We start from the raw sequence: 70922 nt of genomic DNA, 5'->3' as shown, positions 1-70922 counted from the left end.
CCAGCCCCAGCCAGTGGGGCCTCACACATTCCTCTCTCCACAGCTGCTCCCGTGCACCTTCAGAAGAACCAGTAAACAACTCAGGCAGCGAGAAATTGACCTGCCATCCCAGCTCTTCACGTCTGCCCCCGTCTGCCCTGGTGGGGATGCAGCGCCGTGTTTCATGCAACCCGATACCCACACCTCCAAAACGAGACCCTCTGCCCCAGAGCCCCCTGGCTCAGCCCCCCGGACAGGACTGAAGCGGGACAGCCCCTGTCCATCTGGGCAGGCGTTGGCCCTTGTTTTATATTCAAATAAAGAACTGGAGTTGTTACAGCTGTGTCTGCGTGTTTACCACCAGCAAAGCCCAGAGGACCCCGGCACTGGCTCCATGCCCGGGAGCAGCCCACGGTGTGGGCAGGCAGGAGCCAGGCAGGGGCTGCTGTGACCAGCGGCGGGGCCCCGAGGGGCTGGGGGAGCCTGTGCTGAGCGTGCCTGAGCTGAGGGCACATTTCCTTCAGTGGCATCACCTGGGCATGGACCTAAAGAGCCCCTAAATATAGGACTATCTTGGGGTCTCTGCTAAGGTGTGCAAGAACTCCTCATGAGGCACAAAGGAATACTTATGGTTTCTCCTAAGGTGTGCAGGAGTCCCTTTGTGAGGCGTGCAGCAGGTTTAAACTTGAGGGAGTTTTTTTTCTCTTCTCAGCACAGCAAAGGGGACACTCTTGGCCAAGGTTTTGCAAAGTTGGGATAAAGCCTCTAGCAAAGTCTTGGGCCCAGCCTGTGGGCACAGTGAGGAGGCAGAGCCCATCCCTTGACACCAGCCTGGGCTGCTTGGGCTGGGCCAGGTGAGTGTCCCAGCAGAGAAGGGCCAAAGCCATGGGGTCTTATGAGGCTGCCAAGCTTTGCCATGGCTCTGTGCTGCAAAGACACATTTACAGCCACGGCCATTCACCGAGGCACAGGAGGCACACCGGGGTATAACTGAGGCCATGGCTCCTCACACTGAAGGAAGGCTGGCCCTGTTCATTCGGAAGGCACAGCTTAGATCCCAGTTGCCTTTGTGAACCTGCCGGGAAGTGTTGAGAGGCAGAGTTCCAACTCTTCTCACTGAGAAGTGTGGCTGATGGTATGGACCTTTTTTTATTTTTTTTGCCCTCTAAATCTGTGTTCTGGCAAAGGGTTGTTGTCTTGCTCTCATTCAGCACAATACTTTTGGAAGTAAAAATATTTGCTGAAATTAGTGTTGTTAGCACTGGCTTAGTAGTGAAAAGCAACCTCTCACTTCTAAAAATTCAAAGCTTTATTAAACCTTAACAAAGGACTTAATAAGGAAAAAGTACAAGGCCCGGAGACAAACCACCACACGCTCACCCACGAATCGGCTGCGCCGCCTTTTAAAGCCTTGGTAACCCTGCCCCCCACCTGTCAGTCAAACCTTCCTCTCCGTTCATTGGTGGAGACAGCGTTCTTGCAATCTGACTGGAAGGCAGGTGTTGCCATGGTAACAAGCCCGCCCTTCTCCCACAGCCCCACGCAGGGCTCAGGGGTGGCCGGCCCGCCATGTCCTGGCTACTGGGGCCGGCCCTTGGCAACCACACAGGGCAAGAGGGGCTCTGGGGGAACACGGGACGTCCAAACAACAAATCACAATAGCGATACATCAATAAAACTTCTTTTAACATACACATACTATTCATTCCTTAATTGTGACAGCCAACACCGTAGCATTACCTATGTGTAACATTAGTCGATCTTATAAAGCTCTTTTAAAAATGAGCCTGGGCAAAAACTTATTTTTTATTTTAGGGGTTCGTTTTGTTTTGGTTTTGGTTTGGTTTTGTGGGGGCTTTTGTTTGGATTTGGGGGTTGTTTGGGGTTTTTTTGGCTCTTTGCTTTGGTGCCTCAGACATGATGGAGGAAGGGGCAGATTTTCTGTCAGTGTGCAGGAAGCGAGAAAAGAGCTAGAGATTTTCACCAGCTGGTTTAGGAGCTCTAAAAGCAATTGTGATGTCCCTAGATGAGGGGACACTGCTAACAGCCCAGATTGTCCCCACCTGTGTTCCTCTCTTTACCACAGTGCTGTGTAGATCCAGAGCCTCTTACCTCGGCCTAATGGTGCAAAAATCCCCCCCACATCCCTCAGTTTGCAAAAATAAAGGCTTTGTGCTCATTAATATGAAAAGTTGTATGGGTGGCCAGCAGCTAATGTTCTTTTGTTGGCTGGACCCCAGTCAGGTCTCACATCTAAATGACTGACCCAGCCCCGAGCTGCTCTTAAGACTGAGTTGATCAAAGGGACTGAAGCTCTGTTGACTATGAGTTCTCTAGGAAAACAAACACAGGAACTACAAGAATGTTGGTGACAAAAGCAGAGTGCCGAGTTGAATCTTTGAGGCCACCTCACTGCCTCCTCCCCTCCACCCTTTTATTTTTAATTTATTTAATATTCTGAGTGGCAGTCCTTGCATGAAGCGGGCCCTCAGCAACAAGCTTCTGGGGCCTCCTCAGGGTGTCCCTTTGTGCTCCCTGCTCTGCTTCGGCTGGGAAACTTGTCCACCTGCTGGGAAACTTGTCCTCTGCTTCCTGTGCCTCCAATGCACAGCCCTTCCCTGCTGCTTGCCATAGAAATACTCTGATTATTTTATCCGATAACTTACATCTTGCACTTCATGCCATCAAATTGTGTTAATCAGACTCTGTCATATCACACGTTTCTGGAACGCATTTTCAAGCCTTCCAGCCATAGTCCAAGGGAAACTGTTTCTGTCTTGTATCACAAAATTGGTGGTTTTTTTGCAAAGACAGCCCTTTACAAAGGACTTGTTGTGTACATTAACATCCAAAGGGCTGCTTTCAAAGACAGACAAAACCTCCACAAACAAACAGTAAACCAACCAAACAACGTATTTTAAAAGTACTTTACTTTTAGCTCTTGCTTTTAACGTTTTCCAAGGTGGCCTCCTTTTCCACTGCAGTGTTTTTCTTTGGACAGAAAGACACTCTTGCCAGATAATGTGACTTAACAAGGAAAACAGAGCTTGCACACAATGGATATATTAAAGCTAAACATGCAGAGTCCCATTATCATAATCATCATCATTTATTTTGTGTTTATTTTTATATCAGATTGTTTTCAGAAGGGGAGAACAATATCTCAGATCCCCTGGCTACTTTGTTGCCATAGCCACTTATTACCTGCCCTTGCTTATTATCTGTCCTTTCTATACTTCCTCTGCCCATTTGTTGCTCTTGGATCTCTGCCTCCTTCACCTGATTTTTATATTTTCCTAGGTTTGTGAGGGGTTTTGTGTTGGTTTTGTTTTTTCTTGGTGGTTGTTTTGTTTGCCTGTTTTGTTGGGTCACAGTTTCGGTTTGGTGGGGTTTTTGGGGTTTTTTTTTTTCCCCACTTAACAGGAGGAATCAGCTTGTGATTTGTATTGTAAAGTTTTGAAGCAGAAATGTTGCACATAAAGATTGTTTTTGTTTTTAAAGTCATCTCAGACACAGACCTGCAAGCCCCTGTGGCTTTGAAGACTGTGTGCACTCAGACAGCAAATTGTGCATGAATAGGAAACTTGTAGTTCCTATGTCATTACACACAGCAAAAGGTAAAGTGGTTGGAATGGTACCAATTCTAACCTTTATTTTGCCTTATTATCTGACATAAAACTGTGTCAGATTTATCCGTGAACTCGGTTCTTCCAGGATGGAGTGTGCAAGGATGATCCCTCAGCTCACGTGTGGAGCTGGTGTGCACCAAGCCAGACACAGGACTGTCATCCACAGCCACCCTCTGTCTGCAAAGAGAACAGGGAGCTGCAGCTCTGAGGAACTCAGGGGGTTAGTGAGCAAACGGACCAAATCCCTAATTTATATCAGTTACTTTATAGGAATATTTGCTGCTGATTTATTTTTATATTCCAGCCCAGAGCTGGAAAAAAAGAACCCTGGCAGTTTGCTTTAGCTATGAAGTGAAGAGACTCTTATCAACAGGTTCCAATTTGTGTTTGAATTAAAAGCAGAGCAAAACTCTTCTGTTGGTCACATCCAACAAACATAAGTTGGATCAGTCTGAGAAAGACACAAGATTGTAAAAATGATTTAATAGTACTTACAGTTTTCTAATTCAACCATGGGATAATTGAGCCATAATTCACTATATCAAATAACGGACAAAATAGCTGGAAAAGAAGGTTTTTTAAAACTAAGTTTAAAAAACATGAATTAATTACATAAAAAAAACCATGTAGTAAAAATACAGTAAATTAAACTTCTCAAAGCCCTTTGATACTGGAGCCCTGCACCCTAGTCATGTGCAGTGCTGCCTCAGCTGTCCCTTTGAGCCCAAAGCTGCCAAGGGTCAGGGCTGGGATGAGCTTAACCCAAAACTGGCTCCAAGACTGGTTGGGAATCAGTCCAGAACAGAGCTCACACAAAGAGCAAAGTCTCAAGGCCAAAGCCAAACCTTCATCAGGTTGGATTTGTTTTACCACTGAATTGTAGCAACTTTGCTCATCCTGTAACATAGATGCTGCCATGAAACTTTACATGAGCTACTAAATAATGACTTTCCTGTCCTGAAATGTATTGCCCAAATATTGCTGTAGACTTGCTTTGCCTCTGCCCGCTGCCCCTGGGACTGCTCTTGGCCAGGCAGCCTCAGTGGGAGCCAGCAGAGGCTGCAGCCCCAGCGGGCTCCCCAGGACAAGGCCCAGCAATTAAGAGGCCAATGAAAGCACTGGGCAGCAGCAGAACCGTCAGCAGAGTTGTTTGGACAACCACTGACTATCCACAACTCCACAGCAGCATGACTCTAAGTCAGGCTACCCATGCTGTGAGAAGATTTTTAAGAAAACTCTGGAAAAAAATCAATAACTTACCGTCTCATCTCGTACAGCTTCCGAAGCCCAAAATAGCAGCCTACCAGGACAATTGGCGCAGTGAACATTGTCACCACTGTGCCTATCATGCAGGACCTGCGCACATCCTGGGGGCAGACAATTTTTGGGAGGCGCACTGGGTCCTGGCCTTCTGCTCCTGTTCTACTGATAACGTCTGTGGGAGCAATGGGGAGTGTGAGCCCGTGCTGTGCCCAACTGCTGAGCTGGCAGCACGGTGCACACGGCCAGGACATTCTCTGTTTCCCCCAGAGCTGGGGCCTGCAGGCACCTTGCCACCCCTTGGCACAAGCTGTGCCCACAAACACAGCGCAGAAGGGCGGGAGGAGAGCCTAGCACAGCTCTTTGGGCAGTGGCTCCTTGGAGGGACATGGCCAAACCCACTCCTGAGCAGCCGCTGTCAGCCCCTGACCCTCCCTGCCCCGGGACAGCTCCCCCAGCACAAGGGGACAGGGTCAGGCCCTCTCAGGACACACTGAAGCCTTGCTCTGGCCCTCTGCTCTTTCCCCACCATGGGCACCCATCGTAGCTCCTCCCAGGTTTGGGGCCGTGTGTCCTGCGGGGGGAGCCCAGCAGGACTGCTCAGCCTGGCTGAGATGGCACAGAAATCACCTTCTGTGGCGCTGTCTGGCTCCTCCATTTGTGCACTGGAGGTTGGAACAGAGGCATTGTTTCCTTCAGGAACTGCTGCCTTCAGCAAAGCTTTCTGGTCCATCTCTGGAGAAAGAGAAGAAGCACAGCTAGATCAGATGGAAACATTTCTCATTTGGAGGGGGGGACTCTTCAGAAAATAATACTTGTCAAAGACAAGGATAAGGATCAGGAAAAGGCCAATGCTCTTGGGGCTGCCACAGGGCCCTCCCTCATCAAAATAGCCATTCATCTCCAAAGAGCTGCCCTTTCTGATCTACCCAGAGCCCAGGAAATTGCAGGAATCTCAGGGTGTGCCTGGCCCCTGGTGCCATTTGGGCTCCCTGTCAGCTGATGCCCAATGCCTTCCTGCAGAGCTGGGGGGAAGCTGCAGCCAGGCCAGGCTGGGAAACAGCCCTGCAGGGTGTGAAAGCAGCAGTGGGGCAGCGAGGCTGCCATGGATCCTTTCCCGCCGTGCCGGGCACGGCGTGTCCAGATGTGCAGAGAAAGGCCCTGGCTGCTGAGTGTCAGGGACATGCACCCACCATGGCGTCTCTCCACTTCGCTCAGGATTTGGTCCAGTTGTTTGGATTCCTCCAGGGAATTACTATATCCTGTAGATTTGTTCTTCCCTCTTCGATGACCTTAACACAAAGTATTACCATTTTTCTATGAAAGAATCCCACTCAACCAGTGCTCAGCCCATGGAGTCAGCAGGGACACACTACTCACCCCTGCCATGGAAGCTAGATTTGTGCACAGCATCCAGCCCAGGAACTGGAAAAGTCCTCCCTGCAGACACACCTGTAACCCAACAGCCACAGAATCTTCTGTCACCTGGATCCTGCCAGGTTGTCAATAATTATTCTCAGAGGGGAAGTTGAGAACTTACCTGCAGAAGCTCCAAAGAATTCCAAAGCATCTTCCATATCAGCTGCTGGAGAAGCCATCCCAGTACCCTCATCTAAAAGGGAACATAGATAAGCATTTCCACGGTGTGCTGGGATCCCCTTGTGCCTTAGGGAACTGGGCACTGCAAGGGGGTTGGGTCAGGCCATGGGAGGCAGATGTCAGTGGACATGGCCAAAGCAGCCCAGGGGTCTGGGGAGCTCTGGGCTGCCTCTGCTCACTCTCCACACTCTTTGCAGCCCCTGTGCAACATCTCTGGAGGGCAGGCACTACCAAGCAGCAGAGATGGCAGCTCAAGCGTCAACAGGCCTCAAGCCCAGAGGAGCAATTACCTCCTGTGACAGCTCCTGACATCACCTCCCTTCCTGCAGCAGAGGCTGGAACGGAGCCACTGCTTCCTCCGGGAAGTGACACTTCCAGCACAGGCTTTCGGTTCATCTCTGGAGAAAGGAAGAAGCACAGATGGATCAGATGGAGCTGTTCCTCTTTTGGAGTGGTGGCATCTTCAGGAGGCAAAGCTTGTCTTAAGATATGGATGAGGATCAGGAAAATCGCCAGGTTATTGGGGCTGAGCCAGGATCCTCCTTCATCAGAATGGCCCCTACAGCTGATCTACCCAGGGCCCAGGAAACTGCAGGGATCTCAGGGTGTGCCTGGCCCATGGTGCTGTTTGGGCTCCCTGTCAGCTGATGCCCAATGCCTTCCTACAGAGCTGGGGGGAAGCTGCAGCCAGGCCAGGCCAGGCTGGGAAACAGCCCTGCAGGGTGTGAAAGCAGCAGTGGGGCAGCGAGGCTGCCATGGATCCCTTCCCGCTGTGCCCAGCACGGCGTGTCCAGATGTGCAGAGAAAGGCCCTGGCTGCTGAGTGTCAGGGGAAGGCTCAGGGATGTGCACCTACCACGGTGTCTCTCCAGTTCACTCAGCATCTGGTCCAGATGTTTGGCTGCCTCCAGGGATTTCTTCTCTGCCATGTCTTGGTTCTTCCGTCGAAGAGGACCTGAATGGAAAGTAATTCCATTTCTCCTTCAGGCTGCAGTGCCAATGATGGCACCTGGGTGATTGGTGCCCTCCCAGGCACTCCCTCATCTGCTTCCCACTCAGGAGCAGGGGCAGGGGCACCTCGTGCCGGCTGTGGCCCCACACCGGGGTGGAAGGAGGCCCTTGTGGGGCAGTCAGGGGAGAAAGGAGACCCTGGAGCTGCCAGCAGCTCTGAGCTCAGCCCCAGGCAGGGCCAGGGCTTGGCAGTGGCAGCGGGAGCATCTCAGGCTCCCTGGGGCTGCCAAAGGAGCTGGACAAGGCACAGCCCCGGGACACAGCCCTGGGCCCGGCCCCTTCCCTCTCTGCTCTTCTCCGTGGCTGCACAGAGCACATGGAAGGACACCCTGGCATTGCACACGGCAAGAGCATTGACAGCTAAATGCTCCTTCCTGCCACTGACAGCCATCCTGTGGGATCACTCAGGGCTCCAGAAGGGAGCAGGGCAAAAATTCCAGAATCCATCAACCCTTGAGATCATATTGAGGAAAAGGGCAAATGGGTGAGCTCTTGCCACACTGATACTGATTATTCTGTCAGGAAATGCACTCTCAGAACTTGCCTCCACCACGCTCTAAAATCTTCAGGCCATCATTCATCAGCTTTTCCGAATAATCCGTGTCCTGATCCCAACCTGGAAGGGAACCGAGATCAGAAGCATTTCCATGGTGTGCTGGGATCCCCCTCTGCCTTAGGGAAGTGGGCACTGCAAGGGGGTTGGGTCAGGCCGTGGGAGGCAGATGTCAATGGACATGGCCAAAGCTGCCCAGGGGCCTGGGGAGCTCTGGGCTGCCTCTGCTCATTCTCCACACTCTTTGCAGCCCCTGTGCAACATCCCTGGAGACAAAACTGGAGCAGCCCAGGCCCCATTTGAGCTCTATCCCTCCCAGAGGAAACCCTCCCTTAAAGCCTGGGGAAAACTATCCCCAAGGCGTCCCAGGGAGAAGGGAGCATTGTCCCGGGAAAGGGGAGCCTGGCCCTGTTTTACCTGCTCCCCGCGCTGGCCATGGAGCAGCCTGGGCTGCCCTGGCAGGCAGGGCCTCTGCCAGCAGGAGCAGGAGGAAGAGGCGCAGAGCAAGGGCCATGGTGCCTTGCCCTGTGCCAGTGCCCAGCTCTTGCTGCCACCACTGTTCTGACACCGCTGTCTGCAATGTCAGCACCGCTGCTGCCGCCGCCGCTGCTGCCACAGCAGTTGTGGTCAGGGACTGACTGCTGGGTCCTTGTGGTGCTGTGCAACCACGGGGCTCTGGGGCCTCTGTGACCTCAGAGCCTGCTGTGATTCAAGGCTGGGGCAGGATATTATGGGAATGGATCTCAAGAGATGCTCTTCCAATGAGGAGAGTGTGTCTCTCCAGGCTGCTCTATGCAATCTTGGTTTTTTTCACAAGATCTGATTTATATGACATTGGACAAATGCGACCTTTCATGGTTCTAATTGCAATAGCAATTTCAAGTCCAAAATTCAACTCATATTGGTGATTCCAACTGTTTCAGGTGACCCTGGCCCTGCCATGCTGGCACCGAGTCTGTGCTGGCCTTTGGCCCATATTTAAAAAGTAATGGGGTGGGTGCCATAATTTATAAAAATAATGCAATACTGGCATCAGGGTATTTGTATGCTTTAGGGCAGACCCAAAGCCAGTGCACCTCTTCTGGTATCCTCAGTCACCCTAAATTCCCAGTTTGCTGCTCGAGAGACTTCAGACCACATTGCAACCTACAGGTGTCCCTCTCCCCCTGCACACCTTTGGAGATACCCCAAATTCCATGCAAAACTTATGGTTGTCGCCAGGCCCTGGCACAGCAGAGAGGTCACCCAAACCCCGTGCATGCCTTTAGGGGGCCAAAACATGACACTCAGGGAGCAGCAAGAGGGCTGAGCCATTTTCCCTGTATGCGTTCACTGTGTGTCCCTGGGTGAAGAGATGAGGCCTGGGGGGCAAATCCCCACTCTGCTCTTAAAGGATCCCAGGGTGCCACAAGCCCAGTCTCTGTTGGGCTCTGAGCTCATCTCTCAGGTTACGAAGGATTTCCTTCAGGTGCACAGTGCAGCCTCATTCCATTTTTCTCAAAGCAAGCACTTACTGATGGATTTCTTTTCTGGGCCATGCCACTGCAGGAGGTCCATGCCCAGGTGATGCCACTGAAGGAAATGTGCCCTCAGCTCAGGCACGCTCAGCACAGGCTCCCCCAGCCTCTCGGGGCCCCGCTGCTGGTCACAGCAGCCCCTGCCTGGCTCCTGCCTGCCCACACTGTGGGCTGCTCCCGGGCATGGAGCTCAGCCAGTGCCAGTGCCCTCTGGGCTTTGCTGGGGTCAGCACACAGACACTGGGGTGACAGCTCCATCTCTCTGTTGGAACAGATGGGCTGATCCTGGGAGCTCTCAGTCAAGGTTCAGTTGAGAACTTCCAAATCATTTCCTGGCAGAAATAGATGGCCAAACCTGCCGTTATCACAAGCAAATAGAATTTTTCCTGACAGAAACCCCTTCTGACACCCTTCTGGGAGTTGGGAACACGTGTTGTGGTGATGGCTGCATCTGTGGGAGCAATGGGGAGCGTGAGGCCGTGCTGTGCCCAACTGCTGAGCTGGCAGCACGGTGCACACAGGCAGGACGTTCTCTGTTTCCCCCAGAGCTGGGGCCTGCGGGCACCTTGCCACCCCTTGGCACAGGCTGTGCCCACCAGCACAGCCCAGAAGGGCGGGAGGAGAGCCCGGGGGCAGCAAGAAGCTGAGAGAACCCCCTGCCCCAGAACAGAGAGATTTCTTCCAGAAGCAAAGATGGTGCCTTTAAGAGACACCCACTTTGCTCAAAGTTTGCCTCTGAAGGCTAAGAGCTGAGTTTGTCACCAATCGCAGAAAATATCTGGGAAAAGGTTTTAGGTAATTTGCTTGTGTCTAGGTTTAAATCTCCAGTGGGAAAAGAGCCTCTCCAGTAGGCTGCATGTCTTAGGGTGTCTAAGTTTTTTTTAGAGTAAAGATTCTCAATTCAATGCAATTTTATTTTTATTCCAGAAATGTAAAAATATTCTAAGATTTTCAGAATTCTGAAACTAATTTGAGAAGTCTTTGCCTTCTATAAAATTATTTTGGGATTTCTTTCTACAAAAAAAAAAAAAAATTCTTGGTATTTCAAAAAATTTCTAATTTCTAGAAATAAAAAACAAAGAAAAAATGGGCTTGCTTTTACTCAGAAGCCCCAGGCTTGGCTGCCCAGCCCGGGCTGTGCCCAGTCAAGGAGCCCCATCAGTGCTGGTGGTCCCACACAAACACCAGAGCTGAAGCCCAAAGGTGTTCCAGGACTCAAGTCCTGTCTTGGCAGGAGGGCTACACCACCTCTTCTGGCTGGACACCAGGGCCACTCCCTTTGGGGACAGAAGCTCCTCTTCTGTCTGCTGGTGGCAGCTTCTGCACAGCAATAAGTTTGTAATGGACCTTTGGCAGGGACAGTGGACACATGTGTGAAGGTGAAAGATGACAGTTCCAGTTGTCGCAGACTGGTGAGTTTGGCTGCTCCACTGAAGCTGTAGAGGTGCTCCTGTGGAGAGAGGAGTGTGTGAGGCCCCACTGGCTGGCACTGGCACACAGGGAGCCTCCTGGCCAGCAGGGCCCAGGGCTGGCAGGGCTCCCCAGCACGGCTGCAGCTGCTGGCACAGCTTGGCTCAGCTGCACAGCTGCCCCTCAAGGCCCCGGCCAGCAGGGGATGGCTCTGGGCAGGGTCCCTGGCCAGGAGCGGGCCCCAGAGCGCCTCTGCCTTTCCAGGGCAATCTGGGCCCTGCTCTTTCTCCTGCCCACCTTGCTTTGCCTCTGCCCGCTGCCCCTGGGGCTGCTCTTGGCCAGGCAGCCTCAGTGGGAGCCAGCAGAGGCTGCAGCCCCAGCGGGCTCCCCAGGACAAGGCCCAGCAATTAAGAGGCCAGTTAAAGGCATCCTCACTGGGAATGTTCCCCACCTACAGTAGACTTTGAAAAGAAGCTGTTTGAAGGACAGATGAACAAACACTCACCGTTTTCTTTTCCAGTAATTCAGAATTCTGGCACAGCATAAAATGAAGACCAGCTCCAAAATAAGCAGGCTTGTAATTAACAGCAGCCAGCAGCGTGTTCCCTGACAGAAACCTCTTCTGACACCCTTCTGGGAGTTGGGAACACGTGTTGTGGTGACGGCTGCATCTGTGGGAGCAATGGGGAGCGTGAGGCCGTGCTGTGCCCAACTGCTGGGCTGGCAGCACGGTGCACACGGGCAGGACGTAATCTGTTTCCCCCAGAGCTGGGGCCTGCAGGCACCTTGCCGCCCCTTGTCATTAGGAGGGACTTTGGAGCACCAGTGGCCTTTCCCAGGGGCTGTCAACGAGCTCCAGAGGCCTCCAAGCCCAGGAGCCTCCAGCTTTGGCTGTTGCCAGGCTGTGCAAGGGCAGATGCTGGGGAGAGAGCTGCTGCCACACAGCCCCAGAGAGGGCTGAGCCTGGCACAGCAATTACCTCCTTTAACTGTGTCCGAGTCCGTGTCCATGTCCGGGTCCATGTCTGTGTCCGTGTCTCTGTTCATATCTGCGTCTTTGCCTGTGCCTGTGCCTGTGTCTGGCTTCTCCTCATTTCCTGTATTAGGGGCTGAAAATGAGCCGCTGCTTCCTCCAGGAAATGTCTCTGCCTGGATGGTCTTTTGCTGAATCCCTTGAGAAAGAAAGAGGTACAGCTGAATCAGATGGAAGAGTTCCTGACTTGGATGCTGACATCTTCAGGACATCATGACTGTCAAATATGGGGATATGGTTCAGGAAATGTCTTAGCTTTTGGTGCTGGGCAAGGGCTCTGCCTCGTCCAAACACCCGCCAGTCTGGAGCCACAGGAGCAGTGAGAGGATCGTGCACAGTGAGGGCACACACGGGCACGGCTCTGTCCTGGCACCTGCAGCGCTGCCCCCCTGACCGAGCTCTGGGCTCTGAGCTGGCAGCTCTCCCAGGGGGAAAGGACTTGACCTACCCTCAGCATCTCCCACAGGCTCAGTCCTGGATGTGGGTTCTGATGCCAGATCACCGTGACGAAGAGATTCAGCTGCAAAGAAAGGCAGGAGAGAACAGCTCCCGTGACACTGCAGGAGATCCTCAGGCTCCCTGGGGCTGCCAAAGGAGCTGCCCAAGGCACAGCCCCGGGGCACAGCCCTGGGCCCGGCCCCTTCCCTCTCTGCTCTTCTCCGTGGCTGCACAGAGCACACAGAAGGAGACGCAGGCATTGCATGTGGCAAGAGCATTGACAGCTAAATGCTCCTTCCTGCCACTGACAGCCATCCTGTGGGATCACTCAGGGCTCCAGAAGGGAGCAGGGCAAAAATTCCAGAATCCATCAACCTTCAGAGGAACTTCAGAGGAATGGCACATGTGTGAGCTCTTGCCACAGTGACACTGATTATTCTGTCAGGAAAGGTACATTAAAAACTTGCCTTCAGCACCCTCCCAGAGTTTCAAGCCTTCATCCAGCAGTGCTTCCAGATAATCCATGTCTTGATCCCAGTCTAGAAGGGAGCAGAGATCAGAAGCATTTCCATGGTGTGCTGGAATCCCCTTCTGCCATAGGGAACTGGGCACTGCAAGGGGGTTGGGTCAGGCTGTGGGAGGCAGATGTCAATGGACATGGTCAAAGCTGCCCAGGGGCCTGGGGAGCTCTGGGCTGCCTCTGCTCACTCTCCACACTCTTTGCAGCCCCTGTGCAGCATCTCTGGAGGGCAGGCACTACCAAGCAGCAGAGGTGGCAGCTCAAGCCTCAGCAGGGCTCAGGCCCAGAGGAGCAATTACCTCCTGTGACTGTGCCTGGCATTGCCTCCCTTCCTGCAGCAGAGGCTGGAATGGAGCCACTGCTTCCTCCGGGAAATGCCGCTCTCAGCACATCCTCTCTGTCCACTTCTAGAAGAAAGGACAGCTCTGTCAGATTGAAGTGTTCCCTATTGGAGAGGAGGCATCTTCTGGAAACGATACTTGTCAAAGACATGGATAAGGATCAGGAATCCCTGTAAACTTTTTGAGTGTGAGCCAGGGCCATTCATCTCCAAAGAGCGGCCCTTTCTGATGTACCCAGAGCCCAGGAAATTGCAGGGATCTCAGGGTGTGCCTGGCCCATGGTGCTGTTTGGGCTCTCTGTCAGGTGATGCCCAATGCCTTCCTGCAGAGCTGGGGAGAAGCTGCAGCCAGGCCAGGCTGGGAAACAGCCCTGCAGGGTGTGAAAGCAGCAGTGGGGCAGCGAGGCTGCCATGGATCCCTTCCCACTGTGACAGGCACAACGTGTCCAGATGTGCAGAGAAAGGCCCCAGCTGCTGAGTGTCAGGGGAAGGCTCAGGGACATGCACTCACCTGGTCCTCCCTGCAGCATTTTCTTCAGCATTTGCCTCATGAGTTCATATGGCTTGTGAGGTTTCTTGGGTCTCGTAAGTTTGTACTTCCCTGTTGGAGGACCTTAGGGCAAAGTATTTGCATTTTCCAGGAACAGATCCCAGAGACCCAGGGCTCTGCCTGTGGGGTCAGCAGGGACACACAACTCACCCCTGCGACGGGAGCTGGGCTTGTGTGCAGCATCCACCAAAGGAGCTGGAAAGGTCCTCCCTGCAGACACACCTGTAACTGAACAGCCACAGAAGCTTCAGTCGCCTCTGCTGATCTGCATGGGCAGCACTGAGCCACAGGAGCAGTGAGAGGATCGTGCCTAGTGAGGGCACACACAGGCACGGCTCTGTCCTCACAACTGCAGCGGTGCCAGACATTGCCACTGTTAATTCTGTTTGGAAAGACACACTGAAAACTTGCCTCCAGCATTGCCTCCATCATTCTCCAAGAGTTTCAAGCCATCTTTCAGCAGGGCATTCAGAAAATGCAATGTAAGATTCCAATCTAGAAGAGAGCAGAGATCAGAACCATTTCCCTGGTGTGCTGGGATCCCCTTCTGCCTTAGGGAACTGGGCACTGCAAGGTGGTTGGGTCAGGCAGTGGGAGGCAGATGTCAGTGCACATGGCCAAAGCTGTTCAGGGGCTTGGGGAGCTCTAGGAAGGATCTTTTCCCACTGTGCCGGACACGGCGTGTCCAGATGAGCAGAGAAGGGCCCCAGCTGCTGAGTGTCAGGAGAAGGCTCAGGGATGTGTACCCACCACGGTCTTTGTGCATTTCCTTTGTGATTTGTTTCAGAATGTCATTTGAGTCAAGCAATTCCTTCTGTCCTGTGGTTTTATACTTCCCTGTCGGAGGACCTTAAGAGAGAGTATTTGCATTTTCCCAGGAACAGATCCCACAAACTCAGGGCTCCGCCTGTGGGGTCAGCAGGGACTCACAACTCACCCCTGCTATGGGAGCTGGGCTTCTGTGTAGTACCCATTAAGAAAGCTGGAGAATTCCTCCCTGCAGTCACTCCTGTAACTCAACAGCCACAGAAGCTTCTGTCACCTGTGCTGATCTGCATGGGCAGCACTGAGCCACAGGAGCAGTGAGAGGATCGTGCCCAGTGAGGGCACACATGGGCACGGCTCTGTCCTGGCACCTGCAGCGCTGCCCCCCTGACCGAGCTCTGGGCTCTGAGCTGGCAGCTCTCCCAGGGGGAAAGGACTTGACCTACCCTCAGCATCTCCCACAGGCTCAGTCCTGGCTGTGGGTTGTGATGCCAGATCACCGTGACGAAGAGATTCAGCTGCAAAGAAAGGCAGGAGAGAACAGCTCCCGTGGCACTGCAGGAGTTCGTCAGGCTCCCTGGGGCTGCCAAAGGAGCTGCCCAAGGCACAGCCCCGGGGCACAGCCCTGGGCCCAGCCCCTTCTCTCTCTGCTCTTCTCCGTGGCTGCACAGAGCACATGGAAGGACACCCTGGCATTGCACACGGCAAGAGCATTGACAGCTAAATGCTCCTTCCTGCCACTGACAGCCATCCTGTGGGATCACTCAGGGCTCCAGAAAGGAGCAGGGAAAGATTTCCAGAATTCAACCCTGACTTGACCTTAACAATAATGGCATGAGTAAGCTCTTGCCACACTGACACTTATGATTCTGTGAGTAAAAAGTGAAATTCAGCACTTGCCTCCAGCATTCTCCAAGATCTTCAAAGTGTCATTCACCAGCAATTCCAAATAATCCAAGTAACGATCCAGATCTACAAGGAGTAGAGATCAGAAGCATTTCCATGGTATGCTGGAATCCCCCTCTGCCTTAGGGAAGTGGGCACTGCAAGGGGGTTGGGTCAGGCCGTGGAAGGCAGATGTCAGTGGACATGGCCAAAGCTGCCCAGGGGCCTGGGGAGCTCTGGGCTGCCTCTGCTCACTCTCCACACTCTTTGCAGCCCCTGTGCAACATCCCTGGAGACAAAACTGGAGCAGCCCTCACACCATTGGAGCTCTATCCCTCCCAGAGGAAACCCTCCCTTAAAGCCTGGGGAAAACCATCCCCAAGGCGTCCCAAGGAGAAGGGAGCCCTGTCCCGGGAAAGGGGAGCCAGGCCCCGGCTCACCTGCTCCCCGCGCTGGCCATGGAGCAGCCTGGGCTGCCCTGGCAGGCAGGGCCACTGCCAGCAGGAGCAGGAGGAAGAGGCGCAGAGCAAGGGCCATGGTGCCTTGCCCTGTGCCAGTGCCCAGCTCTTGCTGCCACCGCTTTCCCGACACCGCTGTCCGCAATGTCAGCACCGCTGCTGCCGCCGCCGCTGCTGCCACAGCAGTTGTGGTCAGGGACTGACTGCTGGGTCCTTGTGGTGCTGTGCAACCACGGGGCTCTGGGGCCTCTGTGACCTCAGAGCCTGCTGTCACCTCATTCTGCTGTCACCTCTGAGCCTGCTGTGATCTCAAAGCCTGGGTGGGGATGGACCTCAGAATTGAATTTTCCTTCCTGGGGAGGGAGCCCCCCCCATTTCGAGCTCACAGCCCTGCCGTGTGTTCTGGACACTGGCACAGGGGCAGTGAGAGTTCAAATGCTCTGAGAACAACAGGAGATCACATCTAAGGATTTCTGAGCTCCTCAGGCACTGTCAGCCAGAGCCACGATGCTGAGGAGTGAGTGATCTCTGGCTCGAGAGAAGTGCAAAATTCCCTCCTGTCAGCAGCTTCCCGGCTGGAAGTTTGGCCCCTTGTGGGAGCCATGGCTAATGCAGCCCTTTTGTTTCATGGGAAAGGTGAAGCCTTTACTTCACCATTTGCTCTCCATGTGCAATTTAAAGGTCTGCTTTCTCTTGTGGTCCTCAAAGGACAGAGTCAATCGCTGAAACAGGTGGAAGAACTAACCAACCTCTAAAAAGCTTTGATATGCCAAAGGAAGCCTTGAGGAGCACACAGTGAGTCTGGGCTGCCTGACCCAGAGGCCTTCCGTGACAAAGTGACTGCTACAGATGCCACCACTCTGGACTTCTGTAACGCCCTGGACACATCACCCCTGCTCAGCATCCTTGTCCCTCGTCTGCAGAGCTGTGGAGCTGATGGAGGCAGTTTGGAGAACGAGGAGCTGCTGGGTGGTCACATCCAGAGGGTTGTGGTCAATGGACGTCAGTGACCAGTGGTGTCCCTCAGGGTGACAGCAAAACCATCCCTGGACACTGGGAACTCAATGTCCTGCAGGACAAGAGAGCTGGAGGTGCCTCCCAGAGAGAACTGTTCTGATTCCCCAAGTCTTTCAGCACTTGCTCAGTGAATAAGCAGCTGGCTGAGGTGCAAAGATACTGAGAAACCACACAATCCCTTCCCTGGGAAGAAAGAAACATCTCCCCATCCAAACCTCACCTGTCTTTATCCAGCTCCAATGAGAACAGACATATATAAATAAATAAATCAACAAATCAATAAATGTAATAAAGTAACTTCAGCTTTAAACAAAATCTCTTTATTTATCTTTTTCATAGGAAGTTGTGGTTAGAAAGAAGTTTTATTTTATACAGCTGCATTTATTAAAGACATTAAATAGCAGATGTTTTTAAGGTGTCAAATACTGGAACTGCAGCGAGTTCCTCCCTGATTTACATTCATCAGTGCCTGCTCTCAGGAGAGATCAGAAGGTCCTGTCCAGGGGGTGGGAGCAGATGTATGCCCTCTTCTCCAGGATCTGCTTTGCAGCTTTTTTAATGGAATCATCCAGGTTTTCCTCAGCATCTGTGGAGAAACAGAGAAAAGTCAACTGAGGTACCATAAAGAGCTGTTCTAAATTTCTTTCCAAAAGTGTTCTTGAAAACAAATGCAAGTGCGTGTGAGTGCCAGGAAGAAACTGACCATTCTCTTTTGAAAAAGACAGATTATTACAGACTGAGTTTCAGAGAGCCAATGCCCAACTGGTCAGTACTTCCCAAAGAGTCCAAAACCCTAATTTCTACCAGTTACTGGTCTGGAGTATTTGCTACTGATAGATTTTATATTCCTCAAAAAAGAACCCTGGCAGTTTGCTTTAGCTATGAAGTGAAGAGACTCTTTTCAACAGGTTCCAGTTCTGCTTCTTGTTTGAATTAAAAGCAGAGCAAAACTCTTCTGTTGGTCACATCAAACCCACCTTCATTTGATCCACATATAGACTTATTTTTATTTAGGTTTTTCTTGTTCCCCAAGAAAATATTTTGGCAATCTGTTGTTTGCTTCTTAGTTAATGTTCCATACATGAACAACTTTGACTCTGTTTTTATAGGAATATAAAGATCTCAAAAAGCTCTGTTTTTAATTCTGATGACATTTTCTCTCCTTGTTCCCAGTTTTTACTATCACCCTTTTTGAAACCTCCCTGAGGACAGGTAGAGTTATTTGAGAAATGCTTGGCTTCACCTGGGTAATGGATTATTATTTTAGTGCTATAAACATATCTTGCTTCAAGCTTCACAGCCACAGTCCTGATTTGTTGCTCACTGCATGGATGCCTGTCTGAATTAAAACAGTGTTTGTGAGGCAGCTGAAGAGCTTAGAGCTCGGAGATGAAAATTCCTGGAAGAAGAAGGAAGAAAAGAGGATAAAATCCTGTTTCTAGTATGCCAGAAATATGGCAGACTACACCTGTCTTCAAATGTAATTTAATGACAGAAAAACTCTCTGCAGTGCCAGACACCAGGACAAATTACTCAACACTGCCTCTTAATGCATCACCCTTAATTACAGTAAGAGGTAGGTCTGAATTACAGTCCGATTAGAGCAAATCAACATTGTGTCAATGGCAAAAAGATTTTGCTTGTGAACAAATGAATATGTCCCACTCAATAATGAACAAAATTTGCCTTGGAAGAAAGCAGACATGGAGCAATGCAGGCTGAGAAGGCCTGGGGGTGTTCTCCATCCCTTCAACCTGCGAGATCAGCAGGGCTGGGAAAGGTTCACAGCCTTGGACAGAGCTGCTGGGCAGGATGAGCTCCCTTCTGAAGAAGGCAGATCCCACTCCCCACAAAATTCCACCATGGCGATGATATCACAGCAGGCTCGGAGGTGACAGCAGGCTCGGAGGTGACAGCAGGCTCGGAGGTGACAGCAGGCTCTGAGGTCACAGAGGCCCCAGAGCCCCGTGGTTGCACAGCACCACAAGGACCCAGCAGTCAGTCCCTGACCACAACTGCTGTGGCAGCAGTGGCAGCGGCGGCAGCAGCGGTGCTGACATTGGGGACAGCGGTGCTGACATTGGGGACAGCGGTGTCAGGACAGTGGTGGCAGCAAGAGCTGGGCACTGGCACAGGGCAAGGCACCATGGCCCTTGCTCTGCGCCTCTTCCTCCTGCTCCTGCTGGCAGTGGCCCTGCCTGCCAGGGCAGCCCAGGCTGCTCCATGGCCAGCGCGGGGAGCAGGTGAGCCGGGGCCTGGCTCCCCATTTCCTGGGACAGCGCTCCCTTCTCCTTGGGACGCCTTGGGGATGGTTTTCCCCGGGCTTTAAGGGAGGGTTTCCTCTGGGAGGGAGAGAGCTCCAATGGAGCCTGGGCTGCTCCAGTTTTGTCTCCAGGGATGTTGCACAGGGGCTGCAAAGAGTGTGGAGAGTGAGCAGAGGCAGCCCAGAGCTCCCCAGGCCCCTGGGCAGCTTTGGCCATGTCCACTGACATCTGCATCCCACGGCCTGACCCAACCCCCTTGCAGTGCCCACTTCCCTAAGGCAGAGGGAGATCCCAGCACACCATGGAAATGCTTCTGATCTCGGTTCCCTTCTAGGTTGGGATCAGGACATGGATTATTCAGAAAAGCTGGTGAATGATGGCCTGAAGATTTTAGAGCGTGGTGGAGGCAAGTTCTGAGAGTGCATTTCCTGACAGAATAATCAGTGTCAGTGTGGCAAGAGCTCACCCATTTGCCCTTTTCCTTAACATGATCTCTGGGTTGATGGATTCTGGAAACCTTTCCCTGCTCCCTTCTGGAGCCCTGAGTGATCCCACAGGATGGCTGTCAGTGGCAGGAAGGAGCATTTAGCTGTCAATGCTCTTGCCGTGTGCAATGCCAGGGTGTCCTTCCGTGTGCTCTGTGCAGCCACGGAGAAGAGCAGAGAGGGAAGGGGCCGGGCCCAGGGCTGTGCCCCGGGGCTGTGCCTTGGGCAGCTCCTTTGGCAGATCCAGGGAGCCTGAGATGCTCCCGCTGCCACTGCCAAGCCCTGGCCCTGCCTGGGGCTGAGCTCAGAGCTGCTGGCAGCTCCAGGGACTCCTTTCTCCCCTGACTGCCCCACAAGGGCCTCCTTCCACCCCGGTGTGGGGCCACAGCCGGCACGAGGTGCCCCTGCCCCTGCTCCTGAGTGGGAAGCAGATGAGGGAGTGCCTGGGAGGGCACCAATCACCCAGGTGCCATCATTGGCACTGCAGCCTGAAGGAGAAATGGAATTACTTTCCATTCAGGTCCTCTTCGACGGAAGAACCAAGATATGGCAGAGAAGAAGTCCCTGGAGGCAGCCAAACATCTGGACCAGATGCTGAGTGAACTGGAGAGACACCGTGGTAGGTGCACATCCCTGAGCCTTCCCCTGACACTCAGCAGCCAGGGCCTTTCTCTGCACATCTGGACACGCCGTGCTGGGCACAGCTGGAAGGGATCCATGGCAGCCTTGCTGCCCCACTGCTGCTTTCACACCCTGCAGGGCTGTTTCCCAGCCTGGCCTGGCCTGGCTGCAGCTTCCCCCCAGCTCTGCAGGAAGGCATTGGGCATCAGCTGACAGGGAGCCCAAACTGCACCATTGGCCAGGCACACCCTGAGATCCCTGCAGTTTCCTGGGCCCTGGGTAGATCAGCTGTAGGGGCCATTCTGATGAAGGAGGATCCTGGCTCAGCCCCAATAACCTGGCGATTTTCCTGATCCTCATCCATGTCTTTGACAAGCATTGCCTCCTGAAGATTCACCTCCTGGATGGTGAATGGTTCCATCTGATCCAGCTGTGCCTTTTCCTTTCTCAAGAGATGGAGCAAAGGATCGCACAGATGGCGGCACTTCCTATAGAAGGCAATGACTCCGTGCCAGCCCCTGTTGCAGGACATGAGGAAATGCCACACATTGACACCGACATAGACATGGACACAGTTAAAGGAGGTAATTGCTGTGCCAGGCTCAGCCCTCTCTGGGGCTGTGTGGCATCAGCTCTTCCCCCAGTACCCACCCTCTGCATGGCCCAGTAGCAGCCAAAGCTGGAGGCTCCTGGGCTTGGAGGCCTCTGGAGCTCGTTGACAGCCCCTGGGAAAGAGCACTGGTGCCCCAAGGTCCCTCCTGCTGCCAAGGGGCGGCAAGGTGCCTGCAGGCCCCAGCTCTGGGGGAAACAGAGAACGTCCTGGCCATGTGCACTGTGCTGCCAGCTCAGCAGTTGGGCACAGCACGGCCTCACGCTCCCCATTGCTCCTACAGATATGCTTGGCAAGTCAGATATGAATCCAACGAGCAGCCAAAGAATTATCTGCCCCCAGGATGTGCGCAGGTCCTGCATGATAGGCACAGTGGTGACACTGTTCACTGTGCCACTTTCCATGGTCCTGTGCTATGTTGGGTTCCAGTGGTGGAAGGCAAAGAAACGGTAAGTTGCTGTTGATCTCCATCCTCCAGGTCATTTAAAGGCTGCTGATAGTAAGGGAACACTCCCAGCGAAGCTGCTGTGCAGTTGTGGATAGTCAGTGGTTGTCCAAACTACTCTGACGACGGTTCTGCTGCTGCCCAGTGCTTTCATTGGCCTCTTGGCTTTCATGGGCCTTGTCCTGGGGAGCCCGCCGGGGCTGCAGCCTCTGCTGGCTCCCACTGAGGCTGCCTGGCCAAGAGCAGCCCCAGGGGCAGTGGGCAGAGGCAAAGCAAGGTGGGCAGGAGAAAGAGCAGGGCCCAGATTGCCCTGGAAAGGCAGAGGCGCTCTGGGGCCCGCTCCTGGCCAGGGACCCTGCCCAGAGCCATCCCCTGCTGGCCGGGGCCTTGAGGGGCAGCTGTGCAGCTGGGCCAAGCTGTGCCAGCAGCTGCAGCCGTGCTGGGGAGCCCTGCCAGCCCTGGGCCCTGCTGGCCAGGAGGGTCCCTGTGTGCCAGCGCCAGCTGAGGCCTCAGAGTCATCCCACACTTCTCTCTCCACAGAAGCACCTCACAACAGCAGCTGAAAGATGGTGGCTGGATCTCAAGCCCAGACAAGTCGAGCAGCTCCTCCAGCAGTGATGAGAGGCTGGGCAGCCCCACTCGAATGACCCCACAGCAGCTGCCATCTAGGAGGAAACAGCCGATCCCTGTGGAGATCCCAGTGCCACCTCCGCTCCCTGTCGGAATCCCTGAGCCCCCTCCACTCCCCATGGGGAACTCCAAGATGTCTCCATCTGCTCCCAGCCCATCCCCACTTGGCCAGCGACCCCAGAACCAGTTCAGCACCTTCCATAGCCAGCTAAGACCACCACGTCCTCCTCCTCCACGCCCAAAACCACCTGACCTGCCCTCCAAATGACACTGAAGGTGCCCCCATTACACCGTACCACGGCAGGGTTTGGCCCATGTTTTATGTTCCAATAAAGAGATGGAGCTGTCACCCCAGTGTCTTAGTGGCTGTTGCATGAAAGTAGTGATGTTATAATAGAAAGGCCTTATAAAATCAGGCCTTGCTCTGCTAAATTACCAGCTGTCTTGTTACATCTTCTAAGTGCAGCTAGCTGAGTTCCCATATGAAAAAATCTTGAGAGTCAGAATTTGTTTGTACAACAATCTATTCTTGGGGTGAAAAATAACTTGAAGATGTGTAAAGAATGAATCTATCCCATAAGAATTAGGGAAGAAGATATGTAAACAACATAAGAACCAAGAGATTGATGGACAGGTAAAAAGACCTTTAATAACCAATAGAGTAAGTGGAGAGAAAACTATTAACCAAGAGAAGTTGAACATGAGTTCTTGCAGAACCAGCACAAAATTAGTTAAGTCAATAAAGATTTGACTTCCCTGCATGAATAAACTGAATCCTGTCTATTTATTACTGCAACAAGTCTGGCCTCCAGCAAAGCCCAGAGGGCACCAGGACTGGCTGAGCTCCGTACCCAGGAGCAGCTGTGGATGCCCACGGTGTGGGCAGGCAGGAGCCAGGCAGGGGCTGCTGTGAATAGCGATGGGGCCCCGAGGGGCTGGGGAAGCCTATGCTGAGCTCCCTGAGCTGAGGGCACATTTCCTTCAGTGGCATCACCAGGGCATGGACATCCTCCAGTGGCATGGTTCAGAAAAGAGGAAAGCCATCAAGGGCATCTCCAGAGGCACAGCCTGACCAGCAACAGCAGCAGGCAAAGCAAAGGTTTTGCTAAGCCATGGCCCTTTGATGAAGCCAAACATTTACAATCAAGGTAGTCCATTAGTACAGATGGGGGTACACTCTGCGGGTACAGCATGGCCATGAGGCCACAGCAGATTCTGAGCTGACAGCAGGCTCTGAGGTCACAGAGGCCCCAGAGCCCCGTGGTTGCACAGCACCACAAGGACCCAGCAGTCAGTCCCTGACCACAACTGCTGTGGCAGCAGCGGCGGCGGCAGCAGCGGTGCTGACATTGCAGACAGCGGTGTCAGAACAGTGGTGGCAGCAAGAGCTGGGCACTGGCACAGGGCAAGGCACCATGGCCCTTGCTCTGCGCCTCTTCCTCCTGCTCCTGCTGGCAGTGGCCCTGCCTGCCAGGGCAGCCCAGGCTGCTCCATGGTCAGCGCGGGGAGCAGGTGAGCCGGGGCCTGGCTCCCCTTTCCCGGGACAGCGCTCCCTTCTCCCTGGGACGCCTTGGGGATAGTTTTCCCCAGGCTTTAAGGGAGGGTTTCCTCTGGGAGGGATAGAGCTCCAATGAGGCCTGGGCTGCTCCAGTTTTGTCTCCAGGGATGTTGCACAGGGGCTGCAAAGAGTGTGGAGTGTGAGCAGAGGCAGCCCAGAGCTCCCCAGGCCCCTGGGCAGCTTTGGCCATGTCCACTGACATCTGCATCCCACGGCCTGACCCAACCCCCTTGCAGTGCCCACTTCCCTAAGGCAGAGGGAGATCCCAGCACACCATGGAAATGCTTCTGATCTTGGTTCCCTTCTAGGTTGGGATCAGGACATGGATTATTCAGAAAAGCTGGTGAATGATGGCCTGAAGATTTTAGAGCGTGGTGGAGGCAAGTTCTGAGAGTGCATTTCCTGACAGAATAATCAGTGTCAGTGTGGCAAGAGCTCACCCATTTGCCCTTTTCCTTAACATGATCTCTGGGTTGATGGATTCTGGAAACCTTTCCCTGCTCCCTTCTGGAGCCCTGAGTGATCCCACAGGATGGCTGTCAGTGGCAGGAAGGAGCATTTAGCTGTCAATGCTCTTGCCGTGTGCAATGCCAGGGTGTCCTTCCGTGTGCTCTGTGCAGCCACGGAGAAGAGCAGAGAGGGAAGGGGCCGGGCCCAGGGCTGTGCCCCGGGGCTGTGCCTTGGGCAGCTCCTTTGGCAGATCCAGGGAGCCTGAGATGCTCCCGCTGCCACTGCCAAGCCCTGGCCCTGCCTGGGGCTGAGCTCAGAGCTGCTGGCAGCTCCAGGGACTCCTTTCTCCCCTGACTGCCCCACAAGGGCCTCCTTCCACCCCGGTGTGGGGCCACAGCCGGCACGAGGTGCCCCTGCCCCTGCTCCTGAGTGGGAAGCAGATGAGGGAGTGCCTGGGAGGGCACCAATCACCCAGGTGCCATCATTGGCACTGCAGCCTGAAGGAGAAATGGAATTACTTTCCATTCAGGTCCTCTTCGACGGAAGAACCAAGATATGGCAGAGAAGAAGTCCCTGGAGGCAGCCAAACATCTGGACCAGATGCTGAGTGAACTGGAGAGACACCGTGGTAGGTGCACATCCCTGAGCCTTCCCCTGACACTCAGCAGCCAGGGCCTTTCTCTGCACATCTGGACACGCCGTGCTGGGCACAGCTGGAAGGGATCCATGGCAGCCTTGCTGCCCCACTGCTGCTTTCACACCCTGCAGGGCTGTTTCCCAGCCTGGCCTGGCCTGGCTGCAGCTTCCCCCCAGCTCTGCAGGAAGGCATTGGGCATCAGCTGACAGGGAGCCCAAACAGCACCATGGGCCAGGCACACCCTGAGATCCCTGCAGTTTCCTGGGCCCTGGGTAGATCAGCTGTAGGGGCCATTCTGATGAAGGAGGATCCTGGCTCAGCCCCAATAACCTGGCGATTTTCCTGATCCTCATCCATGTCTTTGACAAGCATTGCCTCCTGAAGATTCACCTCCTGGATGGTGAATGGTTCCATCTGATCCAGCTGTGCCTTTTCCTTTCTCAAGAGATGGAGCAAAGGATCGCACAGATGGCGGCACTTCCTATAGAAGGCAATGACTCCGTGCCAGCCCCTGTTGCAGGACATGAGGAAATGCCACACATTGACACCGACATAGACATGGACACAGTTAAAGGAGGTAATTGCTGTGCCAGGCTCAGCCCTCTCTGGGGCTGTGTGGCATCAGCTCTTCCCCCAGTACCCACCCTTTGCACGGCCCAGCAGCAGCCAAAGCTGGAGGCTCCTGGGCTTGGAGGCCTCTGGAGCTCGTTGACAGCCCCTGGGAAAGAGCACTGGTGCCCCAAGGTCCCTCCTGCTGCCAAGGGGCGGCAAGGTGCCTGCAGGCCCCAGCTCTGGGGGAAACAGAGAACGTCCTGGCCATGTGCACTGTGCTGCCAGCTCAGCAGTTGGGCACAGCACGGCCTCACGCTCCCCATTGCTCCCACAGATATACTTGGCAAGTCAGATATGAATCCAACGAGCAGCCAAAGAATTATCTGCCCCCAGGATGTGCGCAGGTCCTGCATGATAGGCACAGTGGTGACACTGTTCACTGTGCCACTTTCCATGGTCCTGTGCTATGTTGGGTTCCAGTGGTGGAAGGCAAAGAAACGGTAAGTTGCTGTTGATCTCCATCCTCCAGGTCATTTAAAGGCTGCTGATAGTAAGGGAACACTCCCAGCGAAGCTGCTGTGCAGTTGTGGATAGTCAGTGGTTGTCCAAACTACTCTGACGACGGTTCTGCTGCTGCCCAGTGCTTTCATTGGCCTCTTGGCTTTCATGGGCCTTGTCCTGGGGAGCCCGCCGGGGCTGCAGCCTCTGCTGGCTCCCACTGAGGCTGCCTGGCCAAGAGCAGCCCCAGGGGCAGTGGGCAGAGGCAAAGCAAGGTGGGCAGGAGAAAGAGCAGGGCCCAGATTGCCCTGGAAAGGCAGAGGCGCTCTGGGGCCCGCTCCTGGCCAGGGACCCTGCCCAGAGCCATCCCCTGCTGGCCGGGGCCTTGAGGGGCAGCTGTGCAGCTGGGCCAAGCTGTGCCAGCAGCTGCAGCCGTGCTGGGGAGCCCTGCCAGCCCTGGGCCCTGCTGGCCAGGAGGGTCCCTGTGTGCCAGCGCCAGCCAGTGGGGCCTCACACACTCCTCTCTCCACAGCCACCCTCGTGCAGCTCCAGCATCCGGGCCAAGGCGACATGACTCTCCCTCACCCCCAGAGAGCCCAAAGGACGACTGGTTTGACAGCTCTCACACATGGCCTCAGCAGCAGAAGTTGCCCAAGAAAGCACAGCCTCCCCCACGGCCCCCCAGCCCAACTGTCAAGCGCAAGTCCCCCGAGATTCCGCCACCTCCTCCCCTCCCGAGCCCCCCTCCCTGGTCCAGCTAGGCCTGGGACTGGGCCAGGCACAGCAGGGCTTGGGCCAGCAACAGCTTGGGGCATCTGCTCAGCTCTACAAATTACACACGTTACCAGTGGGTAACAGCCAGAGTCACTTTTCCTGGTGTTGTACCTTCAGCAGGAAGGGCTGCAGATTCTTCCCATGCCCTGTCTCATGCTTTGCCAGTTTGAGTTTCATCCAGTTGGGTGCCAGCTGAATCGCTTCAAAGAACTTTATAGATTGCATGTTTTACCCCACCTATCAGGGGAAAAAAAAGAATAAAAAAAGTTCTTCACTTTAGACTTCATTTTTACTGTGGTTGGGCCACTCAAATTTTGAGCAATTAATTTTCCATGGTCCCTCTTCCTATTTCCTTGCTATCTATAAAAAGTTCATCTGGACATGAAAATCAGCAGAATTACTGAGATTGCCCTCAAAGCCCAGAGGAGAAACTAGCACAACAAACAAGACATATTCAGAGGAAAATACAGTGGCAGCTGAGTGGAACTCCCAGAATACTGAGCCTGCAGATGAGGCAAACAGCTCTGTCGATGGCTGAGGGGACTTCTCCTCACAGCCTCCTCTGAAAGAAAGTGTGTCACTTCAGGAGGGGAAAGCTTTTAAACCTTTGCCTTACCTTCCTCCTGTGCTAAAATGGAAGGCTCCTCCTGAGAAAATACTGAGCTACAAACAATTCTCCATTCCTCAACAAAGCTACTCGAGTGCTCGACTTATCTTAAAGAACAGAACCAAATGTGCTCAGAAATTTCCCATTAAAGCCTGTTTGCAGAGAAACCCCACCACATGTGAGCAAATATTTATTAGCATCAGCTCCCTCAAAAGAAACCCAGCCCTGTATTAAGCAGCGTTTTAAATGAACTCGAATTCTCTTTCCTCACATATCAGCTGGACCGGTTTGCTCCTTTTTTGTCCTAGAGAGAATCTGAGAACGATTTGCTCTTGACAGGACTCCTTGGATGGCCCCCAGACCTGGCTCCTCACCACGCCTTGCCTGGGCTGTTAATGCAGCCTGATAGCACCACCTGACATTGCCACCCTGTTCAGACCTCGGGCACGGCTGGTGCCACCGTCCCCTCTGGTGCCACCGTCCCCCCCTGGCTCGTGGCGTGTCCCTGCTGGTGCAGGAGCCCTGCTGGTGCTGCTGCTCGCATTCAACCACGCGGCTCCTACTCCCCAGCCAAAGAGAGACCAAAACGAGTGCTTTGGGCAGCTCGTTTGAACGAGTTTAACACTTACTCACCTCTATCGCAGACCTCTTAAAACCCACCTACCAACACCATAAAGTCACCTCATCTCCAGAGGCGAGGAAGCCTGAGCGAACAGAAGCTCGGCTTTCCAGCAACGTTGGGTTTTTAATTTAGTGGAAGCGCTCGTTCAGAAGCCTGATTTGTCAAACCGGACCGTGTCTTCCTCGTGTCAGGAGTCAGCACTCAGCGAGCCTGTGCTCTGAAGCCAAGAAAGAGAAAACCTCAAGTCCTCAGATGGCCAGTGCTAAAGTGTGAAGTATTTCCCTCGTGCCACAATGGTATTTCATAGCCACTATTCTTAATAACCAACAGAGTTTGAGAATCTCTGGTCGTGGCTTATTAAAGAGGAACGAGGGAGAAATTAGCTAAGGAATCAGACACAGGCTCGGGGCCGAGGCTTGGCAGACAAACGCAGCAGGGCTGGCACCTGCCCGCTTTGCGCGGCTCCCCGTTCCTGCCGGACAAAGGCGGCGGCTCCGCGGCGGGGCGAGCCGGGGCTCCGGGAGCGGCGCTGGGGCGGTGGCGGCTCCGCCCCGCCCGTCCCGTCCCGCCCCATCCCGCCCCGCCGCGGGCCGGGGCCGAGCGCTGGCCGGGCGGGGGCCGGGGATGCTCGGGCAGCTCCGCGGGCCGGGCGGGCGCGATGGAGCCGCCTGAAGGCTGGGATCCCTACGGGCGGCCGGCCCGGCGCACTCAGTGGCTGGTCAGCGCCCTCGCCTACCACTACGGGCTGGACCGCGGCGTGGAGAACGAGATCGTCGTGCTGGCCACCGGCCTGGACCAGTACCTGCAGGAGATCTTCCACCACCTGGACTGCGCCGGGGCGGGCCGCATCCCCGGCGAGGATTTCCGCACGCTGTGCCAGGTGCTGGGGCTGGAGGAGGCGGCGGACCCCGAGGAGTGCGCGGGGCTGTGCGACGGGCTCTCGGCCGAGCTCACCTTCCGCCAGTTCCACGCTCGGCTCTGCGGCCACTTCAGCACCCGGGCGGGGCCGCGGCTGCCGCTGGGCCGGGAAAGCGAGCACATCGAGACCCAGATCCGCCTGCGGAGCCCCCGGCGCCGCCGCCGCGCCCGCCCCGCCGAGCGCCGAGCCGCGGGCAGCGCCGAGCGCCGGCCAGCGGGGCCCTGCTCCCCGCCGTGCTGCCAGGAGAGCCTGGCGCTGGAGCGGGCCCAGGACCGCATCGCCACGCTGGAGGAGGAGAACGGCAGCCTGCGGGAGCTGGTGGAGGACATGCGGGCCGCCCTGCAGAGCAGCGATGCGCGGTGCCTGGCGCTGCAGGTGAGTCCCGCCGGTCCCGGGATGCCGGGGAGGGACCCCGGGGCTTCGGCAGAGATGCTGCTCTCCCAAGGCAGTGTTTATAACCCCTCCACCTCCAGACTGAGCCCGAAGCTGCTCCTTCATCCTCCGTATTAACCTTTGAGCAAAGTTGTGTTACGGGGAGGCATTAAGGAGAAATGTATGGCCCCAGTGTGCCATTAAATATACATATTGTGATGAGCGCTCTGTTAAAAGTGTGAGGGAGTTCAGCTTAACAAAGCCACGTGTACAATGCTGCTACTTCTTCTACTGCAGGTGCAGTCAGGATGTGCTGATGCCACATGCTGCCTGTGCACCGCTGGAGGGTTTCTCCTGAAGTGACAAAGAACTTTTGGATTCTTACCTGCACAAGCACATGCAGTGCCTCAGTCAGAAGTGCCTCAGAAATATTAGAAGCATGTTTTCTTCCGAGTGTGGTCACAAGAGTTCAGAGCTGGAGCCAGTTCTGCGGGCAGGCTGATGAATAGTCTGGGGCTCCTGTGCAGAGCCCCATTAATTCAGGGCTGGTTTCTGCTGGTTCTGCTGTACTGCTCGAGTCAAACACATACACGCTTAACAGCAGTTCAATTACTCTGGCATGAAATAGTGTGGAACAGGCAGAGCAGTGAAGGGCAGCATGGACCAATTGTTGTGGCAGGTCTGACCAGGTCTGATTTGATCCTAACAGCACTCACAGAATTCTGCTCCACCTGGGACACTTCCACTGGCAGTAGAGTGGAAGTGACTGTTCCTCTTCACAATGTCCAGCAAAGCAGGTCAAAGACACTTTTACCACTTTCATCTAAAAAAGGGGAAAGGAAATCAGCAGGAAACACGAAGTCACCACTCAGAGGTCCCAGGAAGAATCCAAATGACAAAGAGGAGAGCTCCAGAACACCCCCAGCTGCTCCCTGCTCTCTTCTTCTAAACACAGCTTCATTGGAAATATCTTTTTCAGCATACTACTTGACTCCTGAGTGCAGACCATAGTAATGACATTAAAGCTATACAAAAACTTGAACAGTAACATAGTAGTGAGTAGTCTGAAAATTAAGTGTATAGCTAGGTATTAAAAACTACTTTCCAGAGATTGTTTCCTTGTCTCTGTATTTGGCAAAGGTCAAGTAGCTTTAGTTGCTGATCAAGTATATGTGATTTAAACAAAACAAAAAAGACCCAACAAAACACAATCCAGCCACTTTCAGTCTTAATTAAAACACGTCAATTTCTCCCTGCTTTGTGCTCCTGGTTGTTACAGGTGGGACTGCGCAAGAGCCACGCCAGCCATAAAGGAGAAGGATCCTGCTTTGTAGGGAGCAAGAGACCATTAACACCCAACCACTCCCAGACCGAGTGCCTCCAAAGTGTCCTGAAGGAAATGGAGCTCATCAGGAGCTCCAGGGACGGGCAGATTGAAGAAGCCATCAGGTTCAATCAGGAGCTGGAGAAGGAGCTGAAGAGCTCCCAGGAAGCTCTGGTCAGCCTGGAAGATTGCAACCGTCACCTGAAGAGGGAGCAGGCAGAGATGAGGAGGAAGGTGGAAGAGGCCAGACACTCTGTCCTCAACAGTCTTGGCAAAGTGAAGGAGCTGGAAGTGAGAGCCAACGAGGTGCCACATCTGCAGATATACATTCAGCAGCTGGAATCTCAACTGCAGCACTACAGGTAGGTTGGAGTCTGTCAAAAAGTGCCTATAAAGTCAGTTGGGACACAAGGGAGTTTGTGGCTTATTAAATGTCTCCAAAACACCTTGTGTAAAATCTAGCCAGAGGGAGATTAGAAGCTGCTTATCCATTTTCTTGGTGGAGGTCTGTAGGGAGCCTTCCAGGCCAAAGTGAGGGTGCTGATCTACAGAGAGCTGAAATTACTCCTCAGACACCAAACAACAGATCTCAACATGGTAATGCTTCAAGAGGGCCCCAAAACAATTCCAGAAGTCCTTCAGAAACCATTTTCAACATGCCTGTTTTTTTTCTCTGCTTTCCCTTGTCTTTAGGTCCCATCCCAAGCCAGCTGTAATCAGATGGCTCACACTCCATTTCATAAAAAAGCTCTTTGATATGTCCTAGGAATTGGGGAAAAGCACACAAGGACAACTTCTGGCCAGTGGTTTAGACTTGCTGTGACTTCATTGCTTCTTCACTGACAGAAGAGAGGCTGAGACGTTCCTAAACCCACAAAATAAGATAGTGGGAATCCCAAACAAAAAACATTGCCCAACTAAACCCCACTTTTGTAATAGCATAAGCAAATCTTTCCAGAAGTCACAAATTTAATAGTCCACTGGTTTTGTTGCTTTTTATCTCAGACGAAACTTGGACTCACTGGTGGTTATTAAGTGTTACACATTTCTGCCCAAGTCTCAGATTGACCTATGGAATAAAATCTAGTTTATATTTTCACTGACCCAAAGCAAAGCCAGTATTTATAGATGTATTTATACTTACACTACTAAATCTAGTATTTTAATAAATTGCATCTTCTGAAGTCCTTGCCTCTTCCTAAACTCCCACTTCCTCTGTTTGCTTATAAGAAGAATTCATAGTGAGTTATTTGTGGCATCATAGCTATTGTACTGTTTTATGAAGTGAGGAAATTCTAAAAATAACCATTTTATCCAGTGTCTTTCTGTCAATATTGTTTGTGTTAATACTTGCGTGGTTGCAGAGGATCAAAGAAAATAAAAGCATTTATTTAAACATCCATAGGGTTTAAAAAACACTGCGAGGGCAGGTAATGTTCAAGATGACTGTCAGGGGTCTCTGGATGAATGATACAACTCCCGGTGCTCAAAGGGATCACACAACTTGTCAGGTCTGTGTGGTTCTCCCAGCAACGAGCACCAAAGATTTAAGATGAGTTCATGTCCTGTGGAATTGCTTTTCCAAAGTACGATGAAGGATAAAAAAGATCACCTTGAAACAGGTTAAAAGCAATAAACAATGCCCACTGGCCTGGCAGAGCAGGAACTTTATGGGTTACAAAGAGTGTGAGTTTAGAAACGTAAATTATATGTTCCTTGTAAGATAACCTTCATTTGTCACACTTATTTTTAAATTGCATGCTAATTTAAAGTGAGTGTCAAGCTCAGGAATGGTGCTGGACTGACCATTTGGGAACTACACCCCTTTTTTATCCCTGTGGCACATTTAACAATGGCCCAGGCCAGCTTCCACTCTTTGAGGTTCTCTGTTGGCCATAAAGCAGCTCCACCTCCCCATCCAGGTAAAACAGCTCTCGGTGTAAACAGCTTAACTTAGAGATGCATACTGATAATTGTGACTTGCATGTCTGTGGTCATACTCCACAGCACATGGAATCCCATCCCTCCTCCTGTTCCCAGAGTGCCACAGAGGTGCCCAAACTGGCAGAAAATGGTGAATAAGCAGTGCAGAGTTGTGTGTTAGGGTGGGGAAAGGGTTCAGAAGCAGCTCTGCCCCACAGGGAGCCCACAGGGTTCTGACTGTCACTTGGCAAGAGTGTCACTTGCTCTGTTGGTTAAGTCAGGCTCTATTTCAGTTGCTGTTACCTGTGCTCTGTTTAAAAGTCAGGCTCTATTTCAGTTGCTGTTACCTGTGCTCTGGTTAAGGCTATATTACCTGTACTGTTATTTTAAGTCAGGCTGTGTTTCAGCCACTACTCCAGTGAGCAGTTTTCTCCCTTGCCAGGTGCAAATTCACACAGAGTTTGTGAGTAGGGTCTGGATTTGGCAAGAACTAATACTGCAAGGTAGTGCTGGAGAGGAATGGGGGGATTTGGGTGTTCTGCAGAAAGCATTGACAGTTGTAGATATCTCTCCTGAGAATTCACCTGAACTGGCTTGGTGAGCCACAGGTTTCCTCCAGCTAAAGTCAAATTTCTTCCATACAGGATCATATTCAAGAATGAGTCCAATCTATGAGCTTTACACACTGTTTATAGTTTCATATTTATAAAGGAAATTATTTTCAGATTTTAAAAGCTCTTTTAGTATCTAAATGCCTCTTCTACTCCTTCATCTGAGACTTACTAGTTATCACTTAAATCTGAAACCCCAACCACGACCTGAAATTATAATCCCTAATGCAGGAAACAACAGTTTGCATTGAATCAAGAAAGTGTTTAAGTACCAGCAAGCGATTAAACGTCCTAAATTGGAGTGAGTAACTATAATCACCTCTTCCTGATTTAATACTCCAGATTCATCTTCCTGTAAATCTGTGTGACATAAACACAAACTTTTTCTGAGGTTTCTGTGCCAGGGTTTGAAATGTCCCTGTCACATCATTAGGTTCCTAAACCAGCCTACTTGACCAAATAGTTCATAGTTCTTGTCTTCAGGTGCACATCCTGATCTTCCCTCTCTGATGAATGTGTCAGGTTTCTGTCTGGACTATCTTTCAGCTTTTATTTTTTAATCCCTGTCAAGTTAGTAAGTTCAGTTCAGCTGCTTCAAAGGTAAATGTCAATAAATTTCTTACTGAAAAGCTTAAGTTCAATTCATTTCAGAGGAAAAAGACATCACAAGAAATTGTATATTTATCATTGATATTCTATAAAAAGTGTGTCATTCCCAGTGCCTGATTACAGGGGAGTTTAGGAAGTGAGGTGGCTCCCTTTCTTATGCAGTGCTCAGGGAGTTATTCCCAGAGAAAAAAAGTCATTAACCACTATTCCCTAAACTCCCTTTTTTCCCCCCACTAAGTTTTGCTCCAGCACAAGGTGACACCATCCATGTATTCTAATATAATCCTATGATTTCTAAGTATTTATAATATATTCTAAGGTTTATAAAAATACTTATATATATATATATATATATATATGCACCTATAAATATAAAAATATTTTATATTTATAAAATATAATAATACATTAAAATGGTACTACAGTGAAAATTTCACATGTACTGCTTCTTTTTATCCATTAAACCATTTGCCGTGTCAGAAAAGGAAATTGGATTGGTTTGACATGAATTGTTCTTGCCAAATATAAGTTGGCTCTGTTTTCTATAGTACATTGGAGGTGGCTTAGAAATTGATTACTTAATAAAGTGTCCATATTCTTTTTCTCTTGAATAGCATTGGAGGGAATAGAACAATTTAACAAGGCATGGTTTTGATCCCAGTGTAACAAATAAAAAGAAAGGTCATTTAGAATTGAAATAAACTTCATAATAGAGATGTGCACAGAGGGTTTATGTCGCTGCATTAGTCAGCAGCCCAGTAATTACATAGGTCAGTGAAGGAGGTCATAAAATACCAAAAATGCTTCCCATATGCATGGTCTGTCTCCCAAATTACTTAATTATCCATCAGCATTTCTATGTGTTAATGAGTAGGAATCCTTTGGCATGGAATGCAGAAAGGTTTGTTTCAGCCCCTCATATTCTCCTGTAAATATGAAGACTGAGGCCTCCACCATCATTTCCTCCATTTATTCATTTCATCAGTGTCAATTTGTCTAAAAAGTTATGCTTTAGGGAATCTTATACTGGAAGAAGTTCAGGGTTTTTTCTCTTTGAGGAGACAGTGCCCTGATATTTCAATAATTTCTCAGGTTGTCACTCGCTCTGTAAAATAGAACAAGATGGACCAAACAGGTCCAGATCAATAATCCAAGAACAGGAGGGAAATATGGAAATATTCCTAATGGATACAGGATCAGCTCCATTAAGTGAAGAAAAAAAAAGCCCAAGAAAGGAAACACTAATGCACAATAGAAGGTGTCTATAGTAGGTTATTTCCAGTCAGAATGAGAATGATTTGTATTTAGGCACCCTAGAACTGTTCTTCTACTTTAAAAATTAGACAATAAAAGAGATCTGGACAAATTTAGCTTGACTGCTGTCATCAATACCAGCTCCTTGCTGTTGTGAGGTGAGGGGCATTTTGGCAATTTATTCCAGGTGGCACAAAATTTGAGAGGAGGCTGTGGGTGTGCTGGACAGACCTGCAGGTGACAAAGACATCCTTGGACAGGAGCAGGGACTGATGGCACTCAGGGAACTGAGCTCAGAGAGTGAAATAAAATGTTAAATTTGAAAAGCCTGTGAAAACACTCAGAGTCTTCTGGATGAACTGATGCAATCTGATTTGATTTTCTGACTTTGCCTGCAGCTGATATTGTTTTCTACTAAAGAGTGTAAGAAGTTTTGTATTACAGAGAAGTCTGCCAAAAAACCACAGAGCTTCAAGTTTTGGAAGAAGTTAGCTGTAGCAGGTGAATATTAATATTATATTTTCATCCTACAAAGGTTAGACCACTTGTGGGTCTCTAGTCATAGAAGAGTAATAAACTCAGTAAGCAAATCAGATTACTCTCATTGGGAACAGTTTAAAGGAGCATTTTGATTCACAAGAAGGGATAATGGAAGATATTGTCATTTATGGTAGAGAGAACTGTAGAGAGAATTTAAATAGATTAATTTGGCAGTGTAGAAAATGTACAGCACCTCTTGCTGTGGAAGGGCTGCTCTTATTTCAAAGGCAAGGGTCTTTCAAAGTTTCCCATAGTAGTAATAATAATAATAAGAGTAATAATTGTAATAGCAGTAAAACCCTGACTTCAAATCCAAAATTGCAAGTTCATTGATCCCCAAGGAATTGCAACATTTATCCCCAGTGTGCTGTGACACTGGAAGTGCAGCCACTTCCCTGCCTTTTTCCATGCTGGGCTCTTGTTCACAGGGTTTATTCTTTGGAGGCTTTCCCTGGCTTCTCCCCAAATCCTCCTTTTATCAGCCTGGCCGTGCTTGCTGTGCATCAGTGGTGGCACAGTGGCAGTGCCACACACAGGGACACCCTGACTGTCCCCTCCTGGCTCCGTTTGCTGGCCCTGCAGGAGCTCATCCCTTCCTGGGCATGGAAGGCTGGGAGTGCCAGCCCTGCTGAGCACAGTGACAAAACCACAGTGACAAAACCACAGCCCAAGGCACAGCTGGTTCTGTCACCCCAGACCCAGAGCAGCTGCCTCCCCACCCTTCTGTGCAAGATTTGGATCATGCTGACCCCTTCTACACCAGAGGGATTAGCATAATTTGGATCATGCTGACCCCTCCTACACTGGAGGGATTAGCATAATTTGGATCATGCTAGCCCCTCCTACACCAGAGGGATTCGGGTTTTTTTGCCAAGGGGATGTGCAGTCAGTGTTTCTGCAGCTTTTCTTCCTTGAATTGGTGCCTGGAAATTCAGGCAGCAGCTTGATAACAGCTGTGCATATCCCTCCTTCATCTGCCTGCCCTGACTTTGTCCAGTTCTCCCAGTACCAGACTCTCTTAGAGCACAAACTTTCTAGCTGATCAACAGATTACCTATCTTGTCTTATGCCCTCCCCCCAAAAACACAAACATCGCTTTAAAGAAAAAACTTCCTCCCCTACCCCTTTCAAAGCCAGACACTGGAGTCCTCATGAGAGGCTGTGACCCTCAGACAGCAGAGCTCCAGAGTCACTGATTTGGGGTTTCAGCAAGAACCAGACGTGGTCCTGGATCACAACCAGCCCTCAGCCACACTGTAAATACCCTCAGGACACTGCCAGGAGCAGAGGCACCAATGCCAAGCAGCATTTAAACCTGCCTGGGCTCTGAGGAGGCTGGAGTTGAGCTAATAAATGTCACTGATGTGAGGAAGTACAGTGCAGGCAACTCCTGCACTTGCAGTGACACCAGGCAGTTACTCAGCAGCCCTGCAAATATTTGTTCTGTTTGGGACTGCTGCTGAACCCCTGCCCGTGTTTGCTGTGCTGTTCCCTTCATTCTCCTGGGTGTCCTTTCAGCTTTGTCAGTGTCTCATCTGCCTGATTAAAATCCAGACTGATATTTGCCTCTCTCATGCCAGGCTGGGGGTATCCTCTTTGTGGAACTCAGCACGTTTCCCTGGATTTGCCTGGGAATCTGAACCTCAGCTATTCAGAACTGCAGCCCCTGAAAAAACCTGAGGAAAACTGCAGTCACATCCTAAGGAAAGTGGGAAAAAAAAGCAAAACCAGGAAAAAAAAAGCTAGAAAAGGATGTCTTGCACTATAAGTAAAACTTGGGTTAAATGGACCTGGTCTTACAGATTGGTGGCCTGAGATAATCCCAGACTGGAAATTCAAGGACCGTTGTGGGGAGGGAGGAGGGCAGGAAGAGGAGCTGGTCAATGTATCTGCTTCAGTGCTTTATTACAGAAAAGAGATATCCAGGTATACCTAGTTCCACCTCCCCTATGGCAGGGGACCTTTAAGAACACCTAAAGATCTAAAGATTAACTTTAAGGTCCCTTTCCAACCCAAACCAGTCTCTAACTCTCTGATATTTTCACAGTTCCAGATGTGAAACCTAATCTGTGTGCTCAAGTTAAGCAACCTGAAAGTTGTAAAATGCATCAAGAGACTGGCTTTAGCTCAGAGGCCATTCCTGGTCTCTGAAAAAAGAATTTTTATACATTTTTATAGTTTTTCCTAATACCCATCTGAAAATTTGGCAAATTCTGATAAAAATGAATAGGTATGTGTGAGCTTAAGGGATCACAAAGTGAAAGCTCAACTTCAGAGACTGAAAACATAAAGCATGGACTGAAGTTTGTCTGTTATTGCAGGTCTCTGTATCCCAGGATCTGCCTGTGCCCTGTGCACCATTCCACATAGGAATGTACTTTATAAAAAAAGAAATGGTGGGCCAATAAATGCCAAATGCAGGCTTTGAGCATTAGGAAGTTCCTCCTCTGGAATAACTTCAGCCTTCACAGCATCGTTCTTAAACCTCTTGAGAAATAAGGTGTAGAGGCTGTGACTGACTGTGGGCTGCAGTCCCTCCTTGTTTGAGGAGGAAAATATTCCCTGAAGGCTGCCCTGAGTGCTCATTGCCATCACAGCACTCACCATCCCTTTCAGGAACAGAGGTGCCGAGTGTTGAGAGTCAGATTTCAGTGGGAAGACCCCAAACCTTTCAATAAATCCCCCAAAGAATCCAAATCGGGCCCTGTGCTTTGTTTTGTGCAGAGCCTGTTCAGCAGAACGTTTCAGGGAGGGTTCATGGTTTCCCATTAATCAGAGCACTGGAAAACCTGGTACTCCCTGCACATCTGCTCTGCTTTTACTCTCTGTACATGACCCCATCACAAGTCCTTGGCGTGAGTTCACACGACAGAAAAGTCTCTGGTCGTGGCCAGCCAAGTTTAAAGCACAGCTTTGGCAGGTTTAAGCCAAGCTCTGAGTGCAGCATTTTCACTCTCCTGGAGCTGGTGGGTCTAAGGGGCTCTGCTCAGCACAAAATTACACGAGGCAGAAACAGGAACAATCAGAGCAAAGCCAGCGCTTGTGAAAATGCCAGGAGAGGAGGTTTTGCTCCCCAGTTCTGTGCCAGCAAACAGGCAGAGTGGCAATTTCCAACAAGGGCACACCTGTGTTTTGTGGGGCATCACTCTGTTATCACTCATGAGCCCCCCATCACTGTCTGAATGACATTAATAAATCAAATTTCAAAGTACTGCTTTAGGATACAAAACAACAACAACAACAAAAGAATAAAATTAAATAATTCACTTTGGTTTCATGTTGAAGAGGCAGTTTCCTTAGCTGCAAAATATTTTTTTCCTCAGATTTCTAATTCAACCAATCCAAAACAAAAAAGAAAATATTTGAACTGTTAAAAGCAAAACAAAAAGGAAAATATTCAAACTGTTATCAGCAAAAGTTTGGAGAGAAGCTGGTCTTTAGTCTCAAAAGTCTGTGTTTCCATTAATGAATGTACATGGCTCTGCTTAATTTCCAATGCTGTCCACATTCCCCAGGGACAATTCCTTCAGCAGAGAAAAAGGAATAAGAAAACCAAGGATAAGACTGTTCTCAGTTTGTTTTGTCAGTAAAACTGTGTCTGTGCTTCTGGAGCCCTGGCTGGGATGTGAGGGGTTTTTGAGAACCCTCCCAGCTGTGAAATATTCCCACCACTGGCAGGAGATTCCTGGGTAAAGGAATTGACTTTGAACAAAAGACCTTTCAGTGTAGCCAGGGGTTGGGGTCTCTCAGAAAAGCTGTGATTCATCTCTCTACAGCAGAATTATACACCAGGTTTATTCCTGGGCTGTCAATCTCACACTTTGCTGCTTTCCTCCCTCTCCTCTTGTTCTCTGCCTGCTTTGCTCTCTTTGGTTTGGGGTTTTTGTTCATCGTGATTTACGGTTTCCAAAAGATGCTTCAAATGCATTTAAAAATAGGAAGCTTGGAAATTAAATAAGTATGAAGCTTTTGAAGTAAATACTGTGTCAAGTATGAATGATCTAAACTTTGATTTCACATCAAAACCCCATCACTAAAGATCTAAGATCCTTGGAGTTTGGACTGTACTGTTTATAAAATTGAAGAACTGTCAATCCCTAAGGCTTGGCACTTGTTTTGAAGTATTAAAAGTATTTATGCTTAAATTGCAGTTCTTCAGTCTTACCTTTAAGGCTCTGCTTCTGCAGCAATATCTTGCATCAAACAAGTATTATCTCCGAGTTAGGATGCACCTTGCTTATAATCCAAATTACCTTTGTATCAAATGTTTTTAGAACAGAAAATTATTAATGCTGGAAAGGCAGCATTCGTTCCTTCCTTCCCTTTGCAAGCAGAGGGAGCTTTCCTGTGGCAGGTTCCCATGGGCCAGCTGAATTAATGGATCTCTGTTTCCTGAGAGAACATGACTCACGGAGCAGAAACCACCAGGAAGTAATTGATGCTTTGTTACCTCATGTCCTCAAGCCAAGCCTTCAATTCTATTAGTCCACATTTACCTGTCATTATAGCCAGGAAACAAACAGCAAATAAACAGAGCAATGACTCCACGGGCAGAGCCCACAGAACACCCTGAGCCCTGCGCTTGGGGCAGTGCCTGGAAGGCAGAGCTGAATTCTTCCCTTCTCCAAAGAAAGAAAAGGCCATGGAGAGCAGAGGGGGGAAAAACAGCAGCTCTGCTTGTTACCATGAGAAAGGAGCTCAAAGCATCGCCTCCTTTCATCCTTCCTCTTCTCCTGACCCGGGCAACAGGAGCTCAAATCAAAGCATGGGTGAGGGATGGAGCTGCACACAGACAGACACACAGACAGGCATAGGGAATGGGATGGACAGGGCCAGGCAGGCACAGCTCATCTCTGCCGTCCCCCAGCCCCTGGGGCACAGGGCTCATCTCTGCCTTCCCCCAGCCCCTGGGGCACAGGGCTCAGCTCTGCCTTCCCCCAGCCCCTGGGGCACAGGGCTCAGCTCTGCCTTCCCCCAGCCCCTGGGGCACAGGCTGCTGCTGCCTGCACGGCCAAGGTGAGCAGAGAAATCCCTCCCTTCTCCAGCCCTGATCCTGCCGGGAAGGCTCCAGCATGGAGAGCACCAGCAGCCAGGTGTGGATGTCACCTGTGCCCCAGGGCTGTCCTGCTCATGGGCACCTCAATGTCCTCAGGCAGCCCGCAGGAAGGCTCCAAATCAAATTTAAAGGGCTGAATTTAATTGAGTTCTGTGTTGTAACAGCTCACAGTGGGCAAGGTGAATGTGAGCTGGGAGAGCTGCTGGAGTACATAAAGAGAACCAGGCACTGCATTGTTTTTAAAGGCAGGTTTATGAACCATCCATCAGCTCAACATGCAGAGTTCACTGCCAGGGGTTTATTTTTATTTGTGAAGTTAAACAAACCAATGTTTTTGGATTTCAGTTTGCATTTTAACCAGGCTTAGAATGAAGCAACTTTTCAGGGGCAAAATCCTCCCAGGACTCTGGGAACGTTTGCTGCCATGCCAAGCTTTACAAAAATGCTTTGTTTTTTCTATTACTTTATAAATGAAACTGTAAATCTGTGATCTGGCCCAGAATATAATATATAAAGTGCCAGGTCAGAGGTGAGTGCTATAAAACAGGTGTAAAAAAGCTTTTGTGGCTTAGATTGTGTATCCTTAAGTTTACAGGACTTCCCCTCCCTCCCTGATTAGGCAAATTCATCTGCACACACTGGTAAAGTACTTAGTGGATGAAGTGCATTGTAAATGCATTCTAGATTTTATATTTTAGGAGATTAATTCGTACTTAAAAAGCTGCACCCTGTCTGATGTTAAACCCCGGGATATATCAGATTGTTTCTCTCTCATTAAACCCTGCAGAAGGGACCATTGTACAGAGATGAGCCTGAAACAATCTCTGCAACTAAAAGCAAAGAAGTTCCAGCTCAGTAATTTGATTCAGGTCTCCACTTTGAGTCACAAAGCTTGGATTCAGACCAGAATATCCACTGAGGGGGAGATGGGTACATAACTTTGGCTTTATCCTAATTTCAACCACAACTGGTAGTCTGGAAACATGTTTTGTTTGGAGAAATCTGCTTTACATCACATGGCAAGGAAAGCTACAATATTGTGGTTAGCATTTGATTTTTAGGTGAAATAATACTGGAAATAGAATTTTTTTAAGTGCTCAGTTAGTCAAGATATGAAAAACCAGGATCAAGTGTGAAGAATTGCAGAATGATCTTAGGACACTGAGTGATGGGATGGTGGCAGGTACTACATAAATGAAATCAGATTTGTTTTGGGAGCTAAAAACCAAAACCAACCCCAAACAAACACTTTCAGCTCCAGTGAAACAGTAATGAACTCAGAGTTTATTACAGCTGCTGAAGAATTATATTTTTGAGCTTCATAACTCCAGGAATGTATCTGTTCAGTTTTTAAGCTGCAGGGAGGAAAGCAAATGAAGTATTAAAATGCATTACAAAGGCAACAGAGAACAATATAAAGAAAATAATTCTGCACATTCACAGAACACCTGTATCAGAGCAAGGAAATTCATGATCCTTCCACTGAAACCAATTAAACTGGAAGAGGCCTAGAAAAGGCAACAAGTGTGGAAAAAAAGGCCTGGAAATTATTTTAGCCATTTGCAGATGTGGAAGAGAGATAGCTTTGGAGAGATGTGAAATGGGTCTGTAAAATTTTCATCCAGAAGATGAATAGGGGACAATTGTTCGGTGTCCCAGCACAGGAACTGTGAGTCAGCTCATGAAAGCAGAGGCAGGTTCAAAGCAGACAGAAAACAAAATGATTCTCACCCAGTGGGTGCCACAAGCTTGGAGCACCTTCCTGCACCGTGCTGAGCTTGAGGAAAGGTTACACAGATTAAACAAGCAACTAAAATACCAATTAAAAAAAAAAATCAAACCACTCAGCAGGTATTAAATAGAAAGATGACTCCACCTGGGTCACGGTGGAAATTACTGAAATACTGCAATGAAAGGCCAGGGGAGGACTAAGGCTGAACCAGGCCCATGAAGAGCAGGGGAAATGTATCTTTAGGTATTGTCTTTGAGCCTTTGATATACATAAAAAGACAAAATAAGAGTTTGAGTTTCTGACATTGCCTTGGCTTCATCTGCAGGAGTCCAAGGTCACCTCAGAGCTGTAATCCCAGAGCTCCCATGCTCTGAGCTGAGCCCTGACTCACACTCCACACCACACCTTGCGATGTTGTCCCTTCACACCAATTTCCCCTTCTAAAAAGCGATTTTAATGACCACAGAAGGCAGCAGTTTTACCCACACCAGTTACTGCTCCTGCAGTCGCCTTTGAGGTGACCTCCAAGCTCAGAGATGGTGTTTAATGCCTTTGTAACAACCCCCTCTCATTCAGAGGCACAAACATCACTGATAGCTGGAGATTAGCAGGATTTAAAATGGATTACCCGTTCCTCCGGTAAGGAGAATGTCTGAGCTGCAGTGATAAATATTAGCTCAAATTTGGGAAAAGCCCTGACTCTCAGCTTTAGCCCAAACTCCCCGTCAGCAACCTGGCACAGGTTTCTTGCCCAACCCATCCCAGGTGAGACGTGATGAGTAGGACACAGGATTAGGTGGCTGAAGAGCCCAGCCCAAATCTGGTGTGACAAAACCCTGCTCAAGTCCGTGCCTTTAGGTCAGGCTTTCCCTTTCTGGCCGTGTTCTGGCGGATGCCCATTGTCCAGCCTTGCAATCACCTCTTTCATCTCCATTCAGAGCCCGGAGCTCCCCACTGGGCTGGGAAGCAGCACAGCCCTGATGGAGATGTCAGCCTTTGTGTCAGAGACAGCCACACCAGCATTGCCAGGAGCCTTTGCAGCCCTTCGTGCCTGCAGCAAAATTTAATCTGAAAAGCTGGGCTTAGTGTTCCTGACGTGCTGGCACAGCAAATATTTCCCCACATGGCCGAAAAACATCATTTACTGTAAGAGTGTTGGCCTAGAGGCTCTCAACACAAGATCTTGGGGCAAGCAGAGCATTTTCAGAATACTTTGTAAAATAGAACAAGGTCCAGATCAATAATCCAAGAACAGGAGGGAAATGTGGAAATATTCCCAACTGAGACAGGATCAGCTCCATTAAGTGAAAGAAAAAAAGCTCAAGAAAGGCAACACTAATGCACAATAGAAGGTGTCTATAGTAGGTTATTTCCAGTCAGAATGAGAATGGTTTATGTTTAGGCACCCTAGAATTGTTCTTCTATTTTAAAAATTAGGCAATAAGGGAAATCTGGACAAGTTTAGCTTGACTGCTGTCATCAATACCAGCTCCTTGCTGTGTGAGGTGAGGGGCATCTTGGCAATTGGGAGTTTATCAGAAATAGAATATGAGCTTTAACATTTCCCTTGCCTTGGCCCGTGTGCTGTTTGCAGCTGGCTGGCACAGACATGCACTGCTCTTTCTCTGGGCACATTTGCTCACTTCACTGCAATCTGCTTGGTGTGTGCATGCACATCCAATATTAAAGATTCTGTTCAGTAATCTTGAGATATCATTCATATATCCAAGTGTCTCACCTCTATCTGCCCATAAAGGCAGCTCTGACTTGGTTTCTTACACTCTGTTGGGCCTGTCAGAGAGAGAAAATGGTGTTCTATAACCCTGGAATGAGGGATTTTTTTTCTTATTTCTAGTCCAGATAGTCCTGAGATAGACAGACAATATTTTATCTCATTGAAAAAAGGAATGAAGCATTAATTTCTTCTCTTCCTTTAAAACCTCTCAGAGGATGTAAGAATTACCTGACTGCACAAATGGAGAAGAACCAGACAGGAGAGCTGTGCTGTAAAACACAAAGCTTAAGCAGGTGACACAAAAGGAGTTACTAACTCCTTTTAAGCATTATTCATTTCAACAGGAGCAAATCATCCCAAACTTCCCCCAGCAGCACTGCTGAGGAATACCAGGAACTGGATCTTCAGCAGTGCCACTGCTCCCACAGGCTTTTATTGGTAAATAACAACCACCCAAACTATACCATCAGATTATTTCAGCCATTGTGACAGCTCATGTCACCAGAAAAATAACTGCTGGTTTACGTGGCAAAATGAGAAAATAACTTTGTGTAATAGATCTTATTACTTTGTACTGTCCAACCCTGGCCAGGGACTTGGGAATATTTTCAATCTGACATTCAAGTTTGTTATTACAGAAATCTATTTTTATAGACGTTACACTGTCTTTGCCAGAACCAAAGATATAAAATACAGGCTGCATCCTGAATATTTTAGTCCTAGAGAAATATCTACATGATAAAGGAGCATGGTGAAATTTTCTGGTTAGATTATTCAGAAAAATCTCATTTAAAATCTCTTCACATCAATGCATGTCTTGGGGAAGGCTGAATGCTATGAATTCTAGAGAACTCCATCATGCATATCAAATACAGATGATTTAAAAAGCAAACACTGATTTAGAAGAGTTACACTTGGACTGGTTGATGGCTGTCAGTCCCTTCCCACTGAACTGTTCTATTCCACAAGAATTCATCAGGTTTTTAAACATGGCATTGGAGTTTTCCTCTTCAGGAAATTCATCTTATAAAAATAAACCACATCCTATCAGATTTCAAAGTGGGAAGTCTAATCCCCACCAGGAGACAGGTGAATTTTTCATTTATGGGCTGGTTTGAGCTTTTAATTTAAGGAACATTTTTTCCATTGCTATCGATGCTATGCTGGCAAATAAGTACAAATACATAACTGCGCATGCTGCTCCACAAAAATTTATGTGGATTTTTGGTAGGTTTTGTATGTGATGCTGAAATCAATCCTTAGAGCATTTTCCAAGTGGTCACAGACCCACAGGGAATGAGAAACGATTTGATTAAAGCAGCCTAAATGTGGATTACAGAGTGATTGCTCAGGAAATGACCCCCTGCACCAGCTGAGGTGGGTCTGAGGGCAGGCTCAGGTCTGCACTGGCAGATTGTAACATTCGATTTGGGTTTTATACATCTCGTGTGCACAAAAGATTTGTGAGATCTTCTTCTTTCCTCTACGAGAAGTACAAAATCCAAATCAAACTGTAAGATCTGATTTGGGTTTTATATATCTTTGTAAAAGAAAAGCCGAATGTGTTGCCTCGAAGTGATGTTAGTCTGATTTCAGCAGCTTTTACAGAGTTTAGGGAATCTCTTGGGGAACATCAGGGATAGTTTGGAGAGGTGTCAATCACCCTCAGCCCTCGGGCACAAGAACAAGGAGCTCTCAGATCTCCATCAGCCTCGGGAAGTGAGGAAATCCATGGAAGATGCACCTGCCCGAGGCAGTACAACCACTGTAATTATTATTTAAATAATTATTATTTAAAACTAAACAGGCAAAACCTAACAACTGTGAGGAGTTGGAGGTGCTGAATCCTTGGAAGGCTTGCAATGATTACACAGTAAATATTTTCCAAGCTGGCATCTCGTGGATGTGGAGATTTTTCTACATCTTCTTCTGCAATAATGCAGTGACATGAAAAGTCAACGAGAGCAGCAGCAGCACTGTGGACTCTCTTCCCTGGTTTTGGAAACAAATGCAGTTCTTGCAGAAGTAGCAGAGCCCAGAACTTCAGATGTGATGGCTCTGCTGGGTTGCCAAGGAAGGGAAGACTCAAAAAACAATCCTCCAATTGTCTCCATCTGTAGCCATGGGTTAGTCCCAACCAGCAGCACAGAGCAGACACAGCAGAGGCAGCTCTTGTTTAACAACAGTTGCATCAGGAAATTTAGAATATTCAATTGAATAAGAGCAGACTGTCCGTGTCAAACTGCACATGGCCAGAAAAAAGTATTTAGTGGGAAAAAAACAGCCACTGAAAGATCTCCACAGAATCCCACTGACTGGGCCGGATGAAAGGATACAAGTTTGGAATAAAGGCAGGCCTGGAAGCTCTGCTGCAGGCCAAGGTTTTGTTAAATCTCCTGCCAAACATCAGTGATACACTCTGGAGTCACCTTTCACCCTCCATGGCTTCCTAGGAACTGAAGCAAACAGAGGTTTTGAGGGATATTGGGAACTTACATCGTGTCTCTCCTGTGGAGACACAGGGCCTAAATTCCCATTTTTCTGATAAAGGTGTTTGATTGAATGGCAGCTCTTGGAGCAGGTGCCAGCACTGTCACCACGAGCTGCTCTCAGTCCTCTCTGCTCCTCACACTGGGGAAACGTGAGGAAAAGTCATCTGAAACTGCTCTGCATTTCTGTTCCTAATGATGTGTTTGGGTTTTAACTGCAGATCTGGGAACGGGCTGGCATTTTAAACAAATGCATCTGCTAGAAAATCAAATTTTTGTGCCAGCTGGGGGTTTTGTCCCCTGGCTTAGGCCCTTCATCAGCTCTGGAGTCTGTCACTTCCCAAAGCAGCATTAACAGTGGCCCTCACATCTGAAAGGAAGGTCCTCTCTGTTCCCAGAGGGGTGAGAGCCCTGAAAATCAGCAGCATCTATCCTGACTCTCCCAGCTCAGGGGAGGATCAATGCAGCTCAATGAGCCTTTGGTAATGCAAAGCAGACTGGTGCATGCTCGTGGGATGCTGTCATTAATCCTTGGAGGAATAAACCTCCAGCTGCCTGGGTCTGCTCCAGCAGCTGTCTTTAATGACCCTCCAGATATGGGATGCTTTATATACACTCCTGGTTTAGATATGTTTAATGCACTCCTGCCCTGTTGGAGGAATTTCCAGCCAAAAGGCAGGCAGGGCATGGTGAAGGCCACCTTTTAGCTGTTCTTGCCAGGCTGATCTCTGCAGGTGTGAAAATGCTCTCTCAGGGCACTCTTAGGGCCTCTCTCAGTTCCTGAAGCCCATGGCACATCACAGGGCAGTGAAAGATTGCACTGATTGGACTCACAGCAATCAGGAGCATTTTAAAGAACCATAAATGATGGTTTGGAGGGAGAAGGGCCTGACACTGCAACAATACTGCACTTTGCACGGAATATAGTGATTTTTTCCCCCCATTTATTTGTTTAAAGTATCTACAGAAATCAAAACCAAGAAATATCTGCATTCTCCCTAAAGCCCTGCTGCTGGTTTTTTAGGTCTCTCTCAGATGAAACAGTCTCTTGACAAACACCAGTGCTTCCAAAAGTTTTAGCTTGAGCTAAACCCATCAGGCTCTCTTGTGGGACTGAGCTGAAAGGAGCCCAGGACTCTGCAGCTCATCACTCCTGTTTGAGCTCTGACCTCAAAGGGACCCTCTCAGATCTCCAAAGCCTCCTGTGCTGGCTCTGATGGAAACTTCAAAAAGCACAATATGAAATGTTTCTGTGAAATCCTGGGGTGTTGCTGGTGCAGCTTTAAAAATCCAACCAGCAGCATTGCCAGCTGAGTGGAGTGGATTAAAGAGGTATTGTTTCAGATGCTTTTTGCATTGTGAGGATTCTGAGCTTTTATTTTGTATATCTCTTGAAACACTGTGTGTCTAATTACTAAAGCCTAGCAGTGGAACTCAGAAACATCCTCTGCTTTCATTTTTTGCAATTTTCTGTATCAGAAATGAGCACAGAATATGTTATCCCTAAGTTCTCCAATGCAAACAACACACTGTGAAGGCCAAATCCATCTTCTCCTTTCTGATGTTTGGCTTTAGGAAATGAAGGAAGTGACAGTAGAAGTAAAGTTAAATTTCCTTTGAAGGATTTATAAATTTAAGAGTTTCTCCCCTCACAATTGTCCTTTCCCATTTTTGATGGGCCTGTGTCACGTATCTAACTCTCCACAGCTTAAGAAGATTCCCAATGCAGCCAGATATGAACTGGAACATTTTCCTTGGGTGACTGTTCTTGCTTTTAAGGTGGAGAGTTAAAAATTCTCCCTTCCTGTTCAGTGCCCACAGTAAAATCTAGAACAACACCGTAACATCTGGAACTTTGTGGGAGTTTGAAAATGGATCAGAAAGGATCAGTGCAAAACCTCCAGAAGGTTTTAATTAACAAATATTTCTGCATGCCAGATTTTGTCAAATTTCATCCTGACTTGTCTTCCTTTCTAATGCATAAATCTCATGATTTGAAACTGAATTACAGAATGTGAGAAAGGGAAAAGGTGAAGTCTTATATTAGGGGCAAGAGGAATGGGATCAGCATTAGAAAGGTTGGGATCCCATCCAAGACTGAGACAAAAGGGAAGTTTTCCAAAAGGGTTGCCCAGGGCAGTAAAGTGAAAATAGAAATAGAAATAGAAATAGAAAATACAGTGTGAAAATCTGGATCCACAAGTTTCAGTGCTGCTCACCTGCTGTCAACCACAATGAAAAGCTAAAAATATCTTATAAACACCTGAGGTTTTTAATTCTGCTGCAGCCCTATGATGTTAAATTTATTCACTGTTTTTACATGAGGTAACACCACTGGTATCACCTACTGCTTCAAACAACTACATTTATTTTAAGTCTTCCTCCTAGTGCTGATCACAGAAAGCTTCTGAGGACTGCTTCCTGTTTTTCATACAGATTTCCCTCTTTTCCTGTGGAAATCTATTGAGGAAGCTCTCTGAAAACAAGAGGAAGTATCTGTTTCTAAATACCTGTGAGATGTCCAAAGGAAGGGTCTTTGCCCCCTGAGGGCTCCTGGGGAGGGCAGGGGCTGCTTGTCCCCCCAAAAAAGCTGCATCCCCTCACACACAGCTGGGATCCTGCATGGAGAGGCTCCAGTAATCAGGGGAAAACTCAATTAAGCTCTGACCCTTTTTTTTTTTTTTTTTTTTTTTTTTTTTTTTCTGTAAGAGGGAAAAGCAAAGAGCCAAAGCCTTTTGTTAAAATATTATTGACTGGGAAAACAGGAATCCTGTTTACTCAACTTCCCCAGGAGGAATTTTCCAATAACTGTGACCATCTCTCTCCTTCACCTCATTTAGCAGCTCTGCTCTGCAGTCTGTGATGGCCACATAATTAGAGCTAAACTCAAATTAAACTGGGTTTATGTCAGTGAGCTGCTACAATTGGCTAAAATTATGCACCTGCTGAAGTGTTCTGCTAGGAAAGAGTCTATGCAAATTTAGACTTGGATAAGTTGAAGTGAATTTAGTGATGAATAGAACACAAACCTGCTTGGTCTGGGGTTCAATAAGGAAATGGGAGGAGCTGCTGAGACAAGCAGAGGTCCAGCCATGGAGAAGGGAGAGGAGCCAGAGTGCTGGAAATCAGTTCCTACACCCAGGGAGCAGCCACACATGGTCACATTACACTCCTGTCAGGGGTTTTTTCACCTCCCAATAACATTTCTTATTCAACCATATCACCAACAAAAGACAAAATAGAAGTTTCTATAACTGCTGCCAAAGCCTAGGTTTGATCCTAATAAAGGCAGAATCACTAGGCAGCATTTTCTGGTCCCTAGGAACTAGCAAATAACCTATAAATGTTTGCAAAGGGAAATAATTGACCCTGAGATTGGCTCAGTTGGTCAGAGAATGGTGTTAAAAATGCCAGGATTGTGGGTTTGATCCAACTATGGGCCAGTCACTCAAGATTGAGCCTTGGGAGTTCCTTTTGACTCAGAATATTCAATTCAGGAGTTCCTTTTCAGTCACTGTCCAGAACAGCACTTGCAGAAGGCAAAGGACAGGCTGCTGTCAGAAAACCAAAAACTTTCAGAAGGCATCAAGCAGTCAGGGAGCTTGGACTGAAGGAACATGCAGAATTGCAGAGTCTGGTGGAGAGCAGCACTCTGTGCAGCCCCAAGGATGTTTTTCCAAAGCAGCAAACACCATGGGGTGAGGTCAGTGTTGTTTCCTGATGCAGGAGCTGAGGAGTGGCAGCTGCTGGCTCTGACACCTCAGCTCAGCTCTCCCAGTGCCTCCTTTTCCCTCTGCACAGACAGAGCCCTGGCACAGCTCTGCTGGGGAGCCCCCAGGCACCAAAAACCCTTGAGGAACACCCAGCTTGGATGCAGAAGTGATGCTCCCCTCACACATTCCTGTCAGATTTTCCCAAATAATTAAGAGGTCAGAAATAATTCCCAGCCAGCTGAAGGCACACTGTTGTTCAATGAGCCACCTTTCTCTTCTGCCACTCCAGATCCACTCCAGCTCTAAATCTGAGAGGTGCTGACAGAAATTCTGAAGGAATTTAAGCGCCTGTAAGGAGGAGCTCTCAGTCTGTACCACACTCAGGCAGAGCTGCAGTTTAGCAGACATCAAAAAGAGCTTTGGCACATTTTTCAGCTTTCAGAGTGGAATTCTGTAGGATCTTCACCCAGCTGTTAGCAAGAACACTTCTGAAGACACTGAGAAGCTCCCTGGACATTTGATTTTTTTTTTTTTTTCCTGACATACAGCACAGCACCCAGGAGATAAGGGAAGGATTCCTGGGGATTAAACAGCCCAGTCTACGTGAGGGAACACACGAGGTGAGGGGTGTTACACAAGCAATGGCAGAAGGAAATGATCCACAGAGCACAGCTCTGTTTTCTCTCTGATTTGTGTCAGGTGCTTTGGTTAGAGCTGCCAGTGCTCAGAGCACCACAGTGCTCTAGTTACTCATTTTGGATTGTAGCTTTCAAGCATCTTGCTGCAGTGTCCGAGTCAGGGCAGCAGAGAGACAGAATTCTCCAGATGTGAGCTGGAAAAGCAGGAAGGACAAACAGAATGTCTCCAGGCAGTTCTGGCATGGGGCTGTGGCTGTGTTTGCTCCCACATGCCTCCGTTGCTGTTCCTCATGGACTGGGCTAAGAGCAGAGCTCAAACAATTCCATTTCATGGTGTGTGCACAAAGGTTTGTGTCCCCTCCAAAGTGCTCCAGGTCAACTCAGCACGGGCAGCAAGGCACAGTCCTGCTCCATTCCAGGAGTTTCCTGCTTGTATCCAACATGCAAGAGAGGGAAAGGTTTGCAAGAAAACACATGGCCATCACTTAAATGATTTTTTTTTTTTCTAGAAGCTGGTGATTTTGGCAAGAAAATGAAAATCCTCAGCCAATAACAGGAAACCTCCCAGAACTGTAACCATTATAGTTGAAGTTATAACTGTACTTTATAACTGCCCATATAAAGCCAGGATATTCAGTGATCTTTATTATAGCCACTAAAAATTCGTGCTTTTAAACATTTATCTTTAATGCCTGACAGATCAAGCTAGTTAAAAGCTGAGATTAAGCATCTGGATTGATCACAGAAAGTTCATTCATAGGATTTCTGATGGAGAGGAGCTCCCAGCACCAACCAGAGACAGATTTATTCAGAAAACCCACACAGACACTCAGCTCCAGTGTCAAACCATAATCCCAACAGTAAATGAAAAGTCATAAATAATTCAAAAACGTGCACACCTCTAATTCCCGCAGGGAAGAAGCCAAATCTGAAACCATTCTGAGTTCCCTGAACTCTTGACAGCTTAGATAAAATTGTACAAAAATAAAAATCACACCTCATTTGGGTTAAAACCCACAAGTCCTACACTTGGAAAATAAAGTACAGCTCTGGGTATAACTGCCCTCGGGGCAATGTACACACACAGCTGTTTGATCTGCTCCAGGGAAGTCTCTAAAAGAGACGAGTTAAAGGTCTGTGAATGCCAAGTTAATAATTCCTCGGAGTTATTTTCTGATCAGTCAGGAATTATTCAAACCCGAGGTTTGCTCAGCACCAGGAGCAGGTGGGTTTCCCTGCAGCTCCGTGTTTCCATAACAATGCTGCAGAGCCAATTAAAAGCCAATTAGTCATGGACATTACTTTAAGGTCCAGTCCTTTGCAAACTCTCCCCTCTGCAGTGTTGCAGTCCATTATTCCGGGGACAAAGGCTCTGGGATGAATGGGGCTGTTTCCCTGTCTCCATGGAAGCCTTGCCACGCTCACCCCACACAAACCTTCCCAGCGCCTCTTCCCCCTCTGATCTTTGCCCCAAACAAATGTGCTGTTTATTCACTCTGCTTCTCGTTTATGGAGAGCCATTTGATGCTGTATGAATAGCAATGGGGAAAGAATTCGACCTGTGTTTGAGAAGCAGTGAGGGTTCCTGCTTCCAGCTCTTCCTCCGACCCCCTTCACCCAAACCTACTGGAAAGATTTTCATGATACTTCAAAATTCTCCATGTTTTATAGGTTAAACTCTAATCCACTGCAATAAATCCTCACTGAAATATCTGTGTTATGTGAATTAAGTCTAGAATCTGAAAGCCAAACAATCTAAATTATACTGCAGCTCAAAACTGTGAGCATTCTGCTCAGACACCAATTACAGTGTTCCAGGAATTGTAAAGGATTCCTGGAGAGGTACCAGAAAATCAGCACATTGCAGGGAAGTAAAATGCAGTATTCCTGTGAAAGGAGCATCTCCCAGCAGCTGTCCAGAACTCTGAAACTCTGTGATCCTTCTCAGAGCTCCCAATATGAACTGTCCAGGCTTTACAGTGCATTTTATTTGTGCAATACCCCAGAATTGTTTTTTTTCCAGAACTGCTGGCTGTCCAGGCTCCTTTCTGGGAATTGCTATTTCCCTTGGCTTTGCAGGAAATCCAGTTGTTGCTAAGCTGAATGATGCCATAAATTGCAAATGAAGTAAGTCATTAGTTTTTAATGCAGAGGGGGTAAAGTAAGAGCTGGCTTCTCAGCAAGGTTTAGCTCAGCCTCTCCCCTACAGATGTTTTCAAACAGTGACTTTTGTTGTTAAATGCATGATCTTATTTACTCCTGACAGTTTCACAGGCAATAAGGGAGCTGGTTTTGGTGTGGCTCCTCAGGAGCAGCCGAGTTAAACAAAGGCAGTTCTGGTGTCCAGCGTGGCCTCAGCTGCTCTGTCCTTGCAGCCAAAGTCCCCTCCCAGCTGCAGCTGAATTTAAAGGCAGGAAGCACAAGATTTGTACAGAAAGCTCATGTTATACAACTTGTGTCAGCAGGACCCATGTGCTAAGTGGTTTAGCTCTCATTTTTTTGCTATTTAATGCATTAAATAAAGGAAATATTCAATATTCGCCCAACCAAAACTGATCTACGGAAGAATTTGGAGGGAATTTGGCACCTTTGAGGACTCCTATCCCTCAGTTACATTATTTGATCTGTATCCCATCCCTTGAAAGCCATTCCTTCAAAACACGAGTGTGATATCCTCTCAGTGAGCTCAGACAGTTCCAGAGGAGGCCATCAGCAGTGCTGACACCCATTCTGAGATGCTTCTCACCTGCAAATTTCCAGGTGTGCCACCGGTTCTGGATCATTCTTTGTTCCTGCTCAGGCTCTGACTCTGCTTCACCCCAACACTCACAAGACATGGATCAAACTCCCTGACATTGTGAGCCCACAGGGCTGGCTGCAGGTTCCTGTGGCCACAGCAGACTGCTCCATGTATGTCTTCTAGAGGGTTTTGACCTGACCTCAAAGTCAGGGGTGCTGTTCAGCTCTTCTTCTCAAAGGACAGCTGAAATCCACCTTCCCTTGCTTGTCAGGGAAGGGACCTCAGGCAGCCCTTGGGGTTGATGGCCCCGTTCTTCAGCAAGGCCCAGCAGCTGCTGAGGCTTTCAGTTTTAGTTCTGTATTTTCCAGACTCTGCACTGCATTGGTGTGTAACTCTGAAGTTCATATAAAGTGTTAGCCAGTTCTCCTCACAGCTCAGTCAGACAAAACAATCCTTTTCCAGCCCAAGGACATCACTGCAGCTTCAGGCCCAAAAAGTGCAAACAACAGGGAATTGAGGAGAGCAAACTGGGAGGATGGGACTGCATAACCTGAGGTGTAATTGGACAATTAACCCCAATGTGTAAATGGACCAGAACTTTCTAAAGGGTGAAAAGTTGTGACCCATTATCCATCTTGTGTGGAGCCATGGCCAGGATCTTGTTCTGCCCAAGGTGTGTCCTTTGAAAGATACACCTTCAATCTTCAGTCAGGGATGTTTCTCCTTACCACTCTGTATACAGAAGTCAGAGAAATCAGACTGGGCCTTTTAATAAATCCCTCCTTTATTCCTTTAACTCTGTTCCAGGTTCCAGGCTCCTCTGTACCCCTGTTCCAGGTAACCTCTCAGGGCATCACTGCCTCCCACCAGGGCCACATCTTGCTTTTCCCAGTTCCCTGCAGGTCAGGCTCACTCCGGGCTGTTTTTCAGGTCAGAAGGGGAGCAGTGCCAGCCTGCCAGCTGCAAGGACAGCCCTGAGCAGCAGAAGGGAGCAGCTGTGCCCAGGGGCACCCACGGCGTGTCCGTGGCACCGCGGGATCGCCGCTCGCCCGCCGGCATCGCCGACCACGGTACAGCCCAACCTCAAACCCCAACCCCACACACTGCCCTGCCTCTCTCTTCTGCACTGCCAGCAGCAGCAAAACTAACAGACTCACAGCACCAGAAAATTCCAGCCATCTCTAAAAATGATTAATCACAGTGAAGAAAACAAATGGAGATTGTATTGCCCAGTGTCCAGAATTATGGTAACTCCAAGTTTCTGCCAATAGAAAACGATTTATCTCTTCCACTTCTGACACTTCAGGACAGAAAAGTTATTTGGAAACTCTGGGAAGAGCTGGCAGTAATTGGTAGCTTGTTTGGGAAATCTCAGCCCATCTCTGAGGTCTTGGAAAGGGTGACAAACTTCAGGGAACTTCTGTCCCTGTCGAACTTAGCAGCCACTAGGTGCCACTTCTCACTCCCCACATGATTTTGTGCTTAATGAAAGACTGAACTTATCACTTCGAGCTATGATTTAAAACTGCTTTTTTTCCACATGAGTCATCCCACTGAAACTCTTTTTTTCCTGGCTTAAAAAGTATAAAGATTTCATTTCTTTGTAAATAAGAACACCGAGCCTCAGCGAAAATAATTTCCAAGGAAAAAGTTTGCATTTAATATTCTGTACAGCCACGCTCCTTGGAAACATCCTGGCTGCTCCAGTGACTCTGGATGGGCCCAAACTGTTTAGCACATGTAGCACCAACAACTGCCATAACATTGCACACTTAGACTTCCCTGCAGGGATTTATTTTTTGAGGGGCACATCCATTTCAAAGACCCACAAAAGCACTTATCTGACAATAACTCTGAGTTACAAGGCACCTTTACTGCAGACTGGAGAGCTGTTTGCTGTGACAAAAAAATTGGATTTTAGGTGTGTGTTGAGTGGAGCTGGCAAGCAGCTGCTTGGGAATGTTAAAAAATAGTGACATGTAAATACAATTAACATAGCAGCATGCTCTTCATCTGGTTAGACTTAGACAGTAAACCTGCTTTTACAAATGTTTTTATCAAATCACACACTTTGCCAGCTCAGAGTTTCAGAATTTTTTTTTCAGAAAATTACCTATATTTCAAGAACAAACAGCTTTTTAGCAAAATGTTTTCATACAAATAGATCATACGGTTATAGATTCTAAAGCAGGGGAAAATGTTCCATCAAGTAAAATAGGATTAGTTAGGCAGAAAAACTGACCCAGAGAGATGAACAAGTAAAAAAAATTGTGTAACTTGAACAGCAATTGCTCCCCACAAGAACTGATCCTTCACACTTACCCTCACCTTAGAGTAACTCAAGGAAAGAAGAGAGTTGAGGTCAAACAGCTCCAAGTCAAGAGAGCACTGAAATGCTCAAGACTGCTAAAATAAGGATCTTGGCTGCTGCTTCCCAGAGGTGCTGGGGAACCCTGCCTGCTGTTTCTCTGGGGGTTTGAAGCTCTCACTTCTTCCTGGCTCAGGCTCAGGGCTGAGCTGGGGGTGTTGTTGGGGGTGCTGAGGTGTCCCAGCAGGAGCTGGGGGTGTTGTTGGGGGTGCTGAGGGGTCCCTGTGTCCCAGCAGAGGATCAGCTGTTCCGCTCTGTGGAGGGCCAGGCTGCCTCAGATGAGGAGGAGGAGGAGAAGTGCCCGGGTGACCACCACACTCCCCAGCTGCACCACGTCAGGAACATCCTGGCCAAGCTGCCTTGCTGTGCCACTGGGTAAGTTCAGTTCCTTAATTAATGCCTTTTTGGGCCCTTTGCAAAGATCATTTCACCACCTTTTGGCTGCAGTCAGGAGCCTTTTGCCCATCCCTTGTGGCTCGTGGGGAGCAGCCTGCTGGACATTCCCACTGACCCTGATGGGCACCAGGGAAGACACTCATTTGTACCTGTGCTGCCAAGAATTCCACAGAAAAACTGCTTTTTTTACAAGCACAGACCTCTGCTGTGGGCTCTCACTAACTGTTTTCTGTTAATGATGTGTGTAGGTGTGATGAAAAGACATGGAGAAAGCTGCTCTCCTACCTGGAGACCACCAGCACTGACAGGAGGGACCCTGTGGAGCTCTCGGGGAGAATCTCCCCCCTCACAGAGCAGCCAGAACTCCAGGGCCACCTGGAGAACAAACTGGAAACAAAGATGGAAGAGGTAACAGGTGCCAAGCAGAGTGTGGAAGAGTTGTTTATACATCTTTGGGGAGCTGCATCTCCATGTGTTTGTATTTTATTCCAGCCATTCTGCTCTCTGTGGCTGATGTTTCTCGTTGTGCTGTTGTTTGTCAGCTCAGACACCTCTTGCTTTCCTCCAACACCTGCATTTCTACTCTGGTTCCTACCCAAAACTGCCCTTGGAGGATGAGATGTAGCCCAGGCCCTTCAAATACTGTCCTTGATTTCCTGACGTTCCCCAGCTGTGCACAAAACTCTCCCCATGTCCTGAGGCATCCAACACCTCTGGGAGCAGAATAACTTTTCAATAAATCCCTCAGGCTGCCTGAGACTCCTTGTTTTGGAGTAAATTATCTCATTTACCTTGTCTTTTTCTTGGGCTTAGACTGATATATTTATATCATAAGTATAATATATCAATCTCATATCATATATCAATAATGAAATATGAATAAAATTAGTTCTCAGGTTAGCAGCCTGTCCAACTCCCCTTTAGCAGAGGTTATAACCACATTATTTAAAGCCCTAGTGCTGTATCCCAGCAGTCCTGTGTGATCTCACTATTTAACTTCTGCAGACTTCAGCCCCTGATCGGCACAGGTTGAACTGCCAGCAAACCTTTCTATGACACAAAAATTAGTGAATTGCCCTGGTCTCCTTTCTCCTGTGCTTGTTCAGTATTTTATACCCCATCTATAAACAAAGCAGAAAGCTTTCAGTAGTTCTGGAAGGATTATCAGTGAATCAGTGAAATATTTAAAGTAAGGGTAAAATATTCAGCTTCTTTACATGTTGCCATCCTTTGTGTTTTAACAGAGTTTCATATCATTTTCTCCCTTGACTAAGTTAAATGAAAGAGTTCACTTGTTAGGGGAAAACAAAATTAAAACCAGATTAAAATCCTCTTTCTGCCTCACACAGTTTGCAGTATTCAGCAATTTATCCTTGCAATATTCTTAAGAGAAACACAAAAGTTCCTTCTCTACTGCTTAGCATCAGAAAAATAAACTACCTGCAGGTAGTGCCAGTTTTCCTCTCCTTTTTTCCTCATTCTGAGGTGCTCATCTTCTTCTGCAGCATCACACTGCCCTCTTTTTGATCTCTGCTGATGGATATTAGTCTGGAAAAGCACCATTATCAGCAGATTAATACAAAATTCCAGAAGAAAAATGGAACATGTTGCCCTTGATTTAGAGGCAAGCAGGGAGGTGAAGAAGACAGAGTGCCAACTGACTGTGACAAGAATTAAACAGCAGTAGGATGAATCATTTTGAGCCTGTTAGGAAATTTATTCTTAAGCCCTTTTATATTAGCCAGCAGTTATAGGGGAGGAATTTGCTGCTATGAAACAGACAAGTAATGAAAAAATTCCTGACAAAAAGGTCACTCTCCTTGTAATCAACAGAAAGCAAATAGGAAGACTGAGAAATGCTCTCTCTGGAGCACCTTGCAAATAAATATATTGGCTTAATAAATAAGCCACCAACACTTTCTCTGAAGCTGACAGAAGTGCCTTATCCATTGCTGGATGTGCCTCTGTACCTGCTCAGTGTGATCAGACAAATAACAACAAGGCTAACAAGCAAGAGACTCGGCAGGCAAGTGAAGGGCAGCACTCTCAAATCCTGATTAATAATTGCTCCCATCCGAGGCTTGTAAAACCAGAGGATGAGAGAGTTTTGAGATTTGTCATGTCTAGAAAGTTCTGCTTTTTCAACAGCCAAACTCTTAAAAATAGCTCCTGCTGAAGACAGGGTGGTGACCTGGGGATGATGGATGGGCAGAACAGGAGAGAAGTCTAAAAATAAAGTGTTAATGCTGCCCAGTGTAGTGTTGCAAAGAAATGCCAATTATTTTCTGTATGAGCTTGCATGCAAGCTGCCAGCCTAATTAAAGAGACCAATAGTTTATGAACTGCCACACAGGGTCAGGTGAGAAGTTCATCCCAATATCTGGAGAAAAGCAAGGAGAAGCAGTGGAGAGGTTGTTGCTGTTGGTGTTCCTCACCTGGTCCCCACTGCACCAAGGACAGACACATCCTCTTGTCTCACTGAATGTACAGATGATTGCAAGACAAGGAGATGACTGTGGTGAGGGCACAAAAATGAGTTTTGCTTTATGGAGGACAACAGGAATGCAAAAGGGGAGAAAGCTGACATAGAAATGCTGGCATTTAAAATATATAATGAATTTAGTATTTAAAATTCCTGAATGACCTGCCTGCAGCCAGTGGTGAATGAACTCTCACTGCACACAAGAGCAAAGCACTGATTTCCTAACAGCTCCTGATATCTCACTTTTTATAGCACATTAAAGAAATTACAATTAAAGAAATGTCCTTCCCTCCAAGAGAATCTTCTGGAGTGAGCCCCATTTGCCACAAAAGGGGGGAAACTCAGCTTTGCCATCCTTGGGCAAGAAAGGAAAGCTCCAGTGCCTTCAGTTTGCACTGTTTTGTGCAGGTGAAAGGCCCGTGGCTGGGGGAGCTGCAGCAGAAGGTGGAGGAGACAGAAGTGCTGAAGATGGAGCTGCAGATGCTGGAGACAGAGAGGGTCCGGCTGTCCCTGGTGGAAGAGAAGCTCTTGGATGTTCTGCAGCTTCTCCAGCAGCTCCGAGACTTGGTACAGTGGGAGAGCAGCCCTGGGGCTGAGCACTGGGGTTTGTGGTCCTTTCCAAACTAAGAATATGCCCATCCCTTCTACGAGGTACAAAAGCCTTTTCAGCAGGACAGAATTTTACATCTGTGTGCCCTGGGATCTGCCTGGTGCTTGCAGAAAGCTTTTAGACCCCTTTGAGTGGCTTTCTAAAAGCCTGGAGGTCTCCTTGGAGCTGAATCTTCAGGCTCATTACCCTCTAAACCAGAATTGAGAGCAAATGAGGAAAACAAAGGAGTGAGTCTTCAGGAAGATTCCAGAATATGTATTTTTCCTTCTAGAACAGGACCTTACATGCTAATGGAACTCTGAGTCAATATTAAAGAGATAAAACTCCCAGGAGAGTTTAGCAAGAATCCCCTAAATTTCTGATGGGATTTTGTTGCTGTAGGACACGAAATGAACATGGTCCAGTTGTCAGGGCAAAAAGAGGGGAGTTTATTTTCTTTCATGGGCTTATAAAGATTTTGGACAATGACCATGGATTGGAGGATGAGGTTGCCACCTCTCCAACCACACTGGTCAAACTAGAAGTCCATCAATTGTCTCTCCTCAAGAGAGGACTGATAAACACGAAGGACAGTTTAAATTTTATCACTTTTGTTTACATAAAATCTGTGAAAAACTCCACTACAAAAATGCAAACATCAGAAGGCTGAAAAAGATCAGGGCAACAGTATTTGCCTAAGACAAAAGAAACCTTTACCCATCAGAACCTGTGGGTTTAGGTTCCCCAGCACATTCACCTTCATGTCTGAAATATTTCCTTTACAAGAGAACCTACCACCAAGCAGTAACTGTCCAAAGGCACACACACGTTCTGTCAGGACTAATAAAAGCTCCCCCTGTGTTGCTGAGGCCATGTGAAATCCTCAGAGTGCTCCCCACTCTGCCCCAGTCCCCAGCAGATGGAAGAGGCCCCAGGGTAAGGGAGCAGGGCCAGCTCTGCCTGGAGGTAACAGCATCTTCCTCCCAGAATTGCTCCCTCCCACTTCCACTTCTGGAAGTTTTAGCCAGAGCAGCCTGTCCCTGCAGACACAGCCTCTCTAAGTGCTAATTAAAGTGACTGCAGGACCATCTCCCAGAAAACACAACAGTGTCTTGACAGCAAATTAGGAGAGTTTGCTTTTCCAGGCACATTATGTGATGTCCCACCAGATTTCTTATGTAAAACCACCACTGATCCAACTCCTGAGTTGTTTTTCTAGTGCTCTCACTTTGGCTGATGTTTATTAATCTCAGATCCAGCCCTGCCACAGGACATTTGCTCTGTCCTTCAGCTGGGTCTGAGAAGACCCTTCCTGAAAATAACACCACCAGGAGCACTTCACCTTCCCCACAGACCTGGCAGAGGACTCAGAGCTTTTGTTCTGCTTATCCTTCTTGCCACCTACAGTTGTTTAGGCACAAATCCTGTATTTTCCACTGAATAATTGTTATTTCTCTTTCTGCAGCCATGTGGAGGAATTGTAACCCCCTACAAACTGCTGTCTGAGCAGATAAAATGCTTGAAAATAAAGCAAATAGCAAATCTTGTGTTAATCAGTGCCATTTTGGTTTAGTTTCTAAATGCAAATACCCTGCACCCAGGTTCTGTTGCAAATCTGTAAACTGGTGAAGTACATCTCTGTTCCATAATGTTGTTTTTTGTTTGTTTTTTAAAGAACATATCTAAGCGAGCCTTGGGGAAAATCCTGCTGAGCACTTTGGAATCCTGCCGTGACCCCCAGCCTGGTAAGAAAAGAAATCACATCCAAAGACCAAGAAGTGTGAAGAGTGTCCTTTTGGGACAAACACTGGGTAACACACAGATGGGTAGGAAAAGGATATTTCAAATCCTGGGATACAGGCTGGGGAGAAGGAGGTGGTTTGCAAGAAGAATATCTGTAGAAAGTGATGCTTTCTAGTCTGTGATGCACCAAAACCACACCCAGAGTGCTTGTTTTAGTCAAATTTTAATGATAAATTTGTCTTTGGAGAGTAATTCAGTATCCTACAGATGTTTTTAGGGTTTCATTGATACAAGAAAGTGGAAAAATGGCCAAGCATGTCGTTGTTTCTCAGGTTTGCTGCCCCAGTGTGTTGTGTTCTTCTGCTGCAGCACCAGATTTACCCATCAGAAAAGTTTTGTACTTTACAACCAATTCTGTTTCTTTACAACCAGACCAAGCCTGCCCTCCTCTAATAACAGCATTTTGTGATCCTTGTGTGAAAATTAAACTTGCAAACTCCTGTGCCTTGCCAATGGTGTGGAGCTGCCTTTGCAGGAGCCGTGCAGGGATCACGGCCCCAGGGCTTTGGTTTGATCACTTTGTTCCTATTAGCAGAGATTTGTACTCTCCTCCAAGGAACAAACATCCTGTCCCAGGAACATGGCTTGGAGGTGGCTTTTAATGGGCAGGCAGCAGTCAAAGACTAGATTAGAAAAGAGCAGATGTGGCCTGGGGGCTCAGTTTTGGAGAATGTTATTTACAGGTATTTAGGGAGGATGGCAGGGGAGCCCTTCTGCAGTTTGCAGAGCCTGTTTTTCCTCGTGCCCAGCAACCCAGGGCCAAGCTGTGCTCTTCAGCTGCAGAGGGAACTGAGAAAAGAGGGCAAAGACAGACTTTCGTGGGCTCCAGGACACCAACACAGAGAGAAACCACAGCTGAGCCATGGGTTTGATGTTCTCCTGGGAGAATAGAAGAGGAGCCTCTTTGGATCCAGCAGTGTCCAGAAAGGTGCTGCCAATTCTCCTGCACAGGAACAGGGACTCCAAGGGATGCAAAGATCCTCCCTTTGTCACAGCAGCACAGCTCAGCTCCCTAAAACCCCAAAAAGTGCTGCTCTCTGCCCATTCTGCACCACCAGACACAGCTCAGCTCCCCTGCTTTCCACTGTCTGCCTGAGCACTTGGGGAGAGTTAAGCAGCTCTCCCGTCTTGGTAATCAAACATTTTTCTGTGACAAGCCGAAGTGGATGGTTGGGTTGGCAGTGGTGATGTGAAATAGTCTTTGTTCACACATGAGACCTCAGTAGGCAGGGAAGGAAGCAAGAGGAAAACAGAAAAGACAGCTGAACCCAGATTTGCCAGTTTTTTATGGACAGGGATTTGTTATTTGGCCACAAAAATTTAGACATTTTATGATAACCACTTGACAGGGCACCTATGAAGAAAAGAGCCTGTTAGGATTGTGAAACGTCCTTACTTTGCTCAAATGCTGATGTTTGCAATTTTCTTTCCCAAGGCAAAGCCCAGCTGTTTGAAGTGCTGGACACCCTTCAGCAGGAGCTGGCAGCCTGTGAGCTGCTGCACAAGCAGCCCATGGAGCAGGCACAGAGCCCAAGGTCCCTGGCCAACCCCCTGGTGATCTCCTGCTGAGCCCAGCCAGCCCCAGCACAGCAGGAAGGAGGAAGGAAGGACATTTGTCCAACTCAGCCACGCCTGGAATGGCCAGGAGTGAGGAGAGAGCCAAGGGGAGAGCAGTAGCCCCAGCTGAGCACAGCCCTGCCTTAGCTGGACTGCAGAGCCCAGCCCTGGAAAAGTGGGACTGGCACCAAACTGTGCCCACAACACTGACTTGACCCACATGGATTTACAGCCCTGATAAATTGGGACTGAACCGGATTAAATCAAACTGTTCTCACCACCCTCACCTGACCCACATGGATTTACAGCTCTGGAAAACTGGGACTGGATTAAACCAAACTGTGCCCACCACACCCACCTGACCCACAGAGATTTACAGCCCTGGAAAAGTGGGACTGGACTAAACCAAACTGTGCCCACCAGCCTCATCTGACCCACATGGAATTACAGCCCTGGAAAAATGGGATTGGACTGGACTAAACCAAACTGTGCCCACCACACCCACCTGCCCCACACCCTGGGTAGGCGGGGGCTGGGCACAGTTTGCAGCCTTTGTGGAAGCCCCACTCCAAAGCCAAGGCAGCCTGTGTTACCCCTGGATTTGTTATCCCTGGATTAGTTATCCCTAACCCTACCAGTGACAAACTGAATGATAAACACACCCAGAAGTGTGTGCCAGCAGTGCAGGTTTTAAGGGCTCTGTGTTTCTCAGTTATTCACCTTATTTAACTCTGAAGCTGGATTTTTTTTATTGCTCTGCTGAATTTTATATTTGCAATTATAGAGATGCCTTAGGAATATGCAGCAGCCTTTCCTGACAACAGCCAGATTTTACATAAAAAGTTACATTTAAATGCTTGAAGAAGGTCCAAAGCAATTTTGTTCCCAGGCTCTCAGGGAAAGGAAGAGCTCAAAAATTCACTTTGCTGCTGTTCTGTGTTAGCAAACAACTCATCCAGTGCACAAGTGAGTTCTCAAGTTTAATTTCCCTCAATGCAGCTGCAGAGACACAAAATCAGGACCCACATGCAGGGCAATTAATGTAAATAGCTGGGCCTTATCATGGTGCCATGGAATGTTTTAATCAGCAATAGAATGATTCCTGGGGCAAAAGTAAAAAAAAAAAAAAAAAAAAAAAGTTTTTTTTCCAAGGTGCTTTTGCTGTGTCATTCAGGTGCCAAACAGAGGCAGAATTCCTAAAAGAGCCAGCTGAATTTGTGTTGTTGGAAAGATGCACTGGGGATTTTTTAATAACGTGAAATGATTTGCCTGAGATAATGCCAGCCATGAAATAAGATCATTCAACTCCACATGTATGGATTTTCCCCAGAAAAATGGTTTTCATACAGGAATAAGGTCCACAGTGCAAGGTGGGGAATAAGATTTCCAGTCCTGTCAATTCAGAACACACTGTATAGCTCACATACACCTCCATTAAAAACTGGCACATTTGAGCCACGTTGGGAACAAAAAAAAATTATATTATTTTCATTTCATTTTAAAGGAAAAAAAATAAGGGGGGTTATGCAAACAATGGAACAAACTCTGTTCAGTGGTGTTTTACCTTGATGGATTTTTTTGTATTTTGGGGGGGTTTTTTTTGGTGGTTTAGCAGGGGAGGATTTTAAGAATAGATATATATTGTTAATGTACCTTTTTCTCAAAGATACACTAGACAGGACACATATACATAGAACAATATTCACTCTCTAAGAAAGAGAACTGTCTCTTAATGCTGAATATATGACTAACAAAACACCAGAGCATAATATACTGAATATATACTGAGGTACATGCTAGATTATATCCTACAGAAACAGCCTCCAGTTGTGGCCCAGGTAAAAGTTTCAACGAGCAGAAATTGGATTCCTGCTTGGCTTCATTTGCTAAAAAAACCATGAAATACCAGCTTTTGTTTTGTGCAGCTCTCTCAGATTTGCCCAGAGGTGGAAAAGAGGGGAAATGCCAGGAAATCACGGAATGAGCCTGATCTGTGTGTTCAGGTGGCAGGTTCAGAGACATTCAGGATTAAAATGCAGGAGCACACCTGGCTCTGGATCCTCAGTTACTGCAGGGTTTGGATTTGTGACCATCTGGACCCTTTTGCTTCTCCCCATGTCCTCAAAATCTGGCAGTCCATTGCTCACAGACTTTGCATTTCCTTACATCCCCACAAACTCACTTTCAGTTTATTTGTTTTCTATTAAACCCACTAACTGGCCCCTAAAGGAAGCTTGGATATTTTCTCCCCTGACCTCCACCACAAAGTTTTTGGTTTTTTTTTTCCACAAAACAAGCTTTCTGATTTGACTTCCCCTTCAGTTTCCTCCCAACACCCTCCTCACTTCCCATTTGGCAAATTTCCCCCTGGGATCACCTCTGAGGGTTCACACTTCTAGCCCAAATCACATTTTTCAAGGAGAGTTTCCTCCTCCCATTATTTTTATAGTTTATAGGAGGCTTTAAATATCAATAAATTAAAGTCCACCTGAGCTGTCAAGTTATTTAATAATTGTCCCATTTATTTCTGAAGCTGCCTCTGGAGTATTTGGCAGGGAGGGCTCATCACAGATGTCACTCTGAGTCACAGAATTTTTGCAGCAAATCAGAGTGGCCTGAGCTGCTCCGAGGGGTTCAGAGCATCTGTGCACACTTTGGGAGGAAAAACCCTTGGCACCAGGATTTGCTGGAATTAAAACTCCTCCCTCTCATGGTAATGTCCTTTTATCTGTGACATGGTGAGGAAAGGAGCTGGGATTAGGGACAAAGGAGCACTTTTAAACAGTGCTGCATGAAATGGAATTGCTCAGTGGGAGCCTCACTGTGGCATTACCAGCCACAGGGTCCCCCTCAGATTTATAATTCCATGGAGTTTAACTCACTGAATCCCTCAATATTTACATTGTCTTGTTTTCATAATGATTTTAAAAAGACTGGGATTTTCAGAGGTCTTGGGTTTCCTATTCTTACATTTCTGTCTCTTCTTTTTGTCTCAGGATGCCAAAATAGTTCAACTTCTTTTGTGCCCCCAAATTTATTCAAATCACCTCGAGGCTGAAAGCATCACGCCCCAAACCTGGACTGAGGTACTCAGAGAAAAGCTCAGCTTAGGAAAGCAAAACCCCCCTTGTTCTGTGCAGCTCACTCACCTCTTCACTCAGAAGGGGTGTCTGAATTACAGCAAATTTCCCTGAAGTGAGAGTCCCTTCTTAAATCACATTATTTCCTAAAATGCTTATATTTTTCTGAACTGTGACCATTTCAGACTCTGTCTGGAGAATTGCCTGCTCCTAGACTTGATCCCCCTCCCATTTCCAGACTGGGGAACAAAAAGAAGAGAAGGAAAAGGCTCAGAGGAATTCTGAAATTCCTAAACTGGTGTTTTAGACCCAGGCACCAGCTGGACAGCAAATTCCATTCATGGCCTGTTTTCCTCCTGCCAATACAACAATATTCCTGTCTAAGGAAACTCCCAAAACAGAGTGAGCAGGGACAACAAAGTGTCAGAACCAGCAGGAAAAGTCCTGGAATTCCTACCTCTGCCAGAATCTGCAGCAGAGAATACAGACAGCTTGGTTTTAAATTCAATAATAACCCAGGAAATAAAGCAGGATGGACTCTGCATGGAGAGAAGGCTTTGGGGAGAGCTGAGAGCCCCTTGAATGCCTAAAGGGGGTCACAAGGAGGCTGGAGAGGATTTTTAGGGGTGAGAGGGCAAGGGGGGATGGCTTTAACTGAGAGAAGGGTTAGGTGGGATAATAGGAAGAAATTCTTGGAATAGATTGTCCAGAGAGATTGTGGATTCCTCTGGGAATGTTCCAGGCTGGGCTGGAGCAACCTGGTGTAGTGGGAGGTGTTTCTGCTCATGGCAGGGTGTGGAATGAGGGGAGCTTTGAGTTCCCTTCCAACCCAAACATCCTGGGATTCCATCAGTATTCCACAAATTGTCCTGCACTGCTCCTGTGAGCACTGTTCCTACTCAGGGTGTAACTCCACCTCATCCTCACTCTGCAGCCCAAATTCTGCACTCCAGGCACCTTCACCTGGCTCACAGCGGGCCGGACTCAAACCCCAGGGAGCTCCTTGTGTTCCCTGGGCTGCACAAACCAAATTACATCCCAAATTCCTGGTTTATGATGCTGTCTCAAAGAGCTGTGAGGTGACTTATCTCTGTCCAGGAGTAAACAAGGACTGGGGGGTGACATTGAAAAATGATCAGCATTCAAGTGGTTTCACCCATGTGCACCCTGCAAAGCAGAAAGGTCAGGAGAGTTGAGGGTTTGGTTATTATAGTTCGAGATAATTTCTGTGCTCCAAGGTTTTATTGTTTGCTGGCCTTGGTTTTGCTGATTGCTCCTCATTGATTTTTTTTTCCACGCTTACAAGTGGAAAAATGGTCTCTAACAAAGGCAAGGTCCAGCCTTTTGTGAGGAATTTCTACCTCTTAAAGTTGCCAAAAACAGATAACGAAAAATAAAAAAAAGAGAGAAAATATGTGGAGGCTGATACAACTTAACTTAAAATACCATTTAGATAAAAAAATGTTACTTTAAAATAAAGAACATGCCATACCCATGGGAAGATTTTTTGTTGTTTCTGAACTGATGGTGGGAATCAAATCCATTTCCCAGGCAGTGCCAGCTCAGCCCACAGCAGGAGGAGCTGCTCTCCTGTCAGGCTCCAGCAGCAGAGATCAGCTCTGGGGACAGCAGAAGTCAGAACAGCCTCTAATTGCTCATGAGCAAACATCTGTCATGCCCAGGGCTGGGACACAGCACTGACTCATCCACCAAAGGATTGATGGGCACCCAAAAATGTCACCAGCTCCTCAGAGTCATTTCAAAGTCACTCACAGATGGGCTCAGGTTTTCAATATCATTTTCTCCTGCCATGGAAACCATTCCTAGATCACCTTTGGTGCAGCAGCCCTCTTGTTAGAGAGTGGAAATGGGCTGGGACACAGAATTCTTGTCTATCACAGCGTGAAAAACTGGTTTATTCCTCTTTATTCCTGACTCCAACCATTCCCTGGCTCTGGCTGCAGCAAGATCCTGCTGCAGGTTTTCCTTGCACAGTCAAGTGTCATTTTTTATAGCTTTCATTTGTTTTCTTTTTTGCAGCTCCACAGTTTGTTGTGCTCTTTTCCCCCCAGTCAGGAATAAATAGTGCACCCAGCAACCCCCATTCCATCCAAGGAAATTGTTTCAAGTCACAGTGGGCTGAGCTCAGCCTTTACCATGAGTTCATTGACTGCACAAATCACTCCCAAACTCCCGAGGGCTGGGCATGGCCAAGATCACAAAGCATTGAAAAGTGCAGGAAGAGAGGAAAACAACAGGGCTGAGACTCTAAAATAAATCATACTTGGCAATTCTGAGTCTACAGAAAAGGAGATTCTGCTGAGAACTGTAAGAGGAAAAACCCTCTGGAATAAGCAGGAGAAATCTGCATCTCTCCATCACCAGAAACTCTCCCCGTGACAAAACATCTCTTGAAATTCATTTAAACTCTCCCACTTTCACTGAATCCCATTGTGTGATGGGGAAAAATACAATGTCATGAGAATCTGACCTGGTTTATAATGTAGAGGCCTTTAAACCCTTGGTTTTCTTTATTCCTTTGCTCATGCAAGGAAACAGCAACTCCAAGCTCGCTGATCTGTTCCTATTCTTTAAGCAAAAAGGAACCTAAAAGTCAAAAGTAGGAAGGTTTTTCAAATCCTACAGGACATTTGACATTGCCTTATTGTCAGAAACAGAGTTAATTACAAAAATCAACATGTAGGTCCACAAACTACTGCCACTAAAAAATGGAAAGAACTAATTCCAGTAATTTGTATGAAATCTCTGGAAGTTCCTCGTTGCAGATTCTCTTCATTCCCACCCAGATGAATAAACACCACAAATAGTTTTAAAGCTGCATCTGCTGTTGAATGATAACATTATGGAGACCTGGTGCTAACTCCTGCTGGAAATGAACAGTTGGAGATCTCTGAAGGACACTGCAATTGTGGTTTAGGCTGTGGCTGACTCATAAATTGTCACACAAGCAAAGAGCAAATGTAAGTCACATTTTTCTTTTTTTCCCTCCCCATCACTCCTTGTCCAGCCACTGCCAAATAAAAATTTCCACACAAGTTACAGCAGGTGTGGACACAGAAATGCTGATTTATCACTTCATGGCCCCACTACAGCCATGGTACAGTGCAAGGGTGCTAAATAAATCCCTCCAAAAAAAGTCTTGGAAGTATTTTACACAATTATGAAAAGAGAAATGACCTTGGTGCAGGGGGATTAATCCCTGCCCACCTCAAGCAGTGAGTGCACAGTGTGTACATGGGCCAGGGGCTTTGGGGGCACCCCAATCCAGGGCCAGCGCCAGCACAGTCAGGACACACTAAAAGTTGCCTCAGCTTGTGTGAAAAAAGAGATGATTTGTTTGCAATTAAAAAAAAAAAATAAAATAAAAAATCTGGCTTGAATAATAAGGAGAGAAAAATTTATTTCTGTTCAGAAAGTTAAAAAAAAAAATCAAGAAGAGGGGAAAAAAATCAAGTTACCAGACAACAGAGGAGAAAATGATGTCACCATTTCAGCAGAGTTGACACTGAAAAGAATCCAGTCTGGCAAGTGAGCCTGCCCTTCCCAAACTGTGAAATTAATCCTGCACATGGCAACGATGGCTAAGCACATCATTATGGAAATTGGGAGCTCCCAGCAGGAGCTGGGAGTCTGAGAAAGGTGGAAAATCAATGCAGGGAGGGCGAGGAATGATCCCAGCAGTGACCTCTGGACAAGGGGATGGGGGGGACAGGAGGGAGGGAAGGGCAGGGGGACACCAGGGGACACAGTGACAGCACAGCCACGCTGTCCCTGTGCACCTACTCCCCAAAATCCAGCCTGACTGTGGTGTTGAGGAATAAACTTAGAATTATTTAATTCTTATAAACGTCTTAACATTTTACCTGTGTTAAAAATTATTCAATAGTTATGCTGGGTATTGGTTTGAGAGGAGAAATGGGGACCATGGGAAGCATCCAGCAGGACAGAAAACTGCTGGGTGACAGAAAACTCCTCCAGGACTGGATTTGTCAGAGCCTGGGCTGAGACTCTGCCCCCCAGAGAGTGCCAAGGACCTGGCAGGGGAAGTCCTGGGGCTGGAGGAGGGGAGGTGGTGGCGGTGATGCCTCAGTCCCTCCACACAGCTGGAGCCAGGGCAAACCTGGCAGGCAGAACGGGAATTTTCCTGAAGTGAAAAGGCCAGGAAAAGTGCACTTCACCAAACTGAACTTTGTTTTGTTGACGTGAACTGCTCCAAGAGCTCTGCAGTCCAAGCAGGAGTGTGGTTCACACCCAGGAGGGGGAACATTGGATGTGACTGAGGAGGGATTTATCCCACACCATCCTGAATTCCTGTGAATTCCCGGAATCCTGAATTCCCTGCCCTCTGCCCTGCTGGGTTCTCTTCAACCTTCCCCACTGAAGCAGCTCCACTTTGCAGCAAAAACTGCGTTTTCTGGGGTTAAAGCCAGTGCTGCCATATCCTGAATGAAAGCCCTGACCAATAGGGCATCCCACCAGTTTAAATTTGCTTTGGAATAAAGAATAAGTTGCCTAAATCACACCAAACATCTCAAATCTGAAATAATCAGATGGTTAAAATTATCTTCCTGTTGTTTCAAACCTTTTAAATACTTCTACCTGTCACTCACTTAATGCCAGTCTGGTTTAGATTTCCTCTCACCTGTGGTTTACATGGGATGCTTCAGGGTTAAAGCACAGTAAATATCCTTTAAAATACCTACCCACATAGAAATTGCCATTTATTTAGATAGGTTTTATCCCCATGCAATTTATTTAGATAGGTTTTTCCTTCTCATCAAGAACTCCATGCCTCTAGAATTATGATAAATTCTACAACTATTTTAAAAAATCATCTAATTTTCAGTATTTCCCTTTTGCAGCTCGGTACTTTAAATGCAGTCTCCCAGTAAGAACATTGACCTTCACCTCATTTAATAAATGTAAATCTCTAGCAGTTCTGATCAAAGAAAGTTGGAGAGATTCTTATATATTAACATATAGTTAAAAAAAAAGTAGCAAAGAAGCTGTCATTTAAAACCAACCTAAGAAACCTTCCACAGAGTTAATGAAAGATTCAAAATCTTTATTTTGCCTTTCTAAGCAAAGGAAACACAATCAGGGTTATATAGTTCTACACACTTATATATATAATTATATCTTTCTCTATTATATTCTTACCCAGAGAGAGCTTAAGCTGACCTTGAGTTCAAAGGGGGGTCAGGCAGCATTTCCTGCAAATTAGGGCTGGTAGGAATTGCTCATTTTAGATAAGGA

General features: G+C 48.2%; 1 protein-coding gene across 1 annotated transcript; it reads left to right on the top strand.

The window, feature by feature from the left end:
* Positions 1-28370: 28370 nt before the first annotated feature.
* EFCC1 (EF-hand and coiled-coil domain containing 1) lies at positions 28371-62585 on the top strand. Its single transcript, XM_083869368.1, has 8 exons — positions 28371-29009; positions 30286-30692; positions 54301-54440; positions 55975-56113; positions 56383-56542; positions 59025-59183; positions 60881-60950; positions 62444-62585. The coding sequence occupies exons 1-8, from the start codon at positions 28374-28376 to the stop codon at positions 62575-62577; spliced, it is 1845 nt and encodes a 614-aa protein (XP_083725494.1). The 5' UTR covers positions 28371-28373; the 3' UTR covers positions 62578-62585.
* The last annotated feature ends 8337 nt before the right edge of the window (positions 62586-70922 follow it).

The sequence above is a fragment of the Zosterops lateralis genome (assembly GCF_965231275.1).
Source record: "Zosterops lateralis genome assembly, chromosome: 11".
Classification (NCBI taxonomy): Eukaryota; Metazoa; Chordata; class Aves; order Passeriformes; family Zosteropidae; genus Zosterops; species Zosterops lateralis.
This window is presented reverse-complemented; position numbering and strand designations above follow the sequence as displayed.

Coding starts and splice junctions, on each gene's coding strand:
- EFCC1 (XM_083869368.1), top strand. CDS start 28,374: ATGGAGCCGCCTGAAGGCTGGGATCCCTACGGGCGGCCGGCCCGGCGC. Junction 29,010..30,285: donor CGCGGTGCCTGGCGCTGCAG/GTGAGTCCCGCC, acceptor TGGTTGTTACAG/GTGGGACTGCGCAAGAGCCA. Junction 30,693..54,300: donor TCTCAACTGCAGCACTACAG/GTAGGTTGGAGT, acceptor GCTGTTTTTCAG/GTCAGAAGGGGAGCAGTGCC.